A 72,089-nucleotide genomic window follows, 5' to 3' on the forward strand; every position below is an offset into this window, starting at 1 on the left:
GTGTGTATTATGCATGGAAGAGGACTTCCAAGATTTTGAAAAGTATATATGTATATATACTGAATATTTTGCGACTTCATCGCATTAAGATATCAAACTTGGTTCATTTCTTTTGACCAAGACTTTCATGAGTACTATGAGAAGGCTCATATACTATTAATCATTATACATATTATTTTGGTGGGCTTGCTGCTCACCCTTGCTTTCTTCTTTCATCACACAACAACAGATAGAAAAGATGAACAGGACCAAGCTCCCGATTCGCAAGCGATTGGGAGACGTTTCGCAGTTTACTAGAAGCATTGATGCCGCCGTAGCTGAGGTAGGAACTACCAATAGGCTAGGCTTTCAACTTCTGATGTACCAGATTTATGTATATTTATGAATTGTAATAATGGCAAAGAAATGTAAATTTATTCAAAAAAACCTTTTAAGGTGTATTGGCAGATAATTGTGGAATAAAATGACTTGTGGTTATTTTTGGATGTTCATCTCTGAGACTATAACGTGTGGTGTGTGTGTTTATTGTGGGGTCACAGTACAGAGTAGTTGAGTAATTATTAAGATTGGATGTTATTAAGGGAAATGGAACTCGTGACAACCCGGATCCCCGACCCCGGATTTGGGGGTGTTACATAACAGAACACAGATTTTATTCAACAAAATAAACTCTGTTACAAAGAACTATTCTTTCTCAGTGATGAATAAATTATCACGAGAGCTGCTAGGTTTACAATGAATAATAACTTTGATAATGATAACACTTATAGTGTAAACCCTATGTATGTGTTTATATACTACACAGTTACTAGATAATGTTCTAATTGATATGGAATATAATTCTGCTTCCTAAAATATATCAATCAGTTATCTTTTCTTCCAAGTATTCTATTATTTATAGAATTCCTTCTTTATGCATATTTCTTCTTGTATTTGTCTTGATCTTCTTTCCTTACAATCAGCCGCCTGCCTTATCTAAAAGTCTCCTTAATTCCTGATATTATATCCTGATAAATATCTCCTGATAACTTAAGTTCTGATATCTTAAGTCCTGACTTCAGTATAAGTACTGATTTCCAGTTAAATACTGATTTGTCCTGTTAAGTAAGATCTGAAAACTTAAACACAAATCATATTAGCCATGACACCACAAATATATCTAACATTTTATAAGGTAATCTTTAGAGTTTTAGATATAACATTTACTTTCAAATACTCTAAAGTAATTAACTTTAGGAGTTTTACCAAAATAAAGCTTATATGCAGTCTTTTGCATTATAGGTCTTAGTAAGACTCTTTTTAGAATATGGCATGCGGTTGACATCGCTTCGGCCCAAAAATATTTAGGATGGCAATATTCATTTATTGTTGTATTTTCTATTTCTTGTAATGTTCTGTTTTTTCTTTCAACCACTCCATTAGATTGAGGAGTGTAAGGAGCAGAAAAGTTATGAGTGATACCATGTTTATCACAAAAACTTGTAAAGTTTTAATTTTCAATTTTTTACCGTGATCACTTCTTATGTAGACTATGGTACTATTTTGTTAATTTTGAATTCTTTTGCTTAGAGAAGAAAAAGATTCAAAAGCATCATTTTTGGAGAATTCTGTCCGCGTAAATCATGAATAGTCATCAACAACTACCAAAGTATATGAATATCCTCCAAGACTTTGTACTGGAACTGGACCGATGAGATCCATATGTAAAAGCTCGAGAGGTCATGAGTTATATACCATAAATTTTACTTTATGACGGGCTCATATTTCTTTTCCAATTTCACAAGCTTCACAGATGTGATCCTTTTTATAATTTAATTTCGGTATTCCCCGTACATGATCTTTAATTGATATATTTTTAATCAACTTCATGTTTGCGTGTCCTAATCTTCGATGCCACAACCAAGGGTCATCAATAGTAATGATTAGACATATATTAACATGCTTACTCATGTCGCGTGTGTAGACATTTTTGTCTCGTGGACAAGTAAGAACTAATTTTCCATCTTTTTTAAGAATAGAACAATGAGTGGGATGGAAAATTACCTTATTTCCATTATCTTAAAGTTGACTTATCGAGAGAAGGTTGTATTTTAGTCCCGTGACTAATTGTACGTCAGATATCTTGAAGTGCTCGTTCTCGATGTCCCCGATGCGGATAATGATACCTTTACTACTATCTCCAAACGTGACACTTCCGGCAGTGACCTTTTTATTGTTGTTCAAGGGTGACTTATTACCGGTTATATATCTCGAACATCCTTTATCAAGGTACCACAAGTCTTGCTTGGCAGTAAGGCAAACCTACAAAATAAATCAATTAAATACATAGGTACCCTTTTATCTTGAGGGTCCTGGAGTTAGTACATCATAAATAATATTTGAATTTGCATGGAAAAATCTAGGCATTGGATAAGCATTATTAGTCATGTAGATATTTTTAGATGCATCATTCCTAACATTATAATGTGTTCCTCGTTGATATGTAGTATGAACATTAAATTTTGATCTTCTTATACTAGTATATTTTTTTAGAATTACTACGTTGATATATCATGCTTCTATCATTTGGATAATATACAATATTTCTAGGATAGATTCCATGATAGTTAGTTTTCTTATCTTGAAACCTAATAGGTTATTTTAAGAATTGAGATCTAGGTTGCCTTTGGTTTTTATTGGCAACCTTGTGATCTTTTCAACATTTTTGTATAACTTAGACCCTTTTTGAACTCATACATACTTCCCTTTAAACTCACCATTCTTAAATTTACAATATAAAACGGTATGTCCTTGTTTATTGGAAAAAGAACATGTAAATGAAGGTGATTTAGGAGCAACATTTTTAGCTTATTCATGGTGTTGAACAACTTTCTTTGGGTGAACATTCTTATCGTACCCTAAACCTTCATGGTTAAAGGAATTTTTAGAATGTACCATTTTGTTTAATATCTCATTGCCTTTCGTAAATCTTTGAATAACAATTTCAAGATTTTCTTTTTCTTTGTTTAAGGCATCAATCTTGTTGTTGAGAAATATTTCTTGATCCTTAACTTGAGTTATGAGCTTGAAATTTTCTTGTTTTAACCGTTGAGCTTCTAATTCGATATCTTTTTATTTAAGCTCATTGGTTTGTATTAGCTCTTTCTCTTTTTCAAGATTGTTTATTTGAGATTTAATTGTTGAACTTTCTTGAGTGAGTGACTCGTTTTGTATTTTAAAGTTCAACAATTTAACATGAAGTTTACAAATATATTCATTTATTTGTAACTTCTCATTTTTCATTTCTTCGGATTGGAAAATTAATGACACATTTTGCACTTCTATTTAAGAATATTTTCCTTGTGACTATTATTCTCAATTTTTAGTAAGTGGGTTATTTGTTTAGAGATGAATTTTCATCTTCGTTTTGGACATTTTAGTTTATCATCCGAGTAAACTCTTTACTTTGAGTATAATGTATATCCCTGAGTTTCATTTTCTGGACCATAATAAATGATGTCTTTTGTCATGATCTCTATACTTGTTGTTAATGTTTACCACAAGTTCAATTAAATCATGTTTATTCATATCTACAAGAGTCAAATTAGATTCATGTAATCGAATAAAGTTTGAAGAAGTTGTTTCCTCTTGATTTAAAGTGGAGATTTCCTTTAAAATAGTTGCATCCACGATGACCATTAAGCATAGATTCATAATTTCTTCACTAGCTTCCGGAGCTTCTTTATCTTCACTAAAATCCCACCCGTTTTTATCCACGAGAGATCGTCCTTTTATAAGTTTAGGACAATCTCGTTTAAAGTGACCGGGCTGTTTACATTTGTAACACACTTCTTGTATTTCCACCGAATTTTGTTCTTTTTGTTTAGAAGGAGTGTAATTAGGAGTGTTATTATTATAAACATTAGTATTTTTCATACATTTGCCTTTATTATAGCTAGTTCAAGGAAAGTTACTCTTATAGTTAAGATTGTAATTTTATGAGTAATTTGGCCTTCCGTTATAGTTAAAAAATCTTTGTTGTTTATTTGATCTTAGGAAGCCTTTTCCGTATTTTTGAGTTTTGCTTTGAAGCACATGACGAAATTGTCTTTTAAGTAAAGCAATTTCTCTTTCATCGAGATTTTGGATATCTTCGTTTAATTCATCACCGTTTTCTTCTTCATCTCTAAGTATAGATTTTAAAGTCATATTTTTCTTTTTTTCTTCCACTTTTGGAATGACTTTTTCTTGTTAATTATCTTTTCCGTATGCACGAAGGTTTCCAAATAGATTATCTATTTTGTAATCATTGAGATTGTACATCTCTTTGATTGTAGTTACTTTACCCTTCCAACTTGGAGGTAATGATTTAAGAACTCTTCGGTTCTTTTCATTTTGTGTATAACTGTGATATCCCGTATTTTCAGAATTATTATTATTATTATTTGAATATGTTTAGGTGATTTTCTGATTAGGAAGGAATAAAATTGTGGATATTTTATTCTTGTTTGACGAGTTGGTGTTATTAAATGGTAATGTGCTAATTTTTAAGTGTTATATCGATCCTTGTTAATTTCTAAAAATATTTACTTAAATCTATTATTTTCAAAAGTTTACTTGAAAACCGATCATTTTATTGATATCGGTAAATTGAGTTCGTTTAGTAATATTAGGGATTGAATGGATATTCAGTCTGCTATGTGTTATATGTAATATTAATTGTGTGGGACTCAGTTGTGATTGAGGATTATTTGTATTATTAATTACTGAGTCGTATCGTTTTGTTTTTGTCTTTAAAAGTGATTTTATAGAAAATTTAATTTCATAAATATTTATATTATCCTTAAAATTATTTTTATGACTTTATAATTACAACAATTATTTTTGGGATTTTATAAAATTTAGAAATCAATATTTCATCAATTATTTAGCCCTGTATAATTTTCTGATTTTATTTATTTGTAAAATCCGTATTTAATTTCAAAATTCTTCAAAAATTACCAAACTAATATTTATTGAAGTTGGGAATATTCCGGGAATTTTAAAATTATTTTGGGAATTTTTGAGATTAATTTTACTCGCGCGTTGAATCATTTAATTGTTAAAAGCGGGTATAATTTGCATTTCAAAAATTGTTTTAAAATTTTGAAATTTATGTTTTTATAAATTTCAGGATATTTGTAACATTTTAAGACTATTTTCGTGATTTTCTGAATTTTTTTCAAGTGCAGCTCGGTTTGTTAATTGTAAAATACGGGTATAGCGCGCAAGTCAAAAATGCTTTAAAAATTATAAAAAATTTATTTTATTAGTTTTTATATATTCCGAGAATTTTAGAAGTATTTCAGTTATTTTTCGATTTAGTTTCACCTGCAAGTTTGTTCGTTAAATATCGAAATGCGGGTTTGATGTTAAATTCAAAAATGTTTGAAAAATTATAAAAGTTTTATTTTACTAGTTTTTAATTATTCTGGAAATTTTAAAATTATTTTGGTAATTTTTTGATTTATTTTTACTCACAAATTATATCGTTAAAGAGTAATTTACGAGTCAAAAGTCAGCCAGCAGTAGAGAAAAGGACACATGTCAATACAAAGACACGTGCCTGTTGTTTTGTTATGCGTGTGTCACGAAAGAAAAAAAAAACAAAAGAAAACCAAAACGAAAGCAAACTCACCTCCCCTGTTTTATTACTTGCACCGCCCCACTCTTCCCTCTTTCCTGTCTCTCTCTGTCGTATATATTTATTTACTTCTAATTTTTAAAAATTCATATCTTACAAACCGTTCATCCAAATTTCAATTGTTATATATATAAACGATCAGCGCTTCGATACCTACGCTTAGGTATATATATTGCAAGGTTTTGAGAAGAAAATTTGCGGGGCATATTTCCGTTATATTTCCGTTTTAATTTATTTTCGGGACATTAAAAAGGAGTATGACGGTGTTGATTACTCCACGTGGCATCTCAGCGTGTATATGTCTATGGCTATTAATTTCGGATTTTTCTAGAGATATTTTCCGGACATCAGATTTTCTCTTCGGGTTGATCAGAATTTATTTTGGGTAACGATTCCGAAATTCCGCCTTCGTACTTGTGTATATTATAGCATGTTAGTGTTTATATATTTATTTCATATTTTTTAGAAATTGTTGGAGAAGTCACTTTTGGTCCGAGTTTTGGTTCAGGTGGCCGTGTTATTCATTTCTGGAGTGTTTATACGCGTAAATATAAATTATTGTGTTGATTGTTGTTAGTTGTGTCGATATGATATCGACTGGCAGTCCGAGAAATAGAGGAGGTGCTGTCCGAATTCCAAGAAAATATTATTTTTAGTTCTGAAGATTATTATTTTTATTATTATTCGAAAATAAATCCAAATTATTCGAGTTAATTATTTCTTATGATTTAAAAATTCCGAAAAATAGTTTCGAGCTTTAAAATATTATTTTAAATTATCTTCCAGGCTCAATAATTCTTATAAAATTATTTTCGGGTGTTCGAGCACTATTATTTAGTTATAAAATGATTCGGAGACCCGTTTTAATTCCGAAAAATGTTCAAAAATTCATAATAAATCAACCGTTCGTCTGTTTAATACGAAACGAACGCGTACAGACTCAGAAAAATATTCTTCTTTCATTAAAAATTTCGAGACCCAAATTCTTTTGTTTCGAAAGGTCGCTTGTTTTACGAATCATTCTGAGTCGATTTTTGATCGATAAATCATATTTTGACCCGATTTTAGTTTTAAACATATCGAGTCGACCCTTTTGATGAACCGAGTCATGTGTGTTAAGAATTATGTGATACATGAGTTATGTGCTTATGTACTATGTGAATTATGAGTGTATGTGGATTAAAAGTCCTGTGTTTGTCTGTTATATTTATGTGTGGGCTATCGTATGGGTAGACGATAGGCTTTTGACGCGTAGTTCGTCGAGTGGTTATCGATTAGACAATTAAAATTCTATATTTTAATTATAGATGCGGATCATTCGAGTTGATCAAGACAAGATGTTGGATAAAGAGTGAGATGGAATGGTATTGGGTAGCTGGCTTCTAGCAATCGCAGGAGTAGCATATCAGTCAAGTGTTGAAAAGAAGGACGGAGATGTTTTGAGACAGAATGTCAGAATAGATGCATCTTTGCGAGTGTGACTAACTACTAAATCTTAAAGGCAAGTATCCCTATCATCACATATTGTTCAAGTGATATTTATTTTGAAGCTTATTATGAAAGTATTGCTTTCCCTATTCAGTTCAAGATAGATAAATGTTTTACATATCGCTGAATTAAATGATTCTGTTTATGCAAGTATTCTTCTGCTATTCTATGATCAGAATAGCTAAGTGATTTTACTTATCCAATTATCGGATTTATAAATATTTTGGATTTTGAGAAAAGTGATTTGGTTGCGAATATTCCTACCCAAGAATTGGGAAAATAAAATTATTTCGGGTGTCGAATATTATGACCCCTTTTTCAATAAAATGTTTTAAGATTGGATGGTTACTGGTTGCGTAAGAGGCCGAGGCACCGGTCCAGCGTGAGCTATTATACGAAAGTGTAATATCTTACAAGGCTTATTATGCCTTTTCTGGCGCCCTATAGGTACCGTATGTCTTCGGGATACGGGTAGTACCTATATTTACGGTATGGCTGCGGGATACCGGTGTTGTTTCGTGACTGATCATCAGGAACAACATAGTGCATAATTGGTTCCAATCTAAATAGATATCTAAAATTCTTTATTATTTTGATAATCATAGCATAAATGATTTATCAACTGTTTCTATTTTGGAATAATGGTGAAATGCAGTTTTGATATAGATTCTGATTTATGCTGATACTTACGTTGTTGTTAAATATCAAAGGTGGTATTAGTATAGATGATTGATGTTGACTTCAGTATGGGTGTTGTGAGCATCAAAGTTCGTATTGATATCTAATTTGATATGACAGCAAAATAAGTATTAATTTCAAGAGTTCGGTTTAGAGTAAAGTTTATGATTCAATCCATAATCATTGTTTCATGTTGGTGTTGTTTACGATATTTCCGTAAACACAGTTTTACAAGTTTTATTCTCGTCAAGATTCAAAGTATTGCTGAAACATTTCACTCAAAAATATCAAGATGGTTTTGAATACAATTAAAGAATCAATTATGGGGTTCCTCAACTAAAATTTTATGATTCAACAATTATGATTTTAAATGTTCTGCTCTAATGCAGATGTCGGTTTTATATTAAAACGACCCTATATATATTATAATGAACTTGTTGAGCATTTCTTTCGCTCATACTTGCCTGTTTTCAAATTTAACCTCCAGTGAGGACTAGCTTGAGCTGTTTAGCTGCGTAATTCGAGGAAGCAAAGAAGAAGCTTTTGGAAGGTGGTTGGTCCAGGGTTTGCGAACTAGTGTAAGTTTTATTGTATAAAGTTGTTTATATTATATTATATTATATTATATTGTGTTATTTTATTTGGGCCTAGTATACTTCATTTTGAAGTTACACTAGTGGGTTTAGTTTTGAGTTGGAATTTGTTGAAAAGAGTTTTAAAATAAGGTAAAAAATTTATTTGTGGAATTTGGATATCTTGTTTCTAGAACTGTAACCTTAAAAGATCTTGGAGTAGTTTGGGGTCATTTATGATAATTATCTTCCACTGGCATTTATTTATTGATTTAACAGGTTAATTTGGATTGAAGTTTTATAGTGACGACCAAATCCTCTGACCCCGGATTTGGGGGCGTTACAATAACTCTTTCGGAGTTGTGATAATTCTTCGACAAGGCGAGTAAATCTATTTTCCATGTCGATGATGTTTTCTCCTTCTTGGAGTTAAGTTCTCGTATTCTTGGATCAATGTGTCCATTCAAGAATTTTTAATATCAGTGGTTCCTTCGTAGGTAACCACTAGTTTGTCCCATATTTCTTGTGCTAACTTGCAATTATTTACTCTTTTATATTCTTTTCAGCAAGTGCACTTGTGAGTACCATTTCTGCTTTAGCAGCTATATTCATTCTTTCTTCCTCTATTGTATTATATTCACTAACCTTCTATTCGATGATGATGTCATCAACTGTTTTAGTAGGAATCATAACTCCATCTTCTATGGTCATCCAAACTCTGACTCCTTGAGATCTAGCGTAGATGCGAAACCTTGTTGAAAGGCATATGTCATAGCCTACTCGTTTATTCGAGTATTTAACTCAACTCAAATAAGAATGTAATAAGTAAATAGTGGATCAAGCATCAGAGAGATCTCACAAAGTAACATCTGTCAAAGAATAAAGAAACATTGTTCATCTGCAGACTTGAAGATTCACTGGAAGAAGTTCAAGAATTTGATCATGCCTCAGTGATATAAATCAAGATCGTGGATTTAATCAAGTGACAGAGATCTCGTCAAGGTATCATTTATTACAAGGATTCAATCAGAACAACAAAGTCAAGACATGAAGAAACGTCACAAAAGTTAGTCACTCATGAACCAGACAGTACATCGAGTGTCAGCATTGAAGTGACAGAATTGATTCATAAGTCTCAGAGACTTTCAGAAGATTGTCAGAAGAATGGATGCTGCTCAGGGATAGTATTAATTCTCTATTAATTAATTAAGTCATATAATTTAATTAAGAGAATAAATTAAATCTGTAAGGATTAATTTATTGATTAATTGAATTAAATTGATTAATTAATTTAGAATTAATAATGAGGATTTTCAGAATGTTAATTGATTAAAATCTGTGATAATTCTAAATAGATAACTGATTGTACTAGTATGACAATCGGTATGACAATTGATAGTCATACCGAATGTCATGCTAATTCAGTTGATTGTATTGATAGAATTATTATTTAGATTAAAATCAATTATTAATTCAGTAAAACAATTTCATTTGAACTAATATGACAATCGGTATGACAATCAATAGTCATACCGAAAGTCTTGCTAGTTCATTTTAATTGTCTTGCTAGCTCTAATAGATTGTCTCAACGAAAGTCTTTCAAGCTAAAAAGGATTGTCATTCCAGTTCTTTTTCTCTCGGTTGGATTGTTAAATAGAAGCAGAAGCAGCAATTCAAAAAATCAATCAATCAAACAGAACACAACATACAGAAGAACAAAAGAGAAAAAGAAGCAGAAAAATATTACATCTATTCTGCAACTTCAAGATCAATTTTCTAGATTGTAAAGTTAAATCCAATCAACTAGAAATACTTATCTTGTTCTTGTGTATCTATCTAGCGGATTAAAATCCCTAGAACTTAATCTCAAATCGCTTTTAGCATTTGATCTTTTAATTACAAAAATAGAAAAAGTTCATGTCGAATTTATTCTAAATTTGTAATAATTGATTTGAGATTAATCCCTTGTAACCGATACCGTAGTTGTAACACCTTTCAAGTTTAATAAAAGTTTTATTTAACTTGAATTTTGTTTCACAATTTTATTCCGCATTTTATTCGATGAAACGGTATTGTTTGCATTCAACCCCCCCCTTCTACAAACAAATTGGGACCTAACAATTGGTATCAGAGCCTTCTGATTAACGTACAAATCAAGATCCTAGACTTTTGTGTTTCTTTCACTTCTTGAATTTTTATTCACTCAAAAATTCATAATGACTACACAAAAAGTTGGAACCGTTAAAATTCCACTTTTCGATAAAGAAAATTATGTGATGTGGAAGAAGAAGATGCTACTGTTTTTACAGGTTGCTAATCCCAAATATTTGCAAGTGTTGAAGAAGGGTCCAAAAATTCCTATGGTTATTGAACCAGAGGTAATAGAGAATGATGTGGTGATCACCAAAGCGAGAACTTATGTGAAGGATCCTGAGGACTTCTCTCCTGCTGAAATAGAAGAAGCTTCCCTGGATGCTAGCCTTCAATTAATCTTAGTAGATTCCCTTAATCCCCTAATGAACAGACATGTGATGAATTGTAAAGATTCTAAACATATCTGGGAAACTATTGAGATTATTAATGAAGGCACAGAGGAAGTTAGGGAGAACAAACTAGAAATCCTAACCTCTGAGTATGAATACTTTAAATCCAATCCAGGAGAAGGAATCACTGAAGTGTTTGAGAGGTACAATGCATTGATCAACAACCTGAACATTAATGGTAAATACTATTCCTTCAGGGAGGTCAATAAAAAGTTCCTTTTAACACTGCCAACTCATCTCGAACATAGAATCACTGCCATAAGAGAAGCAAGAGATCTGAGTGAGATTTCTTTGGAAAGGCTATATGGTGTGTTAAAGACTTATGAGTTGGAGCAGATTCAGCAGAAGGAAGTTTACGGGAAAGGAAGAGTGGTCAGCACGTCTACTGCTCTGGTAGCTGATGAACAACAACAACAACCACTATATCAACAACAATCTCAACAGTCAGATAGAATGGTACAGTCTTCCAAGGTTGAAGATAATGTGATAGTAGCAGAATTTGATTCTCCTACTACAAATCAATCAGGAGATGATTATTATTCCTTGGAAGAACTGGAGCAATTGGAGGATGAGTCAATGGCCCTGATTGTCAAGAGATTCTCAAATGTCAGATTCAAAAGGAATCCCAAGTTCAAGTACAAGTCCAACTACAACAGATTCCAGAAAGGTGGATCTTCATCCTCTAACACCAGCAGTGGTGGGTATAAAACAGGGATGGTTGATCGAAGCACCATTCGATGCTTCAACTGTAATGAGTTGGGACACTTTGCCACAGAATGCAGGAAGCCAAAACAAGCAAGGAAGAACTCTTACGATTCTAATCAGAAGAGTAAATCTGAAAGGGCGTACCTGGCAAAGGGAAGAAGCTGGGATGATACTGACAGTGAAGATGAAGAAGTTGGGAATCTTGCTCTCATGGCTAGTGATGCAAGCACCTCATCGTCAAGAAAAGAGGTAAAACTTTCTGATGCTGAAATGGTTTATCATCTAAGAGGTAACTTAGATTGTGCTCGTCGTGATAATGAATTGTTAAATCAACAAATCAAAGACCTTGAGAAAGAGGTCAATGAATTAAGACTTGTGCACATTAATCAAGATAAACTTAAAGACCAAGTATCTTTTCTAGAGAATAGAGTTGACTGTTATAGACAACTCGAAACTATTCTCAAAGACAAGATCACCGGTCTTGAGGCTAAGGTTAAAGCTTACTTTAATTCTTGTTCGAAGTCCAAAGAGTTTTACAATAAGCAAGCTGTTAATCAAACACATGGAATAGGTTATGATTACAATGCTGCTATTGGAAAATTAGGCATAAACTCCCCTCCTCATGTATGTGCTAAAGGCAGGGAAGTACCACATGTGCTTAAGGGTGTTGATGAACCCCTCTATAAGGAATCAATTGCTGAACCATTTGATGAGACCTCTTTTATTATTCAAGAAGAAATCCGTGCTGAAGATAATGCTAATGGGAAAGCTGTCTCCAAGTCAAGTGTGTCAAAAGTTCCAGTCAAGGTTGTGAAAGCAACTGAGACTAACTCAGACACACATGAGTTGGATAACACAAATGCCATGTCTACCATGCATAAGTTGCCTATTGTTAATCCTTCTCATAAAGCATGTGGTGTTCCTGATTGTATGTCTTGTGCTTTTAATCTGTTGTTTGCTTATTTTAATGGTAAGCATGCTTCTAATGATAAGACTACTCCTCATCAGCATGTGAATAATAGAAAGCATGATAGGTCTAAGACTGCTAGTCCTCCTAAAGCTAGAAAGGAGACATTTGTGCCTAAGCCTAAACATAAATCTGATAAGGCTGTTTTAAAGGTCAAATGTTCAGTCATTGAGAATGTTGAGAATAGTGAAATTAAGAATGTTGTTTTGCCTGATAAAGGCCAATTTTACAAGTATGCCGGACCCAGCCAAGCTTGGGTTCCGAAGAAGTTCTAATCCATTTGTATTGCAGGGCATTAAACAGGTACAACCGGTAGTGTGGATTCTTGACAGTGGATCGTCAAGACATATGACCGGAGATAGAGCCCTGCTATCAAATGTGGTTGAGAAAGCTGGCCCAGTGGTTACCTTTGGAGATAACAGCAAAGGTTTAACGGAGGGATATGGCTGTTTGCAAGCTGGAAATGTTATCATTGAAAATGTATATCTTGTGCAAGGACTTGAACACAATCTGCTTAGCATTAGTCAGTTCTGTGACAACGGCTATAATGTTTTATTCGACAAGCTGAAGTGTCAGATTCTGCACAAGAAAAGTGAAAAACCCTCCTTAATGGGAATACAGAAAGGAAATCTGTTCGTAGCTGACATGAACTCTGGAAGCAATCTTGAAGTCAATTGTTTCTATGCAAAAGCATCGTCAAATGAGAGTTGGCTATGGCACAAGAGACTTTCCCATCTCAATTTCAAGACAATGAATTCTCTTGTCAAAAGAGAATTGGTAAGAGGTCTGCCTCAGCTGGAATTCTCTCCAGAAGGACTATGTGAGGCTTGCCAGAAAGGAAAGTCAAAGAAAGCAAGTCACAAAGGCACTGACACATCTTCCATAACTGGTGTTCTGCAATTATTGCACATGGATTTATTTGGTCCAGTTAATATCCTTTCTATGTCAAAGAAGTGTTACTGTCTTGTGATAGTTGATGACTATTCCAAGTATACGTGGGTTTTATTTCTTCACTCTAAGGATGAAACACCACAAGTTGTGATTGATCATATCAAGATGATTGAGTTAGATTCTAACGTCCCTGTTAGAGCAATAAGGTCAGATAATGGAACAGAATTCAAGAATGCACTTCTAAATGGATTCTGTACAGACAAAGGGATTACCAGACAATTTTCAGCTCCTAGAACCCCTCAGCAAAATGGAGTGGTAGAAAGGAAGAATCGTACATTGATTGAAGCTGCAAGAACGATGTTAAATGAATCAGGTCTTCCAATGTACTTTTGGGCTGAAGCTGTCAATACTGCATGTTATACTCAGAATCGAACTCTAATCAACAAAGACTTCATGAAAACTCCTTATGAGATTTTGAATGAACAGAAACCTTCTATCAAATACTTTCATGTATTTGGTGCCAGATGCTTCGTGCTCAAGGATGGAGATGATCGTCGTGGTAAGTTCGAGGCAAAGGCATATGAGGGTATTTTTGTTGGATATGGAAGAAGATCATATAGAGTGTATATCATTGATCAACACAAAGTAACTGAAAGTGTCAATGTTACATTTGATGACACTAAACTCCCTAGTATCCAAACTGAAGATCCTTCTGAGAAACTGAAGTTTGATGATACGTCAGATTCAGAGTCAGAACATGGTCAAGAACCTGAGGTTGTTGCTGTTGAAGAACCTGTTAATCCTGATAATACTCAAGGTAATAGTGATGGAAACTCTGGAAACAATGGAGATACCACTGCTACTGACGGAGAATCTTCAAGTCAACATGGCAACAACTCAGGGGGAGATGCTGAAGGATCATCTAGTAGGACACAACATCACAATGAATTTCAAGGCGAATCATCAAGATCAAATCTTCCAAGACAGACTGTCTGGAATAAAGCTCACCCTTTTGAGTTGATTATTGGTGATCCAGATGTTGGAGTCAGAACTAGACGTGCTACTCAAAATGAGTGTCTGTTCTCAGGATTTCTTTCTGAGATGGAACCTAAGAAAATTGAAGAAGCACTGACTGATCCAGATTGGGTGATTGCTATGCAAGATGAACTCAATCAGTTTGAAAGTCAACAAGTCTGGAAACTGGTACCTAGGCCTGTACACAAGAAAGCTGTTGGTACAAGGTGGGTATTCAGGAATAAACTAGATGAAGATGGTGTGGTTACAAGAAACAAGGCAAGACTGGTAGCTAAAGGGTATTCTCAAGCTGAAGGTATTGATTATGATGAAACCTATGCTCCAGTGGCTAGACTTGAGGCCATCAGGATATTTCTGGCATTCGCAGCATTTTCAAACTTTAAAGTTTATCAAATGGATGTCAAGAGCGCCTTTTTGAATGGAAAGCTGGATGAAGAGGTATATGTAGAGCAACCTCCTGGTTTTGAAGATCCAGATCATATGGATTTTGTCTTCTTTCTTTTCAAGGCTATCTATGGGCTAAAACAGTCACCAAGAAAATGGTATGACACTCTCTCTGAATTTCTTATTGAAAATAGCTTTATTAGAGGTGTCATAGACAAAACTCTCTTTTCTAAAAAACATAAGAATGATACTATATTAGTCCAAGTCTATGTGGATGATATAATATTTGGGTCTACTAATGATAATCTCTGTAAGAGATTTGCTAAGTTAATGCACATCAAGTTTGAAATGAGCATGATGGGAGAGCTGAAGTTCTTTCTTGGATTACAAGTAAATCAAAGGTTAGATGGAACATTTATTTGTCAATCCAAGTATCTCAAGGAACTCCTCAAAAAATACAATCTAGAGGATTCTGCATCAGCAAGGACTCCATCAACTACAGCTGTCAAGCTTGGACCATGTGAAAACTCCATTAAGGTAGATGTCACAAGCTACAGAGGTATGATTGGCTCGTTACTCTATCTTACTGCAAGTAGACCAGATATTATGTATGCTACATGTTTATGTGCAAGGTTCCAAGCGGATCCTAGAGATATTCATCTCGTTGCTGTTAAACGAATCTTAAGATATCTTAAGGGAACACCAAATCTAGGTATTTGGTACCCTAAAGAATCTGGTTTTAACCTTGTCGGATATACAGATTCAGATTATGCAGGAAGTGTTGTTGATAGGAAAAGCACCTCAGAAAGTTGTCAATTCTTAGGAAGCAGGCTAGTCTCATGGTACAGCAAGAAACAGCAAACAGTTTCCAACTCAACGGCCGAGGCTGAATATATTGCTGCTGGAAGCTGCTGTGCTCAGATCTTGTGGATTAGGAACCAACTACGAGACTATGGCTCTGTATTGAACAAGATTCCTATTTTATGTGACAATACAAGTGCAATAGCCATCACCAACAACCCTGTGCAGCACTCGAGGACAAAGCACATTGACATCAGGTATCATTTTATTAGAGAGCACGTCATGAATGGTACTGTTGAACTATTTTTTGTTCCAACAGAAGAACAAATAGCAGATATTTTCACTAAACCACTTGACGAATCCACATTTACCAGATTAGTTGGTAAATTGGGCATGTTAAATAGTTTTAGTGATTAATTTAATTAATATCTGGAATCTGTTCTTGAATGAATTTACAAATGAATTTTTCATAAATGAAAAATTCATTTGCAAATTTATTTTATCATTTTATCATATTTCTTGCTTATTTCTATGTAATATATATTATCTTATCTATGTTATTTACTCTACTTGTTAATTTAAAATATCTCAGAATATTTTATTTCCTCTAAAGATATTTTTCTATGAATTTTATTTGCTAAAATTCAACAGAAATCTATTTTTGGAATAAAAATAATTAATTCTGAAATATTGTCTTTGTCTCTGTGAAAATTTTAAGTGTTTATTTCAGTTGTACTATTTTGAAATATAGCTTCAGTACATAATTAGAGGTCTGTACATATTTATTTTGTTTTTCTACTGCAAAGACAATCGGCAAGAAAATTAAAATTGTCTTGCTGAAAATCATTTCAGTACACATGTAAATATAAATCTGTTAATGCTTATTTTATCTTATTCTAGAAAGACAATCGGCAAGACAATTGAAATTGTCTTGCTGAAAGTCATTTTAGTAATAATGATTGCTTATTTTAAAATCAGATTAATTTTATAACTGGCAAGACAATCGGTATGACTATTGATTGTCATGCCAGTAATAAAATTAATATCAGAATTATATTGTTTTATTTTGTACTGGTATGACAATCGGTATGACTATCAGATTGTCATACCAGTTATTTATTTTTATTTGTTTCTTTTCCTTCTTTTGCCTGGTATGACAATCGGTATGACAATCCCGGATTGTCATACCAGCTGTTATATAAAGGCTGTTGCTGTTTTGTTTTAAACCATTTCAACATAGCAGTTCATTTTAAAAATTTTGAACAGTTTTTCACTCCCATTTTCTCTCTTCTCTCTCCTCGAACAAACAAAAAAAAATCAGTCACCATATTTCCTTGCTCGAGTTTTCACTCAGCAAACTTAATCATCACTTTAGTGATATATACTTACAAGTATATATATAAAGAGATGCTGTTGAATTTTTCTTAAATAAAAATTATTATAAAAAACGCAAAAACAAATTAAAATCAGTTTGCCCCTTCAAATTCCATTTGTGTTATTGAATTTGAACTTTTAATTTTAATTTTAATTTCTTATTTGTGTCTTTTGGTTTGTCAAAACTGTGTTAGTGATTTAAGAATTTTAACGAGATACATTTCTGTCTAAATTTTTCGATTATAATTAATTTAATTCGAATTATTAAATTAATTTAATTAATTCGAATTTTCTTAAAATTATTCTTAAAATTCTGAAAAGCTTGTGTCTTATTATTATTCTTTAAAAAATGGCTCTCAATTTCCAAATTGTCGCGCATAATCAGGTTGGTTATTTTAATCCGGAAAAATGTGATGTTGAAAAATTTAAGCCTTGGATTAGATTTTTAAATGATCATTCGATTGTTAGCTCTGCTATTAAATCAAATGTGATTTTAAACGTCGATCTACTTAGACTGATTTGCACAACTTCTACTATGGCCGATGATTCAAAATCTTTTTCATTCACCATCGCAAACACACAGTATGTAGTTGATGAAACAGTCGTCAATCGTGCGTTAAATTTTCCACTAGACAATTTCTGTAATTTACCCTCTGAAAATGATATCACAAATTTTTTCAATGCTATTCACTATCAGGGGGTGATCAATTTAACCAAACTTTCTAAATCGAATTTGGTGTCTGAATGGGATATATTCTTCGATACACTTTCCAAAGTGTTTGCCAACTGCACAAAATCTAATTTTCATAACATTACTTCCACCCTGCAGTATATTGGTCTTGCGGTTGTTTTCAATCAAAGGATCAATTTTGGCAAACTACTTTTTCCCATTCTCTTGAGACGTCTAACTTCTGCTTTACGTGATCATTCTACAAATCGTAGGGTATCATGTTACTATGCTCGTTTTCTTATGCTTATAGCAGATCATCTACTCACCCCTGAACACAAAGCACTTTTTTCTAACTCTGCTGTAACCGAACCCCCACCAGTTAGCAAAAAGATTTACACTCGCCAAGACACAACCTTCAAATTTATGCAAGTACCAGTACTTGTATCTGCTTTCATGGCCAATTATATTCCCTTACCTATTTTTAATCTACCCGGCCATGAACAGCAACCTCAACCTCCAGTGGTTCAAGCCACCCAGGCTCTTCCATTACAGGTAGTAACTCCTCACTCTCACTCTCTTCCTACTTCTGTTAACAGACCCTCAGTGGTTGATAGGGCTGACCATGAAGTTGTAGAACCACAGCTTCAATCCCAGGTCATAGAGCCAAACACAGAGTCTCATTCTATCTCAACCTTTCCCCCACTGTCTAAAATGTTACCCAGAAGATTACTAGGAAGTAGTACAATGTCAAATACGAGTGAACCCTCAGCTCTGCCTCCTCCTAAGAAAAGAAAAACCTATTCTGAGGCATCTGAAAGCCCATCCTTGTTCTCCCAACAGGACATGGACTTTGAAATGGCCAATGAACAGTTACTAGAGGCATTCTCTCAACAGGATGCATCTATTGAAATTCGCCATAGGGCCATGGCATCTTGTACTGAGTCAAGCACAATTCCATTACTCACAATGGAACCATACACTTCCCCAGATAATACTCAGGACACACAGCGAGGAGTGCACGTAGAGTCGGTTACAGTGCCTGCCATAGTTACGGCAGAAGAGCAGTCACATGCTTCAGAGGGAAAATCTGACTCTCCGCCATCTTTAATAGAGTCATTTTCTCCCCTCCCAGATCCAACAACTCTGGCTCCCTTATGGGATTCTCCACTCGCAGATTTATCTGGAGAAAGTGGAGGGCAACTCGGTCAATCTATCCCTGAAGCAATTCAGACATCTATTCCAAAAGATTTGATAGCATTGACTGAGGATCGGGACTCGCGAATTCCCATTGCACCACCACTGACCTCTCTTGAAGAGGCTAGGGTGATTTTTAATGCAGGTACACAAGAACAGCAATTGGAAGACTCCTCACGAGCAATCATATTGAGAGAAACACATGCACGTGAGATGAGTGAACCAAACACGAGTGAACTTCAGGTGAGAGCACACACAGACACTGATACTGTCAACCTGTTAGCTCAGATTGCTGCCCTGAAAGAAGAACTTGCTAAAAGTCAAGCTGAAGCTCAAGCATTCAAAGCACAAGTGGTTGAACGGTCTTCTTCTTCCACCTCTGTCGACAATCAGCTTGCAATCATAAGGAATGACATCTCAGATTTAAAGACTACTGTAATACCAAAGCTCAATTCTATTCAGGACACTCCAAATTTATCAGCTGATGACATATCCAACTTCTGCTCCCTACATACAAGAATGACTTCTCTTGAAGACCTCGTTGAGATGAATCATTCACTGGACAACTCAAGATTTCTAAAGATAGAGACGGGCATGGAACATCTAAATGAAGGCATGAAGCACTTATATTACATGATCAAGAATTCTCATTGCCCTAATGAAGAACAAAGAGCTTATTTTGAAGGACCGTCTGGTGGAGGATCAGGCTCTGGAAGTGGTGGAGGTTTCAAAGGAAAGTCAGCAGAGGATCCCTCAACTAAGGGGGAGAAGAAAGGGAGTAGTTCCAAAGGGAAAGAAAAAGATACTTCTGCTGGAGATAAAGGAAAGGCTGATGATGCCTACTACAGTGGAGAACAGGATGACTTCGATATTTTTGACATTCCCACTGAACCAGTTCAGGAAGATAAAGATGGGTTATTTGAAGCTGAAGAAGAAAGTGATTTTGAAGATTGGGAAGAAGAAGATACAGTGAATCCTAGGTTTGAGAAAGAATTTCAGAAAGAGCAGTCAGAGATGCAAAGAAAAGAAGCCGAACTCAAGAAGGTCTCACAGATCATTGATAGGAGAAAAGACATACAAAGAACAGAAACTCTTCAAAAGCAACGTCTTCATGACATTAAAGCTCAAGAAAGGAGAAGAGATGTCAGACTAAAGATTGGCGGAAAGTGGGATGAAGCTAGGAGAGTACTCGATATGCCTCAGCTATGCACTAACAATGATAGGCAGTTCTTACATCTTCTTGACAAGCTGGAAATCTCAAATCCTAACAATGACATGTACATGAATGCTATCAAGACTGAAGTCTCAAGGATCACAGCTGCTTTTGATAGATCCCTAAATGAGATGAGCATTTTTGTATATTGTCAGAGTGAAGGATCATTCAAGGTGTCACTTCATCTATTTGAGAATCGTTCGTTGTCAGAGATTTGGGTTCTTTTAAACAAAGTGAAAAGAAGCTCAGAGTTGAATGAAGTTCTTCGGGAAAGGCTTAAAGAGTTTGCCAGCAGGGCTAGTCCTCAAGTGGTCAACAATCCTCATCAAGTGAGATTCTTTAAGTCTGATTGTCTTCAAATCTGTCAGCTAGATGTACAATCTCTTAAAGACTACTCAGCTAAGCATCTGGTCTGGATGGAACATCATTTGAGAACTGCTGGATATTCATCCATGTTGAAGACTCAAGCTGCTGACTTGATTCAAGCTTATTGTGAAAAGAATGTTAAAAGGTACAATCAACTCAAGAATAAGTTGAAGTCAGTTGGAGTTCAACCAGTCAGACCTGCAAGCTTCACTTCAGAAAAGGATCGTGTTTTTGACAAGGAATTGCTTCAAGATTTAGAAGAAGGTGAAGTTAGAAGAGAAGACAACTGAAGTCAATTAGCTCAAAACTCAATGTAATATGATTAGAGCTTTATGAATCAAGATAGTCTAATGTAGTTATATGTTCAGGCTAGAGGAACATCTATCTTGTATTCACTTGTAAATTTCATTTGGAATCTGGAAAATGTTAAATATAATCCAGAACTTTTCTGCTATTTACTTTACATTACTGTTTATATCTTTTTCTTATTTGTTAGTTGAGTTATCCTCTAGGTATTTGTTGTTATTGTCTAACAAGCAAATAGGGGGAGATTGAAAGGCATATGTCATAGCCTACTCGTTTATTCGAGTATTTAACTCAACTCAAATAAGAATGTAATAAGTAAATAGTGGATCAAGCATCAGAGAGATCTCACAAAGTAACATCTGTCAAAGAATAAAGAAACATTGTTCATCTGCAGACTTGAAGATTCACTGGAAGAAGTTCAAGAATTTGATCATGCCTCAGTGATATAAATCAAGATCGTGGATTTAATCAAGTGACAGAGATCTCGTCAAGGTATCATTTATTACAAGGATTCAATCAGAACAACAAAGTCAAGACATGAAGAAACGTCACAAAAGTTAGTCACTCATGAACCAGACAGTACATCGAGTGTCAGCATTGAAGTGACGGAATTGATTCATAAGTCTCAGAGACTTTCAGAAGATTGTCAGAAGAATGGATGCTGCTCAGGGATAGTATTAATTCTCTATTAATTAATTAAGTCATATAATTTAATTAAGAGAATAAATTAAATCTGCAAGGATTAATTTATTGATTAATTGAATTAAATTGATTAATTAATTTAGAATTAATAATGAGGATTTTCAGAATGTTAATTGATTAAAATCTGTGATAATTCTAAATAGACAACTGATTGTACTAGTATGACAATCGGTATGACAATTGATAGTCATACCGAATGTCATGCTAATTCAGTTGATTGTATTGATAGAATTATTATTTAAATTAAAATCAATTATTAATTCAGTAAAACAATTTCATTTGAACTAATATGACAATCGGTATGACAATCAATAGTCATACCGAAAGTCTTGCTAGTTCATTTTAATTGTCTTGCTAGCTCTAATAGATTGTCTCACCGAAAGTCTTTCAAGCTAAAAAGGATTGTCATTCCAGTTCTTTTTCTCTCAGTTGGATTGTTAAATAGAAGCAGAAGCAGCAATTCAAAAAATCAATCAATCAAACAGAACACAACATACAGAAGAACAAAAGAGAAAAAGAAGCAGAAAAATATTACATCTATTCTGCAACTTCAAGATCAATTTTCTAGATTGTAAAGTTAAATCCAATCAACTAGAAATACTTATCTTGTTCTTGTGTATCTATCTAGCGGATTAAAATCCCTAGAACTTAATCTCAAATCGCTTTTAGCATTTGATCTTTTAATTACAAAAATAGAAAAAGTTCATGTCGAATTTATTCTAAATTTGTAATAATTGATTTGAGATTAATCCCTTGTAACCGATACCGTAGTTGTAACACCTTTCAAGTTTAATAAAAGTTTTATTTAACTTGAATTTTGTTTCACAATTTTATTCCGCATTTTATTCGACAATACGGTATTGTTTGCATTCAACCCCCCCCTTCTACAAACAAATTGGGACCTAACACTTGTTTTCATATTGCAAAGTTGTTGCCGTCAAATAGAGGAGGGCGCAAGCTAGATAGACCTTCACCACAGTCGATGATTTTTGATATGCCATTTCGGATCACTTTTTGTTATGCCTGCAGATCTGCAAATCACTTAACAAACACGTTAAAAAGCACTACTCTGATACCAATTGTTAGGTCCCGTAAAAAGGGCTATTTTAAGCTAGAAGTAGGGTTGAATGGCTTAATTACCAATTTAAAAATTATTATGGCATTTTAAAAATATTTATCCCATTTATTTTACTGAGTAGTTATGCAGATTATAGATGCAGAAATAAAAGACAAGGAAAGAAAATACCACACGTGAGATTTATCCTGGTTCTGATGGCGCAACCTCTAATAGATTCGCTCACCTATGCATCCAGTCCCCGAGCTCCTCTCCCGGACTCGAGTTTTTCTCTTATAATAACCTTGCTCCTTTCATAGGCGGATAAGCCTTTACAACCCCACAAATATTTGTCTTGGTGCGTAACTCCGGGTTACCACCTCAAAATAAATGTGTAAACCTACACAACCTATCTTACACAATAACTCCCCGTTATTTCTTCAAAGTTGATGTAGAAGCCTTGGTATAGTATTTATCCTTCTAGGCTTTTGTCGGTCTCGAATCTTAGTAGTTGGTCTTGGGTCTTTCCCCTTCCTCACGGTGGAAAGAGTACTAACTTCTCGTGAGTACATCTAGAACTTGGGTCTTAGAACGAGAATCACCTTACTATACTTCACCTCACTATAAAATGAAGATGACAATATCTACGAAACAATACCCATTATATAAAAAGAGTTTGGACTAGTAAATACTTAACTAGACCGGATGACGTACAAATATTCTTAAAGAAAATTGGTATATACTTTTCGTTAAATATTACGTTTTAATCAAAGTATATTAATTATTACTCGAAGTGGATAAAGTGAAGTGCGGGAGTAATAAATGTTAAGTCCTTTAAGTATGGTAACTTAAGGCTTTATATATCTATACTTTATTTTGACTAATATAAATGTCAAAGTATAATTGGTATTACTTCGTTTTGGATAATATATCTTATTTCCGAAGTAATAAATATACCAAGTCCTTAGTGTAGCGTTGTAGCTTTCGGATCTTTAATAAAATAACTTATCGTTTAATATAGACGTGTGTAGACTTTATAAATCGAGAGCCTTATATTTATTCTTTAACTATTTGCACTTATAATATATTTGGCTGAGAAAATAAAAGGTGCGTAATTTAAACACAATATATCACAAAATATAAGAGCAGAGTTTAAATATATTAGCATAATTTATATGTGTATATATAATACAATATAAGCTTTAAGTTTTTCCCACGAAATAATCAAGTTGCTGGTAAGGGAAGTCGCTTAATTTTTATATGATTATATATATACTTATATTTGCTTAAAAGCTTTAAGATTTTCCTACGAAACACTAGAGGTGCTGGTAAAAGAATTCACTTATATATTTTAACTAAATATAAAATATATATATATATATATATATATATATAATATCAGCCTTAAGTTTTTTCCACGAAACATTAAAGGTGCTAGTAAGGGAAGTCGCTTAAGTCTTGTTAAACAATATATGGCCAAAATAAGTGCGTTTAAGTTTAAAGAATAAAATATTAGCTTTTGTGATTTAATTCCCAAGAAACACTAAGGTGCTAATAAGAAATTTAAATCAAGCTTTGTATAAAATTATCACTTCGTGCTAAAAGTGTTTAATTTGTCGAATCTTGTTCGATTAAACAATCCTTGTATGGATTTGTTTTTCTTTAAGTGTTCTATATAAGAGCTTGTAAAGATTAAGAGAATGTAGTACTAAACTTCTTATATTAATATTAAGTATGGTCGTTTAAGACTCCGATCAATAGCTAAGAGGTTTACCACGTTTAAGAGATGAAAAAAAAAGTTTGCGGGAAAAGTTCGCCGGAAAAATTCTTCAAAATTCGGCCGGATTTTGGCTTGTTGGTTGAACTTGGGAAGCCCTTCTGGAGGAAAGGAAGTGGTGTGGATGAGCTTTTCTTGGGTTGATAGAGCTTGATTGGTGAACTTAAAGATCAAACACCTTGAATATATTATATACATTTGTAAGAGAGGAGGTTTTTGAGTTGAAGTAATTGGGTTTGGATTTTAGAGAGTGTGTAGAGAGAATACTTTGTTTTGACTAATATAAATGTCAATATATACTTGGTATTACTTTGTTTTGGATAATATATCTTATTTCTGAAGTAATAAATATATCAAGTCCTTAGTGAAGCGTTGTAACTTTCAGATCTTTGATAAAATAACTTCTTATTTAATATAGTTGTGTGTAGAGTTTTATAAATCGAGAGCGTTACACTTATTCTTTAATTATTTGCACTTAGAATATATTTGGCCGAGAAAATAAAAGGTGCGTAATTTAAACATAATATATTACAAAATATAATAGCAGAGTTTAAACTATATATATTAACATTATTTATATGTGTGTATATATATTACAATATAAGCTTTAAGTTTTTCCCATAAAATACTGATGATGCTAGTAAGGGAAGTCGCTTAATTCTTATACGCTTATATATATATGCTTATATTTACTTAAAACCTTTAAGATTTTCCCACGAAACACTAGGGTCTTGGTAAGAGAATTCACTTAAATATTTTAAATAAATATAATATATATATATATCTATATATATATAGATATAGATATATGTAATATAAGCCTTAAGTTTTTCCCATGAAAAATTAAAGGTGCTAGTAAGGGAAGTTGCTTAAGTCTTGTTAAATAATATATGGCCAAAATAAGTGAGTTTAAGTTTAAAGAATAAAATGCTAGCTTTTTTGATTTAATTCCCACGAAACACTAAGGTGCTAGTAAGGAATTTAAATCAAGCTTTATGTAAAATTATCACTTCGTGCTAGAAGTGTATAATTTGTCAAATCTTGTTCGATTAAACAATCCTTGTACGGATTTATTTTTCTTTAAATATTCTATGTAAGAGCTTTTAAAGATGAAGAGAATGAAATACTAAGCTTCTTATATGAATATTAAGTATGGTCGGTTAAGACTCAGATCAAAATCTAAAAGGTTTACCACTTTTAAGAGATAAACGAAAAAGTTTGCCAGAAAAGTTCGCTGAAACAATTTGCCGGAGGTTCGACCGGATTTTGACTTGTTGGTCGAACTTGGGCAGCCCTTAAGGAGGCAAGGAAGTGGTGTGGATGAGCTTTTCTCGGGTTGATAGAACTTGGTTGGTGGAACTAAGCTTGAAGATCAAAAATCTTGACTATATGATATATATTTGTAAGAAAGAAGGTTTTTGAGATAAAGTATTTGGGTTTGGATTTTAGAAAGTATATAGAGAGAATACTTCTTAAAATGCCCAGTAATTATTTAGCTCTTAGCTTGTGTATTAAAATGGTGGGGGTGAGTGTTTATTTATAGAAGGAGTTAGGTGAAGGGAGTGGTTGAGATTGAGTTCAAATGAATGGTGGATAAAGAATGTGGCGTGTATTGATGAGGTGGAGGTTTAGTTGTGTTTGTTTGCAACTTGCATATAAGACAAATAAGTTTATGGAGCAAAACTCCCAGCTACTTTAATTATATAATAATGGTATTTTAGCTTTTTCAATTAATGATTAATTACTTAGTTAATTAAGTAATTAGCACCATTAAATATAACGAATTTGAAAAACCTTTAATAAATATAACCAAAAAATTGATAATTACCTAAATACCATAAAATGATGATATGCAAATTTTGGTCAATACTGGTCAAAGGTAGCTTATTCAAACGCTCGGTCAAAATCTTGGTCAACACTGGAAAAATCTCACCCGAAAAAAATTTCTCGAAAAATTACTGTAACACCCCTAGATTCGGGGTCGGGGATCCAGGTCGTCACGGTCTTTCTTTCCACAATATCACTTCACTTAATTAATAATAATAACCTTATGCTGTGACCCCACACTAACACACACCACAACCTGTTATAGTCTCAGAGATGAAATTTAAATAAGTACAAGTCTTTGAATCCACAATTTAAAAGTTATTACAACCCAAAATGATTACTTGATAAATTTACAGTTAATTGCCATTACCTGCCACAAGTTATAATTATACATAATTGATTCTCAAAAGTAGATGGTCTGCTCTACAATAGATCTACCTCTGCAGCTATAGCAGCTACAACATCAACGGGAAGACGCGGGACGCTTCCCACGCGCTTGCGCTGGGTCTGCTGGAGTCTGGCCATCTTTCCTAACTGTTGTTGTGTGATGAAGAAATAAAGCAAGGGTGAGCAGCAAGCCCACCAAAATAATATGTATAATGATTAACAATATATGAGCCTTCTCATAGTACTCATGAAAGTCTTGGTCAAAAGAAATGAACCAAGTTGATATCTTAATGCGATGAAGTCGCAAAATATTCAGTATATATATATACATATATACTTTTCAAAATATGGGAAGTCCTCTTCCATGCATAATACACACAGAGTTCCAGTTTATAACTGTATATATAAAAAAAATATCGTTGCAAGGTGATCTCATATATCTAACCTTATCTCAACGTTTTTCCGAAAATCTTTGTCATTCATAAGACAATCATTAAATAGATATAAGTTTAAAAGATGAAGTTACAAGATACCCCAAAATACTTATATCTTTCCCAAATACTACTTGAACTACCCCCGTTCAAGTTATAATCAGTTTCAAAGGTTCATCACATAGATGAGACTACAAGACAAGATTTGAATAGATTCAATCTTTGAAATATCATTATAAATAATGAAGTTATGAGATACTTCATTAAGTCCTGATATATATATATATATATATATATATATATATATATATCTTATACATTTCCTGAAAACCTCTGTCATGTAAAGTATGAACAGAGTTGCAATATCCAATGAATTTGGAAGGAAAAGAATTTTGGCATAAACCAGATATCTTGCTGATCAGGCAAAGATACCAATAAGTAACCTTTTCTACTGTAGATGGATGAATTCCTCACCGGTCATCACCCTGGCCGCATTAGGACCTCGCGCTAGACCGTTACCCGGCCACTCACGCATTGATGGACTGCCACCCAGCCACTCACACTTTGATAGACCGTACCCCGGCCTGTCGCTTATGCCGACTCAATTAGATGGGCTTACTTCCCGAACATTGGGCAAGTAATCAATTCATTTATCAAAACAGCAACCTTGTTGCGAATGTAAAATGCACCACAGAGCTGGATCCCCCAGGTTTTGAGCGAGTATTTAAATCCCCTTTGAAAGGAAGATCTTAAATATAAAAATGAGTCTTGGGGTCCACTCTAACTTTAAAAATTATTTTGAAGACTCGAAAACATTTTTAAGAATGTTTGGAGTACTGCTGATTTATTAAAATAAATCAGTCCCGATATATTAGAAAATATCTGAATATTATTATTTAAATAATATTCCCGTAAAGAATAATCTTTATAAAAATAATTGAAGTAGAAGTTTTAAAACTTATACTTGAAACGAGTATTAAATAACCAAAGATACACTTATATGAAAGTATTATCTTTATTTGAATAATCGAAAATAAGTTTGATTATTAACACCTTATTCTATAATAAAATAAAGAATATATTTCAGTAAAAAGCGGAGTCATAATACCTCGAATGAATATTATAAATAATATTCATTAATTAAAATAAAGGAGTCATACATCCTCAAATGAATACCCAAGTAATATTCAATAAATAATATAAAGGAGTCATAAGTCCTCAAATGAATATTCAAGATAATATTCAATAAATAATATAAAGGAGTCATAAGTCCTCGAATGAATATTCAAGATAATATTCATTAATAAAATAAAGTTATCGAATAAACCTTATTCGATTAATAGTTTTGAAAACTATAACCATATATATATAAATATATATATATATATATATATATATATATATATATAAAATCTACTCGGGATCCTCGACTCCCGGTTTTAGAAAATGTTTTCACCTTTGGGTCCCTATACTAAGGGTTATGCAAATTACTGCTATTCTCTAGCATAGGTATTATCAACTGAACCAACAGATATATATGGCAAGAATACGAAACAGGCATGCATATATATACCATATCAGCATGCTTCAATATATCACAACATTTGCTAATTAACCAACATGCATCTATCGCAAGATAATGCATATACATATATTCATCACAACAACAGTTAAAATGGGTAGAAAACTTGCCTGAGCGACTGGGGGTTACGAATGGCTCGGGACGAGTCTGGTAACCTATAAGCAACAAGTAAGTTGGAATTAAACCAAAGTCACTTGTAAATCTATACTCTAACCAACTCAGACTCTAACGCTCGTTTTGCGCTTACTGATTTGCTTAAGTCACCCGGGTACCCTCGGCTCCACCATTTTTAATAATTTAACCTTTACGAGTTTTAAGGCGATTCCTTCGTGAGTGTCTTACCAACTGCCTAACACACTTACCATAAATGTTTCATACATTAATTAACCCTTTTCGGTCTTTAACCTATGTTTCAAAGTAAGGCGAGGGGAAAAGTTTCGTTCGCGAAACGCCGTTACTTGAAACGGTCGTTTCTCCTAAACCGTGCATCGGAATCGAACGAACTACATATCAAAACGAAGCTCATCACATGAGCTATCTAAACATGGCAGTGGTCATAATCTAGCAGGGGGTTCTCGGGTCCTAATGTTATGCACAAAAACAGTCTACAGAAAATCGGACGTTACGACGGCTATGTTTACGCGATTTCCCAAATTTAAACCAATTCAAACAACCACAATTTCAACTCCAATTCACAACCCAATCAAACCTCCATCTAAACTACATTACAACAGCCCCCAATCAACTCAATATTACCAATTTATTCATCTAAACCAAGTCAAAAAAAAGTGACCAAGAACTTCAAATCTAACAAGCATCATTCCTAACTCCAAAATCAACAAAACCACTTACTAAACAAAGCTCTATTATGAGTACACACTCATTACACTAACCCATCATCTAACATTATGAAATCCAAACCAACAAAACTTAATACTAAAGGTTTGAGAAGTTATACCTTCCTTGGAGAGTGGAGAATCAAGAGAATGGCTTGGAATCACCCTTAAAGTCCTTATCCAAGCTTAATCTAAACAAAACTTCAAGAACACAAATTTTATTTCTTGAAAAACACTATTCACCATCTTCTTCCATGATTTATAGAAAAAGATTGGCTTGGAATTAGAAGCTTAAACTTATAGGAAGTATGTAACTATCCATGGGGAAGCTTAGATAATTACCTTGCTAAATAGTAAGTGGTGGAGCTTGGATCTTCATTTTTTTAAGGAATGGGCCGAGAGCATGAAGAAGAAGAAGAGAGATTTTTTGTGTTTTGCCTTGTTTTTCTTTTGGTTGGTTGGTTTTTGTTGTTTGATTTAGTCAATTACCTTGTTGCCCTTGAATTTGTGTGGTTCTCATTCAACCACACCTCCTTCCTTCCCATGTCATGCCTACATCACTTTGTGATGTCATCACCCCTCCTTTGTCCTCTTTCTATTGGTTGGATGACATCATCCCCACTAATCCCTTTGATTAGCTTTTAATTGTTTGCCTAATGACCGCTGATCTGTTATACGGTTCGCTTAACTTTCGTTTTCGTTTATCGTTTGAGGGATCATACCCGGGATCTTATTACTTAGGTTCCCTTAACCTTTCTCAATATATTGTATTCCTTCTATGATCCTCTCTTATAATCCTTTAATTTAAATCCTTTTTATCCTGTTACCTTTTTCTCAATTCTTTCCGTATCTAGTGGATTTCCGGGAAAAATCAAAGTGTTCGGATTTGGATTCTGACGATCTTTACATACACTTATATCCCATATAAAGTACTAATAAAATCTCAGAATATCCATATCAGAACCCCTACATAGTGTGGCATGAAAAGTTTTCTCATTCAGCAAAAACACTATTCATAAGGGTTTCAAAAATTTCCAAAAATTGGGGTTATTACAGTCTCCCCTCCTTAAAAGGATTCCGTCCCGGAATCAAATAGAAAACAAATGGGGATACTTTCTTAGCATTACACTTTCTAACTCTCGAGTAAATTTTCCCATATTGTGGTCCTGCCACCAAACTCTGCCTAGTTTGATAATCCTTCCCCTAAGCACTTGTTCCTTTTCACTCTATAACCCTTCCTGGTTGCTCCATATAGGTTACGTCGGGTTGCATGTCTATGCACTCATATGCCCCTATTTGTCTAGCATCCGAATTACACTTTCTTAATATTGATACGTGAAACACGCTATGACTTGCTACATGTTCTGGGGTAAGGCTAGCTCATATGCTAACTTCCCAATACTCCTTAATATATCCAAGGGTCCAACAATTGGTGGACTTAGCTTTCCTTTCTTTCCGAATCTCATCAATCCTTTCCAAGGGATACCTATAACATTACTAGGTCCCCTATTTCGTACTCTTTATCCTTTCATGTCAAATCAACCTACTTATCATGTCCATCTTGGGCTACTACCAGCCGTCCTCTGATTAGATCTATCATATCCTTGGTCCTTTAGACCACTGCTGGTCCGAACATCTTGCGCTCTACAACTTCATCCTAACATAAGGGAGATCGATATTGTCTTCCCTCAAGGATCTCATAAGGCGATATCTCAATACTGACATATGATCTATTGTCGTAAGAAAACTCAATCCGTGTTAAGTGATCATTCCAATTTTTTTCAAGTCTATTGCACAGACTCTCATTATAGCTTTTAGCATTAGAGCTTTTGCTTCTCAATACCCATTCTTTTCCAGTTCGTAATCGCTACTACCTTCCGTTCCTAATATTATACTGGTTATACTTTTGCTCGCTAGCGTTCTATAACCTTTTAATAACCACGTCAACCTTAGTATCACGAATGTGTTCCCATTCCGCATACTACCACCACTTTATTACTCCTTTTTCAGTTGTTTCTATTTTCCAAAATTTGATCAATCAAATAGAAGTAAAGGAATTTGTTGAGAGATCACTATGATCATGAACACTTGTTATATCGCATAGTTAGTACAGAAGGTGGCCAGCCTTTAGTACTTGACAAGCAATTAAACAATAGCTGGTATCCTACTCGGCTTCTATCACACAGATAGATAGTCATTCGGCAATACCTCCCCTTCTGAAAGGGTTGTTCTTCTCAGCTTACATGAAATAAAAAGAAGAGAAAAGAACGAACTGAAGAGAATTGTATATTCATAAAAAAAAATTTATTGCCATAAAATATCTGGCTTGGAATCTACCTCTGAACTATAGAGGTTTGTCATAGAAGAACAAAACATATATGTATCTATATCAACATCAAGTATTATAGCATCGCATTTCACGTGCCTAAATATTTTCGCTATCCCGTCCATCATTCTATGGACCCATGCTCTTCCTCGAGCTTATACACAATCACCTTTCCTGATTCATGAAGAACACTCCTGATCCTGACATACATACATGACATGAAGCAGATAAAAGTGCAGAAGAGTTTCAATCAAAGCAACGATAGCAGGTTAATACCATTCTTAATCATACGCCCTAAATAGAAGAATTAACTCAAGGGTTCATCTAGTCCTTTTTGAAACATGGTCCTGGCTTATCTCAAGATAGGACCTTCTAAGATAGATAGCCCGTTCATGGCGATTACACGAATTAAACCTTTACCAACTACTATTACGGTTGGGTATTGCACAGTCATCAGAAGGAATGTCAATCTTCCAAACCATAATTCAACCTTCACATTTTTAACCATCATCACTGTATTCTTTTAGCACACGCGCCTATAATTATCCACTTACCTTTAAAGTGTCGGCCACCTCTTTGGCCTTTCCTGATAGTAAAATTTCCTTACAGTCAATGTCATTTTAACCACCTCCAAATAAATTTTCTACCTTATTTCCGATCACTGCTTGAGTGAAGATGTTTTCCTTAAAATCAGATGGGAAAAAAATCACCATATTTCCATAAGTTATTGCCTCAGTCTTTAGAGGCTAATCACTGTCAAGACTGACTCTCAATCATACTTAGAACATTTTTTATCTTAAGTCCTAATTGCCCTGAACAATTTCGACCATTACTGGTTCGATCCATACTTTCTCGTGGTTTAACACGTGCCCCACTTGGCATCATTATAATTACGTCATATTTCCTTTATCCACATTTCTATTCTTGAGAATTTTGAATATTACCTTTTTCCTTATAAAACCTCTAAGGTTATCCTTCAATCGTTCCTCCTGTATTCCCTAGATACAGGGCATATCACAATACCATTTACTAATAGTAGAACCATTGTCTATATACTTCTGCAAAATTTCTCCACTAATTCTTAAAGGTTGTTGTTACCTTAACCCTTTCCCAATTCATCCTGTCAAAACTCATACTGTCCCTATTAAGGGTGAAATGCCACCTTTATGCATTCCCCTAGGATTCATTTTAAGTTACCGATGTTCTATCCTTAATTCCACCTTTAAAAGGTACCTGCATCCTTCCATGGATAAATCAAGTCATATATCCTTGATAGATTATCATATTCATCATTCTCACCTCGATAGTCTATACCTAACTTCATAATAGCATCCTTATTCAAATTGAGGTCAATCCATATGGCCTCCAAAAGATAACAACGGTTATCCGCTTGTCTTTCCTAATTTGGTAACGATAACAAGGATGTTCTGGAAGATATTGGTCGTGTTCAACGTGAACTTCTTCTTAATAATTCCGTGTTTACTTTTGTTGTTTATCTCAACAGTCACCTCAATGTTGGGATATCTTTCATACCTGGCGTCTCCCTTTCTGGGTATCAAGCCACCGGTCTTACACTTCACATTCTTGAAGGTCACTTCCTTCATCCAATTTTCCTACCTTCTTACTTTCTTGTCTCCTTAGTCTATCCGCTTCTTATTATTTATCCTTCGAACTATCTCAAGGTTTCCTTGAATCCTCCCAACTTACTAGGGATAAAATATATGTATCTCTTATGCCTTCACCCAGCAATTTTAACTCATGGTGAATCACCCTCATCCTGACGATTACATACTTTTCTATTTCTATTGCTACGAGTCTTTAGGGTTTCCTCATACCCAATTCCTTTATCATTCCTCAAACTCTATTGCCTTTATATTCCTTTCCACTTCAGTTTCTTTTTATTTTCCTTTCTCTTATCGTTATTTCATGAACCAACACAACATAAGCATTGATTTCAAACATCCCGTCATTCTGGATTCGTGTCCTCAGAATGAATCTTGACAACTTTTACAACTAAGATTCATAATTTATCATACTCGTCTGCCTTTGTTCTGACTCTAAAGCTTTTACACTATCTCCTTATCTTTGGGAATTACTTTCCCGAAAACAATTGACTGGACTTAAATCAGTTTATTATAATCTCTTGCTCCGTGCCTTTCTTGGTCTTTCACCAGCGGGTGGTCTCTCTCTTAGGAGGGTAAGTGACAAAAACAGTCCTTTTGAGATTCGTCAATCATTTAGAATCTCAAATGATTCCTATATTTCCTTTAGCCAGGCTCTTGCCTCGATTGGGTCAACCTGTTCCTTGGAACTCTGAGAGCTTAGCGACTTAAAGGTCCTGAAAGAATTTCTCACCGCACTGTCTCCTCAGGGTGGTGGTTGGGGATAATAGTCTAAGTTCTTTTTAGACAGGTACATGAATTGCCGTATAGGAGTACCGTCTCGGGTCTCCTTTCCTTACTCGACTTTCTGTTTCCTTAGTATGAAATGTTTCATCCTACTCCCCATAATTGGGGTCATCTTTTAATTTAAAATCCTCATTTTCCACTCCATTATGTCATGGGTTCCTTCTATCTTGATGGCGACCTCCCTGACTATCACGTTCAGGGTTTGCTCTAAATCTTATTCCTCAAACCATGGCTCTCATCTAAGTTCTCATCCTTACGCTCTTGAACTTTCGGAACCCAAATTCTATAGGAATACCTCATTATTCCTTTATCATCTTTCTCGATATTAATCTTTTATCTAATTGTTGGCTCTATGCCTTCATTCATAACTTTTTCTGGCACAATATGATCTTTTCCAATAATTTGGGCTGTATTGCAATCTCAAACAGCTTTTCGGTACCGGCTCCGGTTACCTTCACTTCTATTTCCATTTTCTCAAAATCTCTTATAAACTCTCCAAAAGACATTATCATCTTGAGTTTCTCCTTTTTACTAAGGGCATCAGCCACCATATTGGCTTTCCCCGAATGATAAAGAATCTCCCAATCATTATTCTTGATTAGCTCTAACTGCCTCCTCTGGCATATGTTGAGCTCTTTCTACGTGAAAATGTACTAGAGCACTTATGGCTTAGGTAATTCTCGCACTTCTCTCCATACAAGTAGTGCCTCCAATCTTTAGGGTAAAACTATTGCCACGAGCCTAAGCTCATGAGCGGGGATATCGAATTTCATATTACCTTAATTGTCTTGACATGTACGCGATTACCTTACCGTGCTGCATAAGCACGCACCCTAAGCCCTTGTGCGAAGCGTCACTACACTTCACAAAATCTCCTTTTCCATCCGGCAACGCCAGCATAGGGGCCATCACCAACCTCTGCTTCAGTTCTTGAAAGCTGTTCTCGCATTTCTCTGTCCATTCGAACTTCTCAGTCTTACGAGTAAGCCGCGTTAAAGGGGGCTACTATCTTTACAAACTTGAACGAACCTCTGGTAGTGACCGGCCAATCCTACCTCTGGTAGTTGCCCTAACCATGGTCATCAATTCCTCAGTGGTCCTTTATTCATTCTTGTCAGGATCTTCCATGGGATCCTCCTCAGCAACTATCCCTTCTAGGTCAACATCCTCAACCGCTATATCCTCAATATGAACATCATCCGATCCCGCGTTAGGACGCTCTATCGGATCCATAATCTGATCTCTAATAAGTAATAAACATCATCGCATTGTTGCTCCTCAACCTCAGGGTTCAGAATCCCGCTACAATATACGATAACGAACTACGCTACTATCACGATATTTATAAGGGTTCCTATAAGGGTTTTAACTGTCAGTACTACGTTAGGTAGCCCGACTATGAACTTGGAAAGAGTTCTTATTATCTTAGTGAACTTATTATCTTAACGTCACATCATCTCTGAGGTTTATAACGCTTAGCTCTGATACCATTTCTGTAACACCCCCAGATTCGGGGTCGGGGATCCAGGTCGTCACGGTCTTTCTTTCCACAATATCACTTCACTTAATTAATAATAATAACCTTATGCTGTGACCCCACACTAACACACACCACAACCTGTTATAGTCTCAGAGATGAAATTTAAATAAGTACAAGTCTTTGAATCCACAATTTAAAAGTTATTACAACCCAAAATGATTACTTGATAAATTTACAGTTAATTGCCATTACCTGCCACAAGTTATAATTATACATAATTGATTCTCAAAAGTAGATGGTCTGCTCTACAATAGATCTACCTCTGCAGCTATAGCAGCTACAACATCAACGGGAAGACGCGGGACGCTTCCCACGCGCTTGCGCTGGGTCTGCTGGAGTCTGGCCATCTTTCCTAACTGTTGTTGTGTGATGAAGAAATAAAGCAAGGGTGAGCAGCAAGCCCACCAAAATAATATGTATAATGATTAACAATATATGAGCCTTCTCATAGTACTCATGAAAGTCTTGGTCAAAAGAAATGAACCAAGTTGATATCTTAATGCGATGAAGTCGCAAAATATTCAGTATATATATACATATATACTTTTCAAAATATGGGAAGTCCTCTTCCATGCATAATACACACAGAGTTCCAGTTTATAACTGTATATATAAAAAAAATATCGTTGCAAGGTGATCTCATATATCTAACCTTGTCTCAACGTTTTTCCGAAAATCTTTGTCATTCATAAGACAATCATTAAATAGATATAAGTTTAAAAGATGAAGTTACAAGATACCCCAAAATACTTATATCTTTCCCAAATACTACTTGAACTACCCCCGTTCAAGTTATAATCAGTTTCAAAGGTTCATCACATAGATGAGACTACAAGACAAGATTTGAATAGATTCAATCTTTGAAATATCATTATAAATAATGAAGTTATGAGATACTTCATTAAGTCCTGATATATATATCCATATATATATATATATATATATCTCACACATTTCCTGAAAACCTCTGTCATGTAAAGTATGAACAGAGTTGCAATATCCAATGAATTTGGAAGGAAAAGAATTTTGGCATAAACCAGATATCTTGCTGATCAGGCAAAGATACCAATAAGTAACCTTTTCTACTGTAGATGGATGAATTCCTCACCGGTCATCACCCTGGCCGCATTAGGACCTCGCGCTAGACCGTTACCCGGCCACTCACGCGTTGATGGACTGCCACCCAGCCACTTACACTTTGATAGACCGTACCCCGGCCTGTCGCTTATGCCGACTCAATTAGATGGGCTTACTTCCCGAACATTGGGCAAGTAATCAATTCATTTATCAAAACAGCAACCTTGTTGCGAATGTAAAATGCACCACAGAGCTGGATCCCCCAGGTTTTGAGCGAGTATTTAAATCCCCTTTGAAAGGAAGATCTTAAATATAAAAATGAGTCTTGGGGTCCACTCTAACTTTAAAAATTATTTTGAAGACTCGAAAACATTTTTAAGAATGTTTGGAGTACTGCTGATTTATTAAAATAAATCAGTCCCGATATATTAGAAAATATCTGAATATTATTATTTAAATAATATTCCCGTAAAGAATAATCTTTATAAAAATAATTGAAGTAGAAGTTTTAAAACTTATACTTGAAACGAGTATTAAATAACCAAAGATACACTTATATGAAAGTATTATCTTTATTTGAATAATCGAAAATAAGTTCGATTATTAACACCTTATTCTATAATAAAATAAAGAATATATTTCAGTAAAAAGCGGAGTCATAATACCTCGAATGAATATTATAAATAATATTCATTAATTAAAATAAAGGAGTCATACATCCTCAAATGAATACCCAAGTAATATTCAATAAATAATATAAAGGAGTCATAAGTCCTCAAATGAATATTCAAGATAATATTCAATAAATAATATAAAGGAGTCATAAGTCCTCGAATGAATATTCAAGATAATATTCATTAATAAAATAAAGTTATCGAATAAACCTTATTCGATTAATAGTTTTGAAAACTATAACCATATATATATAAATATATATATATATATATATATATATATATATATAATCTACTCGGGATCCTCGACTCCCGGTTTTAGAAAATGTTTTCACCTTTGGGTCCCTATACTAAGGGTTATGCAAATTACTGCTATTCTCTAGCATAGGTATTATCAACTGAACCAACAGATATATATGGCAAGAATACGAAACAGGCATGCATATATATACCATATCAGCATGCTTCAATATATCGCAACATTTGCTAATTAACCAACATGCATCTATCGCAAGATAATGCATATACATATATTCATCACAACAACAGTTAAAATGGGTAGAAAACTTGCCTGAGCGACTGGGGGTTACGAATGGCTCGGGACGAGTCTGGTAACCTATAAGCAACAAGTAAGTTGGAATTAAACCAAAGTCACTTGTAAATCTATACTCTAACCAACTCAGACTCTAACGCTCGTTTTGCGCTTACTGATTTGCTTAAGTCACCCGGGTACCCCCGGCTCCACCATTTTTAATAATTTAACCTTTACGAGTTTTAAGGCGATTCCTTCGCGAGTGTCTTACCAACTGCCTAACACACTTACCATAAATGTTTCATACATTAATTAACCCTTTTCGGTCTTTAACCTATGTTTCAAAGTAAGGCGAGGGGAAAAGTTTCGTTCACGAAACGCCGTTACTTGAAACGGTCGTTTCTCCTAAACCGTGCATCGGAATCGAACGAACTACATATCAAAACGAAGCTCATCACATGAGCTATCTAAACATGGCAGTGGTCATAATCTAGCAGGGGGTTCTCGGGTCCTAATGCTATGCACAAAAACAGTCTACAGAAAATCGGACGTTACGACGACTATGTTTACGCGATTTCCCAAATTTAAACCAATTCAAACAACCATAATTTCAACTCCAATTCACAACCCAATCAAACCTCCATCTAAACTACATTACAACAGCCCCCAATCAACTCAATATTACCAATTTATTCATCTAAACCAAGTCAAAAAAAAAGTGACCAAGAACTTCAAATCTAACAAGCATCACTCCTAACTCCAAAATCAACAAAACCACTTACTAAACAAAGCTCTATTATGAGTACACACTCATTACACTAACCCATCATCTAACATTATGAAATCCAAACCAACAAAACTTAATACTAAAGGTTTGAGAAGTTATACCTTCCTTGGAGAGTGGAGAATCAAGAGAATGGCTTGGAATCACCCTTAAAGTCCTTATCCAAGCTTAATCTAAACAAAACTTCAAGAACACAAATTTTATTTCTTGAAAAACACTATTCACCATCTTCTTCAATGATTTATAGAAAAAGATTGGCTTGGAATTAGAAGCTTAAACTTATAGGAAGTATGTAACTATCCATGGGGAAGCTTAGATAATTACCTTGCTAAATAGTAAGTGGTGGAGCTTGGATCTTCATTTTTTTAAGGAATGGGCCGAGAGCATGAAGAAGAAGAAGAGAGATTTTTTGTGTTTTGCCTTGTTTTGCTTTTGGTTGGTTGGTTTTTGTTGTTTGATTTAGTCAATTACCTTGTTGCCCTTGAATTTGTGTGGTTCTCATTCAACCACACCTCCTTCCTTCCCATGTCATGCCTACATCACTTTGTGATGTCATCACCCCTCCTTTGTCCTCTTTCTATTGGTTGGATGACATCATCCCCACTAATCCCTTTGATTAGCTTTTAATTGTTTGCCTAATGACCGCTGATCTGTTATACGGTTCGCTTAACTTTCGTTTTCGTTTATCGTTTGAGGGATCATACCCGGGATCTTATTACTTAGGTTCCCTTAACCTTTCTCAATATATTGTATTCCTTCTATGATCCTCTCTTATAATCCTTTAATTTAAATCCTTTTTATCCTGTTACCTTTTTCTCAATTCTTTCCGTATCTAGTGGATTTCCGGGAAAAATCAAAGTGTTCGGATTTGGATTCTGACGATCTTTACATACACTTATATCCCATATAAAGTACTAATAAAATCTCAGAATATCCATATCAGAACCCCTACATAGTGTGGCATGAAAAGTTTTCTCATTCAGCAAAAACACTATTCATAAGGGTTTCAAAAATTTCCAAAAATTGGGGTTATTACAATTACGAAACTTTAACCATGCTTAGAAAATACCATTTAAGTGAAAAATATTATGTTAAAAGATTTCCTAGCAAGTGAAAGTATCTTATTTGGATTGAAAATGATATAATCAGGGTTCGGTTCCAAATAAAATATGAACGATCTTTTATGAAAGCAGATGGAGTTTTTGGCTCAAGTTTGGGCTATAAAAAATACTTCAAAATATTTTCCAAAATATAAAATATTTTTAAAGTGTGGGAAATATTTGTTGATTATTTAAAAGTATTTTTTCCGATAAATAATATATTTGAGATGCGAGAGAATTTTTTTTTGAAAAATATGAGGAGAAGAATAAAATTAGATATTAATATTTTCTTATCAAATATTAATTTCTAAGAATATAAAACTATATCTTTGGATGAATAAATATTTATGGTGTGAAAGATATATATTTTATCCCTATAAAATATATGTTTTAAAAACAAATTTAGCACGAGCCTTCTAAAGAATATCCAAATTTTGATATTCATTTTCAAACTTGTTGCAAGAGATCGTTAGAAAGATCATAGTTTGATAACTCTTTTACGATCTTATTCCTTTGATTTTTAGAATATATTGCTTAAAATGTATATTTTAATTTTTCAGCAAATTGAAATATCTCTTATATTTATATTTAAAATATAAATATACTTGAATTCAATTTTGAAAATAATTTCTAGAAATGGATTTCCACTTTTGATTATGTTAATTAAATTCATGCCTATTTGGAGAGGATATACGTGTTTTAAATTTTACGTTAAATTATGCAAATACCAAAATAAATAATTAATCGAAGATGTCCTTTCACCTCGGACAAATCCCTATAATAATACTCTAGCGGTTTTGCGTCATGGCACAATACAAAATGATAGTCATAATCTTTTCAGGACCCATCCTCCCAAGCCAAGGATTCCCCGGGACCTAGAATCAGAGTTTCTGCTAGTGTACGGATCGGTGTCTCAGCTCTCAGAGGCATCTCTGCGGATTCCCTGGAAGAAGAAGAGGTAGAGTTCATATCACCTATATATTAGGGACACTCTGGATTGTTTTTTCAAATGTTAGCTAATTGTTTCCAACGTCTACCTTGCATATACTATAACCCCGAAGTCCAATGCTACACCCGAACCCAAAAAGAGAAAAACAAAACAAACACAAAAACATTTTTTTACACAAAATCAAAGACGAATAAGAAGATCTATGACCTATAGATACAATTATACATACAAATACCCAAGCCAAGAACATAAATCCACCCCTAAGTCATAACCAATTCTCAGAAACAAAAACCCTATTTCTATACAAATCAAACAAGAAAAACACAAAAACAAGGCCACAAAAAGTATACTCTGGTGAGTTCAAAGCAAGTACGGGAAGTAGACATCAAAAACTCGAAGAAAATAGAGTACCAGCCGATGAACAGTAAAAGAGAAAATGTTAAAAAATCAAGTCGAAAAGTGAAGCATATTCAAGAGAATGAAAGTACTTAAAAGAAAAGAGAGGATGAAAGTAATGCTTACAGATGATCAGGAGGAAAAGATCGGCTTCGAACAGATTATCATCTGCAAAAACTTCTAAAATGCTCCAAGAATTCAAAGGGAAGAGGAGAGTTTGATGTTGTTTGCGTAAAAGAAATAAGTGAAAAAGGAGAGTGGGTATTTATAGGGCATAAAAGGAAGTGAAATGGTGAAGCAAAAAGAGAGTTAATGCCGAGAAAACGTGGCCGCGTGGTGCCTCCCTATTAGTTTCAGTAATATAACCGCCACGATATTAACAATTATAGCTGTCATTTTTAATATTACAGTTCCGCAATATGGCTTGGCACAGTTTCTCAAAAGAAAAGAGGGGAAATAGGTAATATTTTGTACACTCAAGCATGCATACACGCACATATACAAACTTGTATGCGTCCAACCATCATTTGTGTTGTGCAAGACATGCCTATATTATAACAAGACTAGGTCACATTGACAACCCTATTATTTAGTTATTTGATAATCAATTTTGTATTTTAGTATTATATTTCTTGAGTCTGTAAAAAAGATAGAATATTATACTGGAGTATTTTTCTGTGAACAAATTCAAGCTAAGAAATAAACTCTGAAAGAAGATCAAGTCATGATCATGTCTCAGAGAATGTAGAAGTTTGGAATTGAATAAAATTGTTCTATGAAAAATGTTCTAAGTCAAGATATCGACAAGTCACAGATCAAGTTATATTGAGAAGTTATTCGAGAAGTCCAGAATAGCTTATCGAGAAGTCCAAAATGACTTATAGAGAAGTCTCGGAGATATCGACAAGTCAAATGAAGATATAGAGAACTTTAGATATCGACAAGTCATTTCTGCATGTAGAGAATGCAGAGATATCGACAAGTCAAATGAAGATGTGAAGAATTGGAGATATCGACAAGTCAATTTCTCATATAGAGATCTCAGAGATATCGACAAGTCAAAACGTATATAGAGATCTCAGAGATATCGACAAGTCTTTTCTACATGTAGAGATCTCAGACATATCGACAAGTCATTTAACATGCAAGGATCTAGAGACTTTGACAAGTCAAGTATACCTATAGAGAACTCGGAGATCTCGATAAGTCATTATACTTATCAAGTTGTCACTTCTCTATTGAACAAACTGGAGATCTCGACATGCCTCTCAAGTACAGAATGCAGACAAGTTAAATATTCAAGATTATCGGTCAACAAATGATATATCAACTAGATTGAAAAGTATACAAAGTAGCCGAAAGAATACAAGATCAAGGGCCAAGATTAACTGGACAAAGGATGGTCACAGACCTACAAGATTCTGCACAGATTTGATAAGCTATAAATGGAAATAGAAAAAGGTTGCTTTAGAAAGTAGTTTGGTACATTTTAGTGCAAGTCTTGTAAACCCGTGCTGCTATTCTATAAAGCATGTACTGGTCCTTAGTTCACATGTAATAAAACAAATCAAATTTTCTTATTTTCTCTCAAGATAGAAGTTGTGTTCTTATTATCTTAAGAACCTAGAATGTTTAGCAAGACAAACTTAATTAATACAAATTTAGTGAGTTTTGAAGTACTGTGCTTGTTGATTTATTTTCTCTAACACAATATCTCTGTAAATATAAGCTGCTTTGTTCACACAATATCCAAACAAATTTAAAAAGGCCAAAAATCAAAGAAACAAATTCACCCCCCCTATGTGTTGCATTCAATATCTAACAAGTGGTATCAAAGCAAAATCTGAATGTAAATAGATAAGAATGTGACGACTGAGAATTTTGCGTCGTAATTAAGTAAATAAAGAATGTGTTATGTGATGTGATTATAATTATATGATTAAGTGATGATTATTTGTCTTATCTGTATACTAGAGTTTAGGAGCGTGGATAAAAACGTTCCAATTTAAAGAGTCGGCTTAAAAGATAAGCTGTGGTGTCGGGCCGTCAGGTAGAACGGAACCCGTCCTAATATAGAGTTAAAGAATATAAAATGTGAATTATGTGATTGAATGAATGAATGAGTAAATAAAGTATTTCGTCCTAAGTGACGTGTTGATTGGTAAAGATGTTGATAAGCGTAATTGAAACGCTGAGCGTCGGGCCATCAGGTTGAACGTGACCCGGTACGCTTAAAAGAGGATAAAGATTAAAGAGGGATAAATTCTATGATCAGACCTGAGTCGTTATGTGACTGTATATGTGTGATTGTTTGACTGAGTGCATGACTATGTGTTCTGTGTCAATTTTGTGAATTTTAAAGGAATTACGTGATTTAAATAAAGGTTTAATTAACCTTCGCGCATTTTTATAAAATCATCTGAGAAAGATAAAAACATGGGATTTGTTATGTTATCTTCGTAAAGGTCCTAGAGACTTTTTAAAAATGATGAGTAAATTTAATTGTTGGTCTTTGCATTTTTAAATTGATTTTATGTGAAAAATGTATTTATTAAAGCAAGTTTGCGAAATTCATATAAATCAACCGTTCGCTCAAAAATTCATTATGAGTAATGGTTGGAAAGCTAATTTCGAGATCTACGTGTTAAAGATTTTTATTCAAGACAATTTCATCTTTCTGAGAGAAGCATTTGCAGATTAACTCTATTTTCTTTTAAGGATAAAAAGAGAATCAAATTAAACAATAACTTAATTACCATATTACCCTCCCTCGGTAATATAAAATCACCCCACACCCTTTTTTGTTTGTTTTCTTACCGAGCCCTTCTATTCATTCTCTCTTTTCTCTCATTTCTTTCTCTCTCTCTCTCGAATTTTTCTCTCCCTCTCGGTACTCTCTCTCTCTTCACTCTCTCTCACTTGTTCTTCACTCATTTTCGGGTATAGAACCCTGATTGTGTGAGAAATAGAGATATCCAATTGTATTCATTCATGCATGTAGCTATTTTTAAGTTTTTGGGAGAGATCAAAGTTGAGTTTGGTGGTTTTTGAGTTCGGCTTTCATGAAAACAAAAAGGGGTTTGTGTTTTGAATAAGGATGTGTGTTGCATGTGTGTCTTACTTGTGTAAATGGGTGGTTGATGGTTGGAAACCCCCGAATGGGGGCACCACCGAGATGCCACCGCCACCGGTGATGAACTCCGGTGAACCGGTGGTGAGCTATGATGTTAAAAACTGAACTCTAGAACCTTAAAATCAAATATTTGTGTTTGCATGTGGTGTTTTGATTAAAAGGCCGAATGGCCCTTACTATTTTAGGAAATCAAGTTGATTATATTGAAATGCATGAGTTATTGATTTAATGTTGAAATATAGGTTGATTTGTGATTCAAAGATTAAGGATATCAAGTTGCATGTTTTGTTTTTGAAAAACCCGAATGGTTTTGATCTTTAAAGTTGTTGATTTGAGTTAACTTGTTTAAAATAATGATGGATCGTTGTTAGATTAAAAAAAGAATGAAATTGTTGTTCCATGCTAAGTTTAGGTTTGAATTTTTGTGTTAATAAGAAAGGAAATTGATTTTTATGAGATAATCTTGGTAAACACTAAGTTTATATGGCCTAAAAGTGATTGCATGCTAGTTTTAAAGAGGATCAAGATATGCATGTCATTGATTTGTCCTTGAGATGTAAATTTGAGTTTTTGCCGAATGGGAATTGAGTTAAAAGGGACTAATTTGATGAATAAATGGATGCATGTTATGATTTAGGTGAAAATCGATTGTGTTAAGAAACTTAGTTGGCTTACTTGATGAAAATAAAGTGTTTGATATAATGATAAGTTAAAATTGAATTGCATGCGAGCATGTATGTATGATTTGGTTCAAATTTTTATGATTTGCAGAAAGGAGAACGATTCTTTAATAGTTTTGAATGAGTTACGTGTTTTAAAGTGAGTATTTAGTTAATCTTGTGTGATAAGGCCGAATAGGCCATAGGGAATATAAGTCAAAATTCTTGGTTTTTATGATTAAAAGGATGATTGAAGATGTATAAGTAAATATTTATGAATTTGTTTGCTTGATTATAATATGTGGTTCGAATTAAGGAACAAAAGAATAAAGGAACTAAGTTGATTGATTTTAAAGGATATAAGTGATAGTTATGAACGTAAATGTTTGGTTGTGAATAGGTCTTGTACTTGTAAAAGAGTCGTGTTAGTGTGATTTGAGAAATAGCCAAGGTCAAGCGAGTGCGCTTTGATTGTTAAGTATATAAGGATATAAAAGCTACAAGAAAGGGATATGCTATGTGCTATGTGCTTATATGTATAAGCTATATTCGTATGCTCGAGTCAAAGATATAATCGAGTTATCGTATAGAGTGATCGTTCCGGGAACGAGAGTTGGGAATCTAATTAAGATTTTTGGTTTTATTATAGATTCGGAGCGTGAGGGCATTTAGGCTAGGAAAGGAAAGGATTTACTAGGTGGCAGTAGTTCAACTTTCAGGAAAGCAAATCCAGGCAAGTAACTCTGATTACTTGTATAAACGGTTATAAAGGGAATGTTGTTCATGCCATGTAGAGTATTGAACTGTTAAATATGAAACCCTTGCTTTATGAAACCCTGATATTGATTTGAAGTACCTTTGTTCTTGATAACCTGTTATTGATAATCCTATTGATTTCACCCTTTCATAATCTGTCTTTCTGTTCAAGTACCTATTAAGCCATGGATTATATTGAACCTTTTGATTATCCTTATTAACCCTGTTTAATGATACCATGTTTCTCTTGGTCACCCTATTGATCCCTAAATCAATGTTGATCTTTCTAATTTAGTGCCTTGTTATCCTTGATACAGAATTCTTGAGAATTGTTCCTTGCGTACCTTTGAATCACTCCCTGAACTTTGTTTCCTTAAAATCTTATTTAAGAATGAGTTTCGACTTGAAAGAATCCGAATGATTTCAAATGCTTGGTAATGATAAAATGAATTTTAGAAAACCTATTTGTTTTTCCAACTCAAGTTTTTCCAAAAGAATTCCTGATGGATTGGATTGGGACGTAAGAGGCTAGTGGGACTAGTCCAGTCATGGTAAGAGGCTAGTGGGACTAGTCCAGTTTAAGGCTGAAATTATGCCGATTGGTACCTTAAAAACCGGAATGGAGGTCGATACGGGCTGATCACCCGTATATAATGAAATGGAAAGATAAAGTGATTCAATCAAGGGTTCTAAGTGATTATTTAAAAAGGGAACTGAAACTTTTGTTCAGTAAATTGATTTTGAAAATGAAAATGGTTTATATTGCTTTGAAAAGAGTTGATTATGTCATTGTGGAGCTTAAAGCTCGAGAACCCTGATTCTTAAAATTGTTGATCATATGATTGATTCTATATCTTGAAATACTGTTGCTTTCCTCTATCGAAAGATCCATTTTGATCCTATAATGATTTGTGATGAATGTCGGCTTTTGTCCTGTTTCGAGCCTTGTTCCTTGAAAGCTCATACTATTCTTCAGAAACCTTTCCTTATCCCAAAAAGATGGAAATTTGCCACCTAGATTAATTAAAGTAGAATGCCCTAGTTTGTTCAAGCATATTGTGATTTGTTATTATAGAACTGCTATATAGTTACTTGCTGAGTTTTATACTCATTTGTTTTGTCTTAATCTAACTATGGCAGTTAAGCAAGAAGATGGCCAGGCTTAGGCGCACTGCTCGTAAGAGCGTACCTGGTGGTCCCTACCGTGTTGAGGGCTTCCGGTTGCCAGAGCAGGTAGTGGTGTTTATGAGTGAGCTCGCGCCTAGAAAGAAGTGTATAAAGATACAATGGGTTATCTGTCGGTTCCCAGCCGGAATCGATATTATTTATTTAATAATATTTTGGGTTTGTAAGTTATATTTTGTGATTGGTAGTTGTGATCATGTCTCATACTTTATCCTGTTGATCCTGTTAGTAGTTAATCAGGGTTTATGCATATTTAATTAATAGATTAGAGGTGTGTGAGTCCTCATTTCCTAACCCCGATATTGAGGGCATCACAAGTTGGTATCAGAGCTACAGGATCTAGTCCCTGAGACAAGTTAGGAATAAAAAGGGGTATTTTGGGAATATATCTATATCGCGAGAGAGTTCAACTCATATAGAGTTGAGTTAGACTATTAGGTATAGTCTAAGGAAAGTGTTGATTGGTAAAGCGGAAACTAGAGTTAGGGTGTGAGTTAGCTGGAAGCTTTATTTAACCCTAACATTATTTCTTGGTTGCTGTTTTATGTTTTCTCTCAGGATCCTAGTAGTGGTAGTGACTCAGACTCAGAGATTAGTTTGACTGGTATCCCTGTGGACCTCGTTCCACCCTTTCCAGAGGAGCATGTGTATGTTAGTTCAGACCCATATGAGGACCCTTCTGAGAGTAGTGAGATCCCCATGCAGATTTCACCCCTGAGGCCAGATTCAGAGACCCTGCCCCTGAGCCAGAGTCGGAGATGCCTAAGACTGTTCCTGTCAGCATTGGTGGCAAGTTAGCCCAGGACCGAGACTTTGTGTACTCCCGCATTCCTGAGCTGGGAGCTTTGGTAGATAGGTTGACTCGAGACTCTAGGCAGAGGACTTCAGTGGTGATGGAGGAGTGGAGAGCTAGGATTCAGTTGGTGGAGCAGGTTGCCAAGAGGAGATTGGATGAGGGACCATTCACTAGTAATGCTGATGCTGAGGCCCGGAGGCTGCATAAGATCATTTGCTGGATGTTGGTTGTGTTGAGAGAGATTCTAGATGATTAGACGGGACTGTTGGTTGAGCCCGTAGATTGTTGTTGTTTTCAGCGCCGGTAGGCTTTGGGATACTTGGTCAGATGTCAGGATCCCTTTTTCATTTATCTTGATGTATTTCAGACCAGTGTAGTAGTAGTAGTAGTTGGAAGTTAGGGGTAGATAGGGGGATGTTTTCCAGTTTTTCCTCTGTTTAACCCTACTATTTATTGTACCTTGTTTCAGAACCTTAATACCCAGAATATTCTCTATGTACCCTTTGATTAAATAATTCTATTGTCATTGCTTTCCATTGTGCACCTTGATTATCTTATAAACTGTTCTCAATGCCATGTTTTAGTACAACCATGTTTTCGTACAACCATGTTTTAAAGATCATAAAACCCTATTCCGTGCCATGATAAAACAACACTGCTAGGAGGAATTATATAGTAATAGGATTGCATGTACAAATTGGGTAAAACTTAAAACCCACAAAAGAGATTTCATAGAAACTGTTGTTATATATATGCCATGGTATCGTATTGCTAAATAATTGCTCAATCAGGTTTGTAAGAAATGGCCAACTCACCAGATCACCAAGAAGAAGAAATTCCCACCCAAGACCCAGAAATAAACCCAGAAACCACTATGATGAGTAGACTTGCTCAGCTTTTGCAACAACCTGTGGCCCCAAAAGTTGGAAATTTCAAGCACTTTCAATCCGTTCATCCCCCAGAGTTCTTAGGTTTGCCAGACCCAATTAAAGCGCAGTCGTGGTTGAGAGAGATGGAAAAAGCCTTTGAGTTAGCAGAAGTTAAGGATGATAAGAAAGCTCAGTATGCAAGTTATTATTTGAAAGATGAAGCAAGTTTCTGGTGGGAATCTTCTAAGGCGTTGTTGGAAGGCAAAGACTTATCTTGGGAGAAGTTCACCGAGAAATTTCTGGAAAAGTATTTGCCAAGTTATATGCAAGATCAAGTGGAGATGAAATTTCTGGATCTTAGGCAGGAAAAAATGTCGGTAGCAGAATATGAGGTGAAGTTTTCGGAATTGTCAAGGTTCGTACCTGAGTACGTGAATACGGAAGTGAAGAAGGCTAAGAGGTTCCAGCAGGGACTCAAGCCGTGGATTAGGAGTCAAATAGCAATGTTGGAGATTAAGAATTATGCTGCTTTGGTTCAGAAAGCAATGATAGTGGAAGGTGAGCGGGAAGCTGCTCGAAGAGAAAATGAAGGAAGAAAGAGGAAGTTTGAAAGCTCTGAGCAAGAGCAAGGAAGCTCAAAGTTCAGAGGGAAGTTTTGGAAGAATGGTGGAGGTCAGAACCAAAAGTTCCAGAAGTTTAGACCCGGGAATGGAGCCCAGAAGAACCGTTTCCAGAAAGCTGGACAACCGGGAAAGGATAGCAGGCCCCAGATGCATGAATGCAGGAACTGTGGAAAGAGACACCCGGGGAGGTGTAACAAGCTGGACATAACATGTTTTAAGTGCAACCAGAAGGGGCATTATTCTTCAGAATGTTCAAATGGAGTAAGGAAGCCTGATTTGGCTTGTTTCAAGTGTGGCAAAGTGGGCCATATGGCCAGAAAATGTAAGGAGCCTGTGCAGAAGGCTAATGTTCTCAGAATTGCTGGACCGCCGTCTCTCCCAGCACCATCAGCTCAACCCAGAGCTAGAACCTTTAACATGACAATGAAAGATGCGGTGCAAGAGGTGGACGTGGTAGCATGTATGCTTGTTATAAACTCAGTAGAAGTAAAAGTTTTGATGGATTCTGGAGCAACTAGATCTTTTATCTCTGAAAGTATTCTTGATAAAGTAAATTGCGTTGCATACCCTCTAGAGCCTAATTTGATTATAGAGGTAGCAAATCAACAGAAAGTTGTTGTTAATAAGATTTGTCGTGATTGTGATGTGTCTATAGAAGGTCGGCACTTTTCTGCTGACTTAATTCCTTTTAAGTTAGGAGAATTTGAGGTTATACTAGGAATGGATTGGTTATCAAACCATAAGGCGCAAATAGAATGTAAAAGTACGAAGGTGAAGTTAAGAACCAAGGATGGTGAGGAAGTGATATTTAAAGGAAAGAGGCAAGAGAAGAAATTTCTAACGGCTATTGAGGCAAGACGATTAATACGTCAAGGATGCGAAGTTTATTTGGCTCATGTCGTGTACGTGGAGAAAGAATCTCTAAAGATCGACGATATTCCGGTAGTAAGAGATTTTCCGGATATGTTTCCTGATGAATTGCCTGGACTACCTCCAGCCAGAGAGTTCGAGTTTACGATTGACTTGGCTCCTGGTACGGAACCAGTGTCGAAAGCTCCCTATCGCATAAGTCGAAATGAAGGAATTGGCAGCTCAGTTGCAAGAATTGTTGGACAAAGGAGTGATCCGGCCGAGTGTATCCCCGTGGGGTGCACCGGTGTTATTTATAAAGAAAAAGGATGGAAGTATGCGATTGTGCATCGATTACCGTGAGCTGAATAAGTTGACAATCAAGAATAAGTATCCTCTACCGCAGATCGATGACTTGTTTGACCAATTGAAAACAACTTCGTGTTTCTCAAAGATTGATTTAAGATCTGGGTATCATCAGTTAAAGATCAAAGCAGAAGATATACCCAAGACAGCGTTCCGAACGAGATACGGACATTATGAGTTTTTGGTAATGGCGTTTGGCTTAACGAATGCGCCATCTGCATTTATGGATCTTATGAACAGAGTGTTCAAGCAGTATTTGGACAAGTTCGTGATTGTGTTTATCGACGATATACTGATTTACTCCAAGACGGAAGAAGATCATAAGGAGCATTTGAGAGTTTCCTTGGAAATTCTGCGAAAAGAGAAGCTGTATGCGAAGTTTTCAAAGTGTGAATTTTGGCTAAAGGAAGTGCAATTCCTTGGTCATGTAGTCAATAAGAAGGAATTAAAGTGGACCCAGCCAAGATAGAAGCTGTAATGAATTAGGAAAGACCCAAGACTCCGACAGAAGTCAGAAGTTTTCTGGGATTAGCCGGATATTATAGAAGATTTGTGCAAGATTTCTCAAAGATTGCCGTTCCGTTGACAAAGTTGACGAGGAAGAACGAAAAGTTTGTTTGGACAGAAAAGTGCGAGGAAAGTCTTCAAGAGTTAAAGAAGAGATTGGTAACCGCCCCTGTGTTGGTATTACCAGATGATAAAGGGGAATTTGTGATATTCAGTGATGCTTCATATAAAGGACTTGGATGCGTGTTAATACAACACGGGAAGGTAATAGCATATGCGTCAAGGAAACTTAAGCTGCACGAGCAGAAGTATACAACACACGATTTGGAATTGGCAGCAATTGTGTTTGCCCTTAAGATTTGGAGGCATTATTTGTACGGGGAAAAATGCGAGATTTATACGGACCATAAGAGCTTAAAGTATATCTTTGCTCAGAAAGAATTAAATATGCGACAAAGAAGGTGGTTGGAATTGATCAAACATTATGATTGTGCGATAAACTATCATCCTGGAAAGGCAAATGTGGTAGCTGATGCTTTAAGTCAAAAGGAAAGGTTGAATGTAATAACCCCAATTTTTGGAAAATTTTGAAACCCGGATGAATAGTAACTTTTGCTGACAATGCTGATTAAGGAAAATTATCAGACAACGTTATATAGGAGTACTGTTATGGAAATTCTAAGATCGTATTAGTATTCCATAAAGTAAATGAGTGTATGTAAAGGTCATTAGAATTCGGATCTGGGCACTTTGTTTTTTTCCCGAAAATCCACCAGATACGGAAATAATTGAGTATAAGGTAACGTGATAAAAATGATTTAAATTCAAGGATTTTAAGAGAGGATCATAAAAAGGAATATAAAATATTGAGAAAGGTTTAGGGGAACCTAAGTAATAAGATCCTGGGTATGATCCCTCAAACCATAAACGAGAATGAAAGTTAAGCGAACCGTATAACAGATAAGCGGTCATTAGCCAAGTAATTAGGGGTTAATCAAAGAGGTTAGTGGATGATGATGTCATGACACCATCAAGAAGAAGACAAGTGTAATAAGATGACTTGATGACCTAAGCATGACAAGTGGGAAGGATTGGTTGGTTGATTGTGAGCCACACATTTTTCATCATGGTAAAAATTTAATTTATTTTCAAGACAAAAGGAAGCAACCAACCAACAAATATCATAACACAAATACAAATTGAAAGTTGACTTTCCCATTTCAAGAAGAAAGCTCTCGGCTAAAACAAATCCAACAACTTCAAACTACCATATCTCCTTCAATACTCACTCAAATGTTGTGTTCTATAGCTCGTTGGAAAGGTACTGAGATGACCTACAACTCTTGTTCACAAGTCTCGTCCAAATAAGCAAGGTAAGAGCCTCATTTTTACAGTTCTTTTAATCGGACTTTTAGAAACTTTAAAGCCTACCTTTGTGTTCTTGATTTCTTTGGAAAGATCAAGCTTGTAGGAGGCTCCATAAGGCTTCCTAGTAACTTTCCACCCTACAAGAAAGGTATAAATCTTCATACCCTTTAGTAATAAGTTTGAATGTTGAAGTTTGGAGATGGTTTGGATGGATGAGTAGTAATTTGAATGATAAGCATGATTCGAGCTTAATTGTTAAGTAGTTTAGTTGAATTTGGAGATGTTATAATATATGATTGGATTGAGATCCTTGAGCTTATTATGACTGAAATAAGTAGCATTGATGTGTATCTTGAGTTGTTGTTGATTGGTAGTTGGATTCATATGATTTGGAATGGTAAAAATTTGGGAAATCGCGTAAACATAGCCGTCGTAATGTCCGATATACTTTAGACTGTTTTTGCTCTTAACATCAGGACCCAAGAACTCCCTGTTAGGTTTTGACCATTGCCATTATTAGATAGTTCATGTTACGAGCTTCGTTTTGATATGTGGTTCGCTTAAATCCGATGTACGGTTTAGGAGAAACGACCGTTTTAAGTAACGGCATTTCGCGACCGAACCATTACCCCTCGCCTTACTTTGAAACCTTGGTTAAGGCCCTTAAATGACTAATTGGAATATGAAACAATTATGTAAAGTGTATTAAACAGTTGGTAAAGTACTCGCGAAAGAATCTCCTTAAAACCCTTAATGGTTAATTTATTAAAAATGGTTGAGCCGAGGATACTCGAGCGACTTAAGTGAATCGTTAAGCGCGAAAGCGAACGTTAGGACTCGAAATGGTTAAAGTCTAGTTTCTTAAGCGACCGGGGTTTAATTCCGACTTATGTTGTTGTTCATAGGTTATCGGACCCACTCTAAGCTTAAGTCTATCCGAGAGCACTCAGGAAAGTTTTCTACCCGTTATACTGTTGTTGTGATGTAAATATATGTATATGCATTATCTTGTGATAAGTGCATGATTGTTATTAGCAAATTTTGTGATATATTGGAGCATGCTGATATGGTATATATGCATGTCTGTTTCGTAATATGGTTATCTATCTGTTGATTTTAATGCTTATAATTGCATAATACCTATGCTAGAGATAAGCAGTAGTTACGTATACCCTTAGTATAGGGGACCCAAAGGTGAACATATTTCTAAACCGGGAGTCGATGTTCCCGAGTATATTATATATATATATATATATTTATATATATATGGATATAGTTTTCAAAACTATTGATCGAATAAGGTTTATTCGATAACTTTATTTTATTTAATGAATATTATTTGAATATTCATTCGAGGACTTATGACTCTGTTTATTCTATTTAATGATTATTAATTGGACATTCATTTGAGGATGTATGACTCCGTTTATTTTATTTAATGAATATTATTTATAATATTTATTCGAGGTATTATGACTCCGCTTATTATTTAATAATATTCTTTATTTTATTAAAGAATAATGTTTCGATAATCAAACTTATTTTCGATTATTCAAATAAAGATAGTACTTTCATATAAGTATATCTTTGGTTATTTAATATCCATTTCAAGTATGAGTTTTAAAACTTCTACTTCGATTATTTTTATAAGGATTATCTTTATGAGAATATTATTTAAATAATAATATTCAGATATTTCTAATATATCGGGACTGATTTATTTTAATAAATCAGCAGTACTCCAAACATTCTTAAAAATGTTTTCGAGTCTTCAAAATGATTTCTAAAAGTTAGGGCGGATCCCAAAACTCATTCGTTTTTATTTAAGATCCTCCTTTCGAAGGGGATTTAAATACTCGCTCAAAACATGGGGGATCCGGCTCTGTGGTGTATTTTACATTCACAACGTGGTTGCTGTTTTGAGAAAACAATTTGATTACTTGCCCAATATTCGGGAAGTAAGTCCATCTAATTGAGTCGGCATAAGCGACAGGCCGGGGTACTGTCTATCAAAGTGTAAGTGGACGTGTGGCAGTCCATCAACGCGTAAGAGGCCGGGTGGCGGTCCAGCACAAGGTCCTTATGTGGCCAGGGTGATGACCGGTGGGGGATTCATCCATCTACTAGTAAAAAAGGTTACTTATTGGTATCTTTGCCTGATCAGCAAGATATCAGGTTTATGTCAAGGTTTTCTCCTTTCCAAATTCATTGGATATTGCAACTTTGTTTATAATTTTCATAACAGAGGTTTTCAAGGAGTGTATGAAATGTATATATATATAGGTGTATATATATATCGGGACTTAATGAAGTATCTCGTAACTTTATTATTTATAATGATGTTCAAAGATTGAATCTATTCAAATCTTGTCTTGTAGTCTCATCTATGTGATGAACTTTTGAAACTAATTATAACTTGAACGGTGGTAGTTCAAGTAGTATTTGGAAAAGATATAAGTATATTGGAGTATCTTGTAACTTCATCTTTTAAACTTATATCTAGCAAATGATTATCTTATGCATGTCAAAGATTTTCAGAAAAATGTTGAGACAAGGTTAGATATATGAGATCACCTTGCAACGATAGTTTTATACAGTTATAAACTGGAACTCTGTGTATATTATGCATGGAAGAGGACTTCCAAGATTTTGAAAAGTATATATGTATATATACTGAATATTTTGCGACTTCATCACATTAAGATATCAAACTTGGTCCATTTCTTTCGACCAAGACTTTCATGGGTATATGAGAAGGCTCATAAATTGTTAATCATTATACATATTATTTTGGTGGGCTTGCTGCTCACCCTTGCTTTCTTCTTTCATCACACAACAACAGATAGAAAAGATGAACAGGACCAAGCTCCCAATTCGCGAGCGGATAGGAAACGTTCCGCAGTTTCCTATAGGCGTTGATGTCGCTGTAGCTGAGGTAGGAACTACCAATAGGCTAGGCTTTCAACTTTTGATGTACCAGACTTATGTATCTTTATCAATTGTAATAATGGCAAAGAAATGTAAATCTATTCAGAAACCCTTTTAAGGTGTAATGGCATATAATTTTGGAATAAAATGACTCGTGTTATTTTTGGATATTCATCTCTGAGACTATAACTTGTGGTGTATGTGTTTATTGTGGGGTCACAGTACAGAGTAGTTGATTGTTTATTAAGATTGGGTGTTATTAAGGGAAATGGAACTCATGACAACACGGATCCCCGACCCCGGATTTGGGGGTGTTACAGAAATGGTATCAGAGCTAAGCGTTATAAACCTCAGAGATGATGTGACATTAAGATAATAAGTTCACAAAGATAATAAGGACTCTTGCCAAGTTCATAGTCGGGCTACCTAACGTAGTACTGACAGTTAAAACCCTTATGGGAACCCTTATAAATATCGTGATAGAAGCGTAGTTCGTTATCATATATGGTAGCGGGACTCCGAACCCTGAGGTTGAGGAGCAACAACGCGATGATGTTTTATTAGTTATTGGAGATCAAATTGTGGATCCAATGGAACACCCTAATGAGGGGCCGGATGATGTTCATATTGAGGATGTAGCGGTTGAGGATGTTGTCCTAGAAGGGATTGTTGCTGAGAAGAATCCCGTGGAGGGTCCTGACAAGAATGAATAAAGGACCACTGAGGAATTGATGACCATGGTTAGGGGAATTACCAGAGGTAGGATTGGCTGGTCACTACCGGAGGTTCGTTCAAGTTTGTAAAGATAGTAGCCCCTTTAACGCGGCTTACTCGTAAGACTAAGAAGTTTGAATGGACAGAGAAATGCGAGAACAGCTTTCAAGAACTGAAGCAAAGATTGGTGATGGCCCCTATGTTGGCATTGCCGGATGGAAAAAGGAGATTTTGTGATTTGTATTGACGCTTCGCATAAGGAATTAGGGTGCTTCTTATACAGCACAGCAAGGTAATCGCGTACGCGTCAAGAAAATTAAGGGAATATAAAATTCGATATCCCCACCTATGAGCTTGGGTTCATGGCAATAGTTTTGCCCTGAAGATTGGAGGCACTACTTGTATGAAGAGAAGTGCGAGAATTACCTAAGCCATAAGTGCTCTAGTACATTTTCACGTAGAAAGAGCTCAACATACGCCAGAGGAGGCGGTTAGAGCTAATCAAGAATTATGATTGGGAGATTCTTTATCATTCGGGCAAAGCCAATGTGGTGGCTGATGCCCTTAGTAAAAAGGAAAGACTCAAGATTATAATGTCTTTGGGAGAGTTATAAGAGATTTTGAGAAAATGGAAATAGAAGTGAAGGTAACCGGAGCCGGTACCGAAAAGCTGTTTGAGATTGCAATACAGCCCGAATTATTGGAAAAGAACATATTGTGCCAGAAAAAGTGATGAATGAAGGCAGAAAGCCAACAAATAGATAAGAGATTAATACCGAGAAAGATGATAAGGGAATAATGAGGCATTCCTACAGAATTTGGGTTCCAAATGTTCAAGAACTTAAAGATGAGATCTTAGATGAAAGCTAGTTTGAGGAATAAGATTTAGAGCAAACCCTGAACGTGATAGTCAGGGAGGTCGACATCAAGATAGAAGGAACCCATAACATAATGAAGTGGAAAACAAGGATTTTTAACGTATAAGATAACCCCGATTATGGGAGAAGGTTGGAACATTTCATACTGAGAAAACAGAAGTTGAACAAGATATGGAGAATCATGATGGTCCTCCTATTGGGCAATTCATGGACCTGCCTAAACAGAACTTATACTATTATCCCCAACCACCACCCTGAGGAAACAATGCGGTGAGAAATTCTTTCAGGTTCTTTAAGTCGCTAAGCTCTCAGAGTTCCAAGGAACAAGCTGACCCAGTCGAGGCAAGAGCCTGGCTAAAGGAAATACAGGAATCATTTGAGATTCTAAATGATTGACGAATCACAAAAGAGTGTTTTTGTCACTTACCCTCCTTAGAGAGAGACCACCCGCTGGTGAAAGTCCAAGGAAGGCACGGAGCCGGAGGTTACAATAAACTGATTAAAGTTCAGTCAATTGTTTTCAGGAAAGTACTTCCCAAGGTTATGGAGATAGTGTAAAAGCTTTAGAGCCAGAACAAAGGCGGACGAGTATGATGAATTATGAATCTAAGTTGTAAAAGTTGTCAAGATTCGTTCTGAGGACACGAATCCAGAATGACGGGATATTTGAAATCAATGCTTATGTTGTGTTGGTTCATGAAATAATTATAAGAGAAAGGAAAATAAAAAGAAACTGAAGTGGAAAGGAATATTAAGGCAATAGAGTTTGAGGAATGATAAGGGAGTTGGGTATGAGGAAACCCTAAAGAATCATAGTAATAGAAATAGAAAAGTATGTAATCGTCAGGGTGATGGTGATTCACCATGAGTTAAAATTGATGGTTGAAGGCATAAGAGATACATATATTTTATCCCCTGTAAGTTGGGAGGATTCGAGGAAACCTTGAGATAGTTCGAAGGATAAATAATGAGACTCGGATAGACTGGGGAGACAAGGAAGTAAGAAAATTAGGAGAATTGGAGGAAGGAAGTGACCTTCAAGAATGTGAAGTGTAAGACTGGTGGTTTGATACCCAGAAAGGGAGACACCAGGTATGAAAGACATCCCAACGTTGAGATGACTGTTGAAAAAAAACAAAAGAAAATGAGGATTTATTAAGAAGATGTTCACGTTGAACACGACCAATATCTTCCAGAACATCCATGTTATCATTACCAAATTAGGAAAGAAAAGCGGATAACCGTTGTTATCTTTAGGAGGCCATTTTGATTGACCTCATTTTGAATACAGATGTTATTGTGAAATTAGGCATATACTATCGAGGTGGGAATGATTGAATAAGACATCCTTATCAGGGATATATGACTTGATTTATCCATGGAAGGATGCATGTACCTTTTTAAAGGTGGAATTAAGGATAGAACATCGGTAACTTAAAATGAATCCTACGGGAATGCATAAAGGTTGGAATTTCACCCTTAATAGGGTTAGTATGAGTTTTGACAGTATAAATTGGAAAGGATTAAGGTAATAACAACCTTTTAGAATCAGTGGAGAAATTTTTTTCAGAAGTATATAGACAATGATTCTGGTATTAATAAATGGTATCTTGATATGCCCTGTATCTAGGGAATACAGGAGGAACGATTCAAGGATAACCTTAGAGGTTTTACAAGGAGAAAGGTAATATTCAAAATTCTCAAGAATAGAAATGTTGATAAAGGAAATATGACGTAATTATAATGATGCCAAGTGGGGCACGTGTTAAACCACGAGAAAGTATGGATCAAACCAGTAAAGGTCAAAATTGTTCAGGGCAATTAGGACCTAAGATAAAAGATGTTCTAAGTATGATTGAGAGTCAGTTGTGACAGTGATTAACCTCTAAAGACTGAGGTAATAACTTATGGAAAAATGGTATTAACCTGCTATCGTTGCTTTGATTGAAACTCTTCTGCAATTTTATCTGCTTCATGTCATATATGTATGTCAGGATCAGGAGTGTTCTTCATGAATCATTAATGGTGATTATGTTACCTCCTTAGAAGGATTTGATACGACATGTAGGGACTCCGTATGGTTAGATATTAAGATTTCATGGAACGTGAATGACGACAGTAGGTCAGTAGTGGACCATAGTAATGCAGCAATGATTCTGCGAGTAATGAGCTGATTACAACCGTGAGAGTTGTATTGGAATGGAGGTTGAGATTAAGTACCACTAATCGGGTCGTGTTGACGTATAAGTTATCTTTGATAGAAAAACTAGGTCGATTATTTACCTATTGAGTATCCATTCCTTCTTATCAATAGGGAGTCGTGTTACTATACGAGGAAGGTTGCAGTGCAAGCATAGAATTCTAGTAACGATGATGTCTAGAATGAGATTCCAGATTCGATTTTCGATGTCGAGGGAGTTTCAAAGGTGATTGAGTATAAGCTCGAGGAAGAGCATGGGTTCATAGAATGATGGACGGAATAGCAAAAATATTTAAGCATGCAAAATGCGATGCGATAATACTTGATGTTGATATATATACACATATATTTTGTTCTCCTATGACAAACCTCTATAGTTCAGAGGTAGGTTCCAAGCCAGATATTTTGTGGCAGTATATTTTTTTTCATATATACAATTCTCTTCAATTCGTTCTTTGCTCTTCTTTTCATTTCATATAAGCTGAGAAGAACAACCCTTCCAGAAGGGGAGGTATTGCCGAATGACTATCTATCTGTGTGATAGAAGCCTAGTAGGATACCACATGTTGTTTAATTGCTTGTCAAGTACTAAAGGCTGGCCACCTTCTGTACTAACTATGCAATAGAACAAGTGTTCATGATCATAGTGATCTCTCAATAAATTCCTTTACTTCTATATGATGGATCAAGCTTTCGAAGATGGAAGCAGCTAAAGGAAGTAGTATCAGTACGGTGGTATTCCATTTTTAACGTGTTTGTGATACTAAGGTTGACGTGGTTATTAAAAGGTTATAGAACGCTAACGAGCAAAAGTATAACCAGTATAATATTAGGTAAGGAAGGTAGTAGCGATTATGAACTGGAAAAGAATGGGTATTAAGAAGCAAAAGCTCTAATGCTAAAAGCTATAATGAGAGTCTGTGCAATAGACTTGAAAGAAATTGGAATGATCACTTAACACGGATTGAGTTTTCTTACGACAATAGATCATATGTCATTATCGAGTTATCGCCTTATGAGATCCTTGAGGGAAGACAATGTTGATCTCCCTTATGTTAGGATGAAGTTGTAGAGCGCAAGATGCTCGGATCCGCAGTAGTCCAAAGGACCAAGGATATAATAGATCTAATCAGAGGACGGCTGGTAGTAGCCCAAGATGGACATAAGAAGTATGTTGAATTGACAACGAAAGGACAAGGAGTATGAAGTAGGGGACCTAGTATTGTGAAAGGTATCCCCTTGGAAAGCCTTGGAAAGGATTGATGAGGTTCAGAAAGAAAGAAAAGCTAAGTCCACGATTTGTTGGACCCTTGGAGATATTAAGACGTATTGGGAAGTTAGCATATGAGCTACCCCTACCCCCGAACCTGTAGCAAATTCATAACGTGTTTCACCTATCAATGTTAAGGAAGTGTAATCCGGATGCCAGACAAATAGGGGCATATGAGCGCATAGACATGCTACCAGGCATAACCTATATTGAGCAACCAAGAAGGGTTATAGATCCAAAAATGGACAAAGTGCTTAGGAGAGAAGTTATCAAACTAGTCAGAGTTTGATGGAAGAACCACAATGTGGGAAAATTACGTAAGAGTTAGAAAGTGCAATGCTAAGAAAGTATCCCTACTCATTTTCTATCTGATTCCGGGACGGAATCCTTTTAAGGAAGGGAGACTATAACAACCCCATTTTTTGGAAAATTTTGAAACCCGGATGAATAGTAACTTTTGCTGACAATGCTGATTAAGAAAAATTATCAGACCGCATTATATAGGAGTACTGTTATGGAAATTCTAAGATCGTATTAGTATTCCATAAAGTAAATGAGTGTATGTAAAGGTCATTAGAATTCGGATCAGGACACTTTATTTTTTTCCCGAAAATCCACCAGATACGGAAAGAATTGAGTATAAGGTAACGTGATAAAAATGATTTAAATTCAATAATTTTAAGAGAGGATCATAAAAAGGAATATAAAATATTGAGAAAGGTTTAGGGGAACCCAAGTAATAAGATCCCGGGTATGATCCCTCAAACGATAAACAACAATGAAAGTTAAGCGAACCGTATAACAGATAAGCGGTCATTAGCCAAGTAATTAGGGGTTAATCAAAGAGGTTAGTGGATGATGATGTCATGACACCATCAAGAAGAAGACAAGTGTAATAAGATGACCTAAGCTTGATGACCTAAGCATGACAAGTGGGAAGGATTGGTTGGTTGATTGTGAGCCACACATTTTTCACCATGGTAAAAATTTAATTTATTTTCAAGACAAAAGGAAGCAACCAACCAACAAATATCATAACACAAATACAAATTGAAAGTTGACTTTCCCATTTCAAGAAGAAAGCTCTCGGCTAAAACAAATCCAACAACTTCAAACTACCATACCTCCTTCAATACTCACTCTAATGTTATGTTCTATAGCTCGTTGGAAAGGTATTGAGATGGTCTACAACTCTTGTTCACAAGTCTCTTCAAAATAAGCATGGTAAGACCCTCATTTTTACAGTTCTTTAAATCGGACTTTTAGAAACTTTAAAGCCTAACTTTGTGTTCTTGATTTCTTTGGAAAGATCAAGCTTGTAGGAGGCTCCATAAGGCTTCCTAGTAACTTTCCACCCTCCAAGAAAGGTATAAATCTTCACACCCTTTAGTAATAAGTTTGAATGTTGAAGTTTGGAGATGGTTTGGATGGATGAGTAGTAATTTGAATGATAAGCATGATTCGAGCTTAATTGTTAAGTGGTTTAGTTGAATTTGGAGATGTTATAATATATGATTGGATTGAGATCCTTGAGCTTATTATGACTGAAATCAGTAGCATTGATGTGTATCTTGAGTTGTTGTTGATTGGTAGTTAATTTGATATGATTTGGAATGGTAAAAATTTGGGAAATCGCGTGAACATAGCCGTCGTAATGTCCGATATACTTTAGACTGTTTTTGCTCTTAATATCAGGACCCGAGAACTCCCTGTTAGGTTATGACCATTGCCATGATTAGATAGTTCATGTTACGAGCTTCGTTTTGATATGTGGTTCGCTTAAATCTGATGTACGGTTTAGGAGAAACAACTGTTTTAAGTAACGGCGTTTCGCGACCGAACCATTACCCCTCGCCTTACTTTGAAACCTTGGTTAAGGCCCTTAAATGATTAATTGGAATATGAAACAATTATGTAAAGTGGATTAGGCAGTTGGTAAGGTACTCGCGAAAGAATCTCCTTAAAACCCTTAATGGTTAATTTATTAAAAATGGTGGAGCCGAGGATACTCGAGCGACTTAAGTGAATCATTAAGCGCGAAAGCGAACGTTAGGATTCCAAATGGTTAAAGTCTAGTTTCTTAAGCGACCGGGGTTTAATTCCGACTTATGTTGTTGTTCATAGGTTATCGGACCCACTCTAAGCTTAAGTCTATCCGGGAGCACTCAGGCAAGTTTTCTACCCGTTATACTGTTGTTGTGATGTAAATATATGTATATGCATTATCTTGTGATAAGTGCATGATTGTTATTAACAAATTTTGCGATATATTGGAGCATGCTGATATGATATATATGCATGTCTGTTTCGTAATATGGTTATCTATCTGTTGATTTCAATGCTTATAATTGCATAATACCTATGCTAGAGATAAGCAGTAGTTACGTATACCCTTAGTATAGGGGACCCAAAGGTGAACATATTTCTAAACCGGGAGTCGATGTTCCCGAGTATATTATATATATATTTATATATATATGGATATAGTTTTCAAAACTATTGATCGAATAAGGTTTATTCGATAACTTTATTTTATTTAATGAATATTATTTGAATATTCATTCGAGGACTTATGACTCTGTTTATTCTATTTAATGATTATTAATTGGACATTCATTTGAGGATGTATGACTCCGTTTATTTTATTTAATGAATATTATTTATAATATTCATTCGAGGTATTATGACTCCGCTTATTATTTAATAATATTCTTTATTTTATTGAAGAATAATGTTTCGATAATCAAACTTATTTTCGATTATTCAAATAAAGATAGTACTTTCATATAAGTATATCTTTGGTTATTTAATATCCATTTCAAGTATGAGTTTTAAAACTTCTATTTCGATTATTTTTATAAGGATTATCTTTATGAGAATATTATTTAAATAATAATATTCAGATATTTCTAATATATCGGGACTGATTTATTTTAATAAATCAGCAGTACTCCAAACATTCTTAAAAATGTTTTCGAGTCTTCAAAATGATTTCTAAAAGTTAGGGCGGATCCCAAAACTCATTCTTTTATATTTAAGATCTTCCTTTCGAAGGGGATTTAAATACTCGCTCAAAACCTGGGGGATCCAACTCTGTGGTGTATTTTACATTCGCAACGTGGTTGCTGTTTTGAGAAAACAATTTGATTACTTGCCCAATGTTCGTGAAGTAAGTCCATCTAATTGAGTCGGCATAAGCGACAGGTCGGGGTACGGTCTATCAAAGTGTAAGTGGCTGGGTGGCAGACCATCAACGCGTAAGAGGCCGGGTGGCGGTCCAACACAAGGTCCTTATGTGGCCAGGGTGATGACCGGTGGGGGATTCATCCATCTACTAGTAGAAAAGGTTACTTATTGGTATCTTTGCCTGATCAGCAAGATATCAGGTTTATGCCAAGGTTTTCTCCTTTCCAAATTCATTGGATATTGCAACTCTGTTTATAATTTTCATAACAGAGGTTTTCAAGGAGTGTATGAAATGTATATATATATATATAGTTGTATATATATATCGGGACTTAATGAAGTATCTCGTAACTTCATTATTTATAATGATGTTCAAAGATTGAATCTATTCAAATCTTGTCTTGTAGTCTCATCTATGTGATGAACTTTTGAAACTAATTATAACTTGAACGGTGGTAGTTCAAGTAGTATTTGGAAAAGATATAAGTATATTGGAGTATCTTGTAACTTCATCTTTTAAACTTATATCCAGCAAATGATTATCTTATGCATGTCAAAGATTTTCAGAAAAATGTTGAGACAAGGTTAGATATATGAGATCACCTTGCAACGATAGTTTTATACAGTTATAAACTGGAACTCTGTGTATATTATGAATGAAAGAGGACTTCCAAGATTTTGAAAAGTATATATGTATATATACTGAATATTTTGCGACTTCATCGCATTAAGATATCAAACTTGGTCCATTTCTTTTGACCAAGACTTTCATGAGTACTATAAGAAGGCTCATATATTGTTAATCATTATACATATTATTTTGGTGGGCTTGCTGCTCACCCTTGCTTTCTTCTTTGATCACACAACAACAGATAGAAAAGATGAACAGGACCAAGCTCCCAATTCGCGAGCGGATAGGAAACGTTCCGTAGTTTCCTATAGGCGTTGATATCGTTGTAACTGAGGTATGAACTACCAATAGGCTAGGCTTTCAATTTTTGATGTACCAGACTTATGTATCTTTATCAATTGTAATAATGGCAAAGAAATGTAAATCTATTCAGAAACCCTTTTAAGGTGTAATGGCATATAATTTTGGAATAAAATGACTCGTGTTATTTTTGGATATTCATCTCTGAGACTATAACTTGTGGTGTGTGTGTTTATTGTGGGGTCACAGTACAGAGTAGTTGATTGTTTATTAAGATTGGGTGTTATTAAGGGAAATGGAACTCGTGACAACCCGGATCCCCGACCCCGGATTTGGGGGTGTTACATTGAATATGTTAACGTCATCGGAAGAATTAATCAAGGACTTTGACAAGATGGAAATAGAGGTGCAGACTCCAGAATATGGAGGTGAGGCTATGTATGCAATGCGGTTTCAACCTGAAATTTTGGAAAAGATTCGATGATGTCAAGAGCAAGTGATGAGTTGCGAAAAGGATAAGTTGACGGGAGAAGAAATTAAAGCTCAAAAGGATGGAAAAGGGATATACCGTGTTAACTCACATATTTGGATACTTAATATTGTGGAACTAAAGCATGAGATTTTGCAAGAAGCGCATAACTCGAGATTTTCAATTCACCCTGGGAGTACGAAGATGTACCAGGATTTAAAAGAAAATTATTGGTTGCCAAACATGAAAAAGGAAATTGCGGAATGGATAAGTAAATGTTACACGTGCCAAAGAGTTCAAGAGGAACATCAAAGGCCAAGCGGATTGCTTCAGCCATTGGACATACCCGAATGGAAATGGGAACATATAGCGATGGATTTCGTGGTAGGATTACCTAAAACCAAGTCAAATCATGATGCGATTTGGGTGGTAATCGATCGGTTGACAAAGTCAGCACATTTCTTGCCGATAAACGAAATGTTTTCATTAGAGAAGTTGGTCAAATTGTATCTGGATGAGATCGTGATGTGTCATGGAGTTCCTGTATCTATCGTGTCTGATAGAGATCCAAGGTTTAATTCAAGATTCTGGCGACAATTCCATGATCATTTGGGAACAAAATTGAAAATGAGTACGGCATATCATCCGCAGACAAACGGACAAAGTGAAAGGACAATCCAGACAATTGAAGACATGTTGGGAACCTGTACAATAGATTTCAAAGGAAATTGGGATGATCATTTGCCCTTAATTGAGTTTTCCTACAACAACAGTTATCACGTGAGTATTGGCATGCCGCCTTATGAAGCGTTGTATGGAAGCAAGTGTAGATCCCCTACTTATTGGGATGAAGTTGGTGAGCGCAAGTTAATTGGCCCAGAGCTAGTTCAGCAAACGAAGGAAAAGGTTGAAATGATTCAAAAGAGATTAATTGCAGCTCAAGACCGACAGGCAAAGTACGCAAATCAAGAGCGGAAAGATGTGCAATTCGAAACTGGAGACAAAGTCTTGTTGAAGATATCTCCTTGGAAAGGTTTAACTCGATTTGGAAAGAAAGGAAAGCTGAGTCCAAGGTACATTTGACCATTTGAAGTATTGCGATGAGTTGGGAAAGTGGCATATGAATTGGCGCTGCCGCCGCAAATGCAACATTTGCACAATATGTTTCATGTATCTCTCCAGAAGAAGTATAATGCTGATGCGAGCCATGTGATCGAGTTGGAACCAGCGGAAATCCAACCAGATTTGTCCTACGTGGAACAACCAGTGCGAATTTTGGATCGAAAAGGACGCTTAGAAATAAAGTTGTACCTCTAGTTAGAGTGTTGTGGAGAAATCCACTATTCGAGGAATCGACTTGGGAATTAGAAAGCGAAATGAAAGAAAAGTATCCCCATCTATTTGCTTAGATTAGATTCTGGGGACAAAATCCTTTTAAGGAGGGTAGATTGTGACGACTGAGAATTTTGCGTCATAATTAAGTAAATAAAGAATGTGTTATGTGATGTGATTATAATTATGTGATTAAGTGATGATTATTTATCTTATCTGTATACTAGAGTTTAGGAGCGTGGATAAAAACGTTCCAATTTAAAGAGTCAGCTTAAAAGATAAGCTGTGGTGTCGGGCCGTCAGTAGAATGAAACCCGTCCTAATATGGAGTTAAAGAATATAAAATGTGAATTACGTGATTGAATGAATGAATGAGTAAATAAAGTATTTCGTCCTAAGTGCGGTGTTGATTGGTAAAGATGTTGAGAAGCGTAATTGAAACGCTGAGCGTCGGGCCGTCAGGTTGAACGTGAACCGGTACGCTTAAAAGAGGATAAAGATTAAAGAGGGATAAGTTCTATGATCAGACCTAAGTCGTTATGTGACTGTATATGTGTGATTGTTTGACTGAGTGCATGACTATGTGTTCTGTGTCAATTTTGTGAATTTTAAAGGAATTACGTGATTTAAATAAAGGTTTAATTAACCTTCGCGCATTTTTATAAAATCATCCGAGAAAGATAAAAACATGGGAATATAAAATCATCCGAGAACGATTCTTTAATAGTTTTGAATGAGTTACGTGTTTTAAAGTGAGTATTTGGTTAATCTTGTGTGATAAGGCCGAATAGGCCATAGGGAATATAAGTCAAAATGCTTGGTTTTTATGATTAAAAGGATGATTGAAGATGTATAAGTAAATATTTATGAATTTGTTTGCTTGATTATAATATGTGGTTCGAATTAAGGAACAAAATAAAAAGGGAACTAAGTTGATTGATTTTAAAGGATATAAGTGATAGTTATGAACGTAAATGTTTGGTTGTGAATAGGTCTTGTACTCGTAAAAGAGTCGTGTTAGTGTGATTTGAGAAATAGCCAAGGTCAAGCGAGTGCGCTTTGATTGTTAAGTATATAAGGATATAAAAGCTACAAGAAAGGGATATGATATGTGCTATGTGCTATGTGCTTATATGTATAAGCTATATTCGTATGCTCGAGTCAAAGATATAATCAAGTTATCGTATAGAGTGATCGTTCCGGGAATGAGAGTTGGGAATCTAATTAAGATTTTTGGTTTTATTATAGATTCGGAGCGTGAGGGCATTCAGGCTAGGAAAGGAAAGGATTTACTAGGTGGCAGTAGTTCAACTTTCAGGAAAGCACATCCAGGCAAGTAACTCTGATTACTTGTGTAAACGGTTATAAAGAGAATGTTGGTCATGCCATGTAGAGTATTGAACTGTTAAATATGAAACCCTTGCTTTATGAAACCCTGATATTGATTTGAAGTACCCTTGTTCTTGATAACCTGTTATTGATAATCCTATTGATTTCACCCTTTGATAATCTGTCTTTCTGTTCAAGAACCTATTAAGCCATGGATTATATTGAACCTTTTGATTATCCTTGTTAACCCTGTTTAATGATACCCTATTTCTCTTGGTCACCCTATTGATCCCTAAATCAATGTTGATCTTTCTAATTTAGTGCCTTGTTATCCTTGATACAGAATTCTTGAGAATTGTTCCTTGCGTACCTTTGAATCACTCCCTGAACTTTGTTTCCTTAAAATCTGATTTAAGAATGAGTTTCGACTTGAAAGAGTCCGAATGATTTCAAATGCTTGGTAATGATAAAATGAATTTTAGAAAACCTATTTATTTTCCAACTCAAGGTTTTCCAAAAGAATTCCTGATGGATTGGATTGGGACGTAAGAGGCTAGTGGGACTAGTCCAGTCATGGTAAGAGGCTAGTGGGACTAGTCCAGTTTAAGGCTGAAATTATGCTGATTGGTACCTTAAAGACCGGAATGGAGGTCGATACGGGCTGATCACCCATATATAATGAAATGGAAAGATAAAGTGATCCAATCAAGGGTTCTAAGTGATTATTTAAAAAGGGAACTGAAACCTTTGTTCAGTAAATTGATTTTAAAAATGAAAATGGTTTATATTGCTTTGAAAAGAGTTGATTATGTCATTGTGGAGCTTAAAGCTCGAGAACCCTGATTCTTGAAATTGTTGATCATATGATTGATTCTATATCTTGAAATACTGTTGCTTTCCTCTATCGAAAGATCTATTTTGATCCTATAATGATTTGTGATGAATGTCGGCTTTTGTCCTGTTTCGAGCCTTGTTCCTTGAAAGCTCATACTATTCTTCAGAAACCTTTCCTTATCCCAAAAAGATGGAAATCTGCCACCTAGATTAATTAAAGTAGAATGCCCTAGTTTGTTCAAGCATATTGTGATTTTATATTGTAGAACTGCTATATAGTTACTTGCTGAGTTTTATACTCATTTATTTTGTCTTAATCTAACTATGGCAGTTAAGCAAGAAGATGGCCATGCTTAGGCGCACTGCTCGTAAGAGCGTACCTGGTGGTCCCTACCGTGTTAAGGGCTTCCGGTTGCCAGAGCAGGTAGTGGTGTTTATGAGTGAGCTCGCGCCTAGAAAGAAGTGTATAAAGATAAATTGGGTTATATGTCGGTTCCCAGCCGGAATCGATATTGTTTATTTAATAATATTTTGGGTTTGTAAGTTATATTTTGTGATTGATAGTTGTGATCTTGTCTCATACTTTATCCTGTTGATCATGTTAGTAGTTAATTGGGGTTTATGCATATTTAATTAATAGATTAGAGGTGTGTGAGTCCTCATTTCCTAACCCCGAGATTGAGGGCGTCACAAAGAACTTGGATGAATGAGTGCACAAAAGATAGGCAGCATCAAGATACCGGCCTTTGATAAAATCTGTTAGATATTGAGTACAACACGGGGGGTTAATGTGTTTTCTTGATTTTAATCCTTTTTGAAACTTATTTGGATATGTGGTGAACAAAGCAGTTTAATTATAGAGATACTATGTTAGTAGAATTAACAGAACATGCACAATAAACACAATATTTTAAAACTCACTTATGTATTAAAATTAAGTTAGGTCTTACTGTAATTTATGGGTTCTTAAGAATATAAGAACTCGGCTTCCTTCTTGAAAGAGTTCTAGAAAATTTAGATTTGTTTGTTGCTTTTAAAAACAAATGATCAGTGTTTACTTTATAGATTAGTAAAACACTAGTTTACACAGCATGCAATACGATGTACTAAACCCTTTTCTAAGCTAACTTTGAATCTTTCTATTTCTGGCTTAATAAATCTTTTACAAATCTTGTAGGTCTATGACCATCCTTTATCAGTTAATCTTGGCCTTTGATCTTGCACTCTTCAAGCTATTTTTGTAGACTTTTGTTGATTTATAATCTTGAATAGATCGTTTGTTGATTGATAATCTTGAATATTTAACTTGTCTGTATTACTATATTTGCGCTTCATGTCGAGATCTCCAGTTTATTCTATAGAGAAGTGACATCTCGATAAGTATAATGGATTATCGAGATCTCTGAGTTCTCTATAAGTGTCTGTTATGTCACACAACACTGTAAAAGGGGGTTGAATACAGTGTAGAATACAATCAAATCAATTTAAAACACAAGTAATAGAAAACAGATGTATTCGATATAATAAACTCTGTTACAATGGAACTGTTCTCTCTCAATGATGAACAAATATCACGAGAGCTGCTAGGTTACAATGTATGATCTTCTCGATGATCGTAACACATATAGTGTAAACCTATGTCTGTGTTTATATAGACACACAATTACAAGATAACTTCTAATTGATATGGAATATAATTCTGTCTCCTAAAATATATCAGTCAGATATCTTATATAATTCTTCTAGTCCTCTAACTCTTTCCATGCATATCTTCTTCTTGTATTAGTCTCGATCTTCTTTCCTGTAAATCAGCTTCTGTCCTTAACTATTAGTCCTCCAGTACTTAAGTTCCGATATCCATCTTCTGATATTATCTTCTGATAATCTAAGTCCTGATATCCTTAAAACCTGACTTCCAGTAAGTCCTGATTCCAGTAAGAACTGATATTTCCTATTAGTTAAGATCTGAAAACTAAATATTAAACATATTAGACATGACATCTCAAATATATCCAACAATCTCCCCCAACTTGTAAATTATGCAAGAATGTACAAGTTAATAGATTTGATGATGTCAAAAAAACATTTAAGTTCAAATGCAATAAGAGTTTAATAAGACTATTAACTAAAACTTACAAAACATCCAGCTTTACCAAAATCACTGAATCAATCGGAATCTATAATGATTCTTAACAAAATCATTTATCAGATTATCTTCAGCTTTCTTCAGAACTTCAGCTAACTGTGCTTTGACCTGCATCAGTTCTTCTTCTTTACTATCACCAATTTGATAAATGACTGTTCTGAGAGCTTGAATGGATATTCTTTCAAGTCCATCACAAAGTCTGATAACCTTAGGATGTGAAGAGTTTTCATTATAACATAAGCATCTTCCTTTTAGAATAAATTCCACCTTAGCAGAATTCTTCAGCATAGGAATTTCTCTTCCCTCACCTTCAGTAATCATAGGACTGTAATGAGAAGTCTTTGTACCAGATATTCTGAATAGATCTCTTATAGCCTTCAAAATGTATTATGACCATCTTCTTGTAATATCATATTTTACTTCCAGAAGATAGTGAATATGTTGAAGTTCTTTAATAGACTTCTTTAGTACATCAGTATCAGCTAATCTATAAGTCCTTCCATCATTGAGAAATAAGATCAATTTCTCTTTTAGATTCTCCTTATCATGAGCATCTATCACAACTTGAGCAGACAACACCTTATCAAGATGCCTTTGTTTGATTTATTCATATGGTTTGTCTGTCAATATGAAAGGATCTCTTAGAGTAACCTCTACTCCTGTTTGAATCTTCTCTTCGTCAGAACCTAATCCAGCTCTGTCTCTAGGTTGCTTGGATTTCAACCCAAATATAGCAAGTTGATTAATCATGAGATTGGATTTTGGTTCAACTGGAGTAGCTTTCTTCCATAACAGCTTCTTCTTATCTGCAATTGTCATTTTATCCAAATCAACTTGAGCATTGTCAGTAGTTGATGTCTTGATAGCTTGATCAGAATTTGTTGTTTCTTCTGTTCCTTCTTGTCCTTTATTCTGAACAACAACTTGAGCAGTGTCAGAGGTTGTTTTAGAATCTTCATTTATCTTTCTTCTTTTCAGAATTTGAACAGTTTCATCTTCAATAAGATTATCATCAGTTACTTGAACCATTTTACACATTGGTTTCATCAGATCTTGAGAAGTTTTCAAGTCCAGTGACTTGGTTGGTTCATCAACTTTTCCTTTCCCTTTGTCTTTGGGATCACTCTCAGTCTGTGATCTAGTCTTGAACTTTGAAGTTTCAGAATTTGACTTTTCCTTGATCATAATGCCTTTTCCTTAGGCCTTGGAGGTTTCTTTGCATCAAAAGCTTTAGACTTAGGATTTGTCTTTTCAGCAGCAAATCTAGCTTCTTCCTCCTTGAGAGTTTCTAAATCCATTCCTGGATTGTGTTTTAGAAATAATCTTCTTGCTATCTCCTCATCAAGTGTCTGGATTTTAGGATCTTTGTAATAAACAGTAGTCTGCTTCCCCTTTAACTTCAGAGTTTGCAAAATCTTCTGAGAGTCTTCATATCCTGACTGAATCAGAATATTAGAACTTGACATCAGACTTTGCTTATCACCACATGACTTTAGTATTCGAGCATTCACAGTATCAGAACTTGACTTG

Source organism: Apium graveolens, chromosome 7 (genome assembly GCF_009905375.1).
Source record: "Apium graveolens cultivar Ventura chromosome 7, ASM990537v1, whole genome shotgun sequence".
Lineage (NCBI taxonomy): Eukaryota > Viridiplantae > Streptophyta > Magnoliopsida > Apiales > Apiaceae > Apium > Apium graveolens.